General features: G+C 48.7%; 1 protein-coding gene across 1 annotated transcript; it reads right to left on the reverse strand.

Moving 5' to 3' along the window:
• Nucleotides 1–39469: 39469 nt before the first annotated feature.
• LOC119255072 (olfactory receptor 14A16-like) lies at nucleotides 39470–49926 on the reverse strand. The gene is made up of 3 exons (XM_037522074.2): nucleotides 49239–49926; nucleotides 43117–43172; nucleotides 39470–39526 (listed from the first exon to the last, which is right to left on the reverse strand). The coding sequence occupies exons 1-3, from the start codon at nucleotides 49924–49926 to the stop codon at nucleotides 39470–39472; spliced, it is 801 nt and encodes a 266-aa protein (XP_037377971.2).
• Nucleotides 49927–71929: the final 22003 nt, after the last annotated feature.

Genomic DNA, 71929 nt, shown 5'->3' on the forward strand with positions numbered 1-71929 from the left:
ATGGGATTCCCTAAAAATAAACACAATGACAAGTGTCTTAAAAAGTATAAAATTTAAAGATGAAACACATTATTTCAAAAATAATTCACATTAAAAGTTCTACTTTTTCACGGTGCTGTAATCAAATCAGAACGCCCTATAAATGAACATGAGGTATAGGTTCAATCATAGATTCAGATTCTTTCAGAAACTTCCAACCCTCTCTGGGAGATTCAGTTCAAGTGTAATTTCTACTTGAGCTTTGAACAGAAGCATGAATGTCTCTTAGAGTAAGTTGCCCCATCAGGAATCATGAGGGGTGGGGACCCCACTCAGCTGTCTACCCTCCCCTCCACAAGGAAGGGCCTCAGTGGACACACATAGGCTGTGGGAACCAGACCAAGGACTGGGGTCCCCTGACAGACCCCAGTGCTCCCGAGGACAGACCCTTTACCACTGCTTGATTTCATGAAAATGTTGGTGATGTGTGAGCTCTAGAACATGCTTTCACATACCAGCCATAATATTTAAAAAACTAGAATTCACATTATGTATGTACATAGATGGGTGTGTTGGAAATGGCTGCCTTATTTCGGGAAAGAGAAATTTGAAGAATAGAACAATGTTAAAATTTGTAAAAGGAAATCTGTAATGAAATGTCTTATTTTACTTGGAAATGGTGACTGGTAATAGTTAAAGGTAAAATCTAAATAATTCCTGGGTTCATAAATATAGAAGGTATAATTAATTAATGAAAAGAATGATATCTCACATGCTGGTGTACTGGCCCTTCATCAGTCTCCCCATAGCCGACTTCATGGCTTGGTTCCTCAGACTGTATATGACAGGATTAAAGGTGGGGGGCACCACTGTGTAGAACATAGAAATGACCAGGTCAGACATGGATGGGGTATCTGAGGTCGGCTTCAGATAATCAAAGCATCCAGTAGAGACAAAAAGCACCACAACCAGCAGGTGGGGAAGGCACGTGGAGTAGGCCTTGGCCTTACCTTCTGTGGATGGGATCTTCCTGACAGCAGAGAAGATGTACACATAGGAAATGATGATGAAAATGAAACAGCAGATACTCCAGACCACACTAGTGAGAATGGGGACAAGTTTGTTCATTAGATTTCCTGAGCAGGAAATAGCCAGTAACTGGGGGACTTCACAGAAAAACTGATGGACCACGTTGGAGCCACAGTAGGACAATGAGAAGGTTCCAGCTGTGTTTATCACAGAGATGATACTCCCACCCAGCCAGGACACAGCTGTTAGCTGCACACACCTGTCCCTGCTCATGATGATGTCATAGTGCAGGGGGTGGCAGATGGCAGCATAGCGGTCAATGCTCATCACCGTGAGCAGGTATAGTTCTGTAGCTCCTGAAACCACCATCATGAAGACCTGGATGACACAGCCTGGAAACGAGATGGAGCTGCTGTGCATCAGAGAGCTGGCAATGGACTTGGGGACCGTGGTTGTGATGAGGCAGAGGTCCGTGAAGGACAGACTCCTCAGGAAGAAGTACATGGGGGTGTGGAGGTGCTGGTCCAGGGTCGTGATGAGGACAATGAGCCCGTTCCCCAGCAGGGCGCACAGGTAGACCAGGGAGAAGAGCAACGGGTGCAAGAAGCCCATGGTCCCTTGGGTGGGGATCCCCAGGAGGACGAATTCTGACATGGCCGTGAGATTCATCCCCCTTGCAACCATCATCTGTATAAAAAAAGAGGAAGTAAACATTGTCATATCTTCCAATATTGAACACAAAATTGGTTATCAACATGTAACCATCTCGCAATCTATTTATGCTTTATCGTTATCTGAGCAAATTCATATTTTATCTCATGTGAATAATGTTCTATTGACTTATTGTCCAAATGTGTCCATAAATTGGTGAAGAAATGAATTTTTAAATGGCCATGATAAAACCTGAATATCAGGTCTCTCAATACACTGAATTGAGAGACCACCAGTGCCAAGTCATACCCAGGTCCGCGGCTCCCCCTCCTGCCCAGGCCCCAGCGTCTCAGCCCAGCACACCTCCCAGAGGTTGTCCAGGGCACAGTCCCAGAGGACACATGACCATGCCCAGCCCTTCCCAACCCTAGAGAGCCTGTCCCTGCTCCTCCAGCACAGTCCTGGTCTGGGGAGGCCCCACAGTGACAGGTGTGCAGGGAGATGGGGGTGTGCGGGTGCCTGTTTTCCTGCTTCCCAGGACAGCACACTGTCCTGGAACTAAATGATCTGCACTCAGCGTCCCCGTGTGTTGTGTGTCCTGATGCCTCCTCTGTCAGATTCCTGCCCCTGTGGCCTCACTGCTGACTCCTGGTCCGTCTCCTTGTCTCCTCATCTCCCTGCCCCTGACGCCCCACATCTGAGGACTCAGAGACCACGTTTCCTGCAGAGTCTCCTCCTGGGTCACACCCACACGTCACTCCTGCAGGTGGGCTCATCCACCCCCGGGTTCCTCCCCTGCCCCTCTGTCCCCCCTCAGACTCATGCATATCTGTGCAGGGAGGAGGCCGCTCCAGGTCTGAGCCAGACAGTCTGTGCATGTGGCTGTCCCTGCCAGTCACAGGGACCCGGTTCCCCTGTGTGCATGTTTGTTCCTCACCCCAGCCCCATGGATGAGTGGGGATGCCTGGACACTCTCCTCCCACTTCCCAATTTCATCCTCTCCCCACTCTGTGGGGTGACGGAGGGGCAGGCCCTGGTAAGGACACAATTTTTAAGGAGAATGTAGGGAATAAACTTGTGGATATACATCAGTGTGTATACAATTCTAATTAATTTAATAAAAACTAGAAGATAATGAAAATACCAGGTGGTCATACATGTAGACATCTTATGAGTAATTTAAAATACTATTTGTAATGATGAAGTAGTTTTTGATACATCTCTCTCCCCACATTGTTATAATACTGTTTTTTTTTTTTTTCATTTTAATATGGCTAACAATCCCTGAGTGATGGAGTTTGGGAAAATTCCAATTTCATGTCCATGAGTAGCAGACGTCCATGTCACCCTCCCTTTAGTGTTTGAGCCATGAAGTGGTGATCATGCGGCTGTAAAAAGTTTTTGAATTTCCACTTGTCTCTTATATCTGTTGCAAAATTTCAGAACAAAATGGCTTAACATTCTGATTTTTAACTGGAAGTATTTTTTATTTTATTTTGAGTTTTTAATCCCAATTTAATTCCATCAATTGTTTTGATTTTACTTGATACTTAATACACACTGACACATTGAGCTGAGTGCCCAGATCATAGTGAAGTTATATGCAGGTAAATTAAAATCTACTAATATGATGAAGCTATTAAAATTCATAATATTTAGATTTTTCATTTAAAAAAGGTTATTTTCTGTCATTGAATATCACCCCAGGATGATACGTCAGTGTGTCATTGAGGAACTTGTGCAACTTTAGAAGTAATAGTTTTCATTATTTATGAAATGAGTATTTTGTATGATGTGTTTTCTATAATCTACAATGAAGCTTGAAATCTAAAAATTTTCAAGTCTGAATGATTCCTATTCTGAAAACTGTTTACGAACAGAATACCTTCAGTCTGCTGGGGGGTTTCCAGCTGCTGTGTTGAGTCTCTCTCCTGAGATTGTCCCCATGGCGTGGACAGAGGGCAATCATGCCTCCCACTCCATGGTCGGGGCTTGTGTGGACACCTCTGAGCACTCACAGGATGTTCCACACTGTCCTGCTGCTGCCTTGTGGACAGGGCAGAGTCTCAGGGCTGGGCTATTTGACCTCTTAAGCTCGTGTCCGTGTGTTGAACACTGTCCAGATTCCAGCCCTCAGGGACCTTCCTCCAGAGGGACAAGTGCCCTTTTTCAGTTCACTGCCTTAATTGGCATTGTCCTGTAGCATGTTCAGTGAGCAATTAGTGAACTGAGTGGATCAGAGGCAATTTTGTTAGTTTTTGCACTTGTGTGGACAGGTCAGTTTTTACTCCTTTCCAGTATCAATCACCCTCTATGGACCGGCCATGGGGTACTGGGTGTGGCCCTGTCCTTAAAAGCCACATGATGAGCCACATCCAAAGGGAGCTGGAAAGTCATCCAGCTGCACAAACTTCATGGGGACCTGGTAGGTGGGGAGGGTTATGGGGCAGGGGTGGAAGCATGGGACAATGGGTAGGAGGTAAGGAGGGGGACAGACAAGGAGAAACTCAACAGATGTGAAGTTAAATGGGAAGGAACCTGGATCTTCTGAAATGTGTGTCTTCGTGTCACTTAAGTATTATTTATGTGATTTGTTCCATTCTCAGTACCTGTAACTCTGCATTTCAGTTTGCAGTTATTATTGTTAAGTAGTTTTGCTTTTATCTTAATAAATGAGATGGGTTTTGGGTTTCTGTGCATGGCATTTTTTACTGGGGTCTTTTTTTTTCAGATTTATTTATTTATTTATACAAGCACTGGGTGTAGTCAGAAGCACGGGAGGGTGAGAGAATTCACCAGAGCCAGAGCTGGGAACAGAACAGGCAGACCAACGAAGTACACTGCTGAGAGAAGCAGCGGACCCCACAGGAGAGGTCTGTCGCACCATGTGGGACCCTTGCCAGTGACTGGTGATCAAACCTGCACTTCAGATGCTGTGGGCAGCTTTGCAGCCCAGTGCTCAACTGCTGTGCCACCAGGGGAGGCCCTTTACTGGGGTCTTGATCTCATGATTAGAATGACATTTCTTATTGGAAACTTCTTGGAAAAGAACTTTTTTATTTATGGATTTAAATAGTGTAATATGGTTAGAAGCAGGCTAAAAACTATAAAGACATATTTATGTCACAGCATTAGCTAGATTCAAGGTGACTGTGTGTGCACGTGTGTGTGTGCATGTGTACATGTGTGCACATGTGAGTGTGTGGGTGTACGCACGTATTGGTCTTTGCATTTTCCTTGTTGGGAGGTTGGAGCACAGGTGATAAGTGACCTCTACAGTTCCCTTGGTGTGCCGCATCCTGTGGTGTGTATGGTGTTATCCGCTGAACATCCAAGCATCTGTTAACACGCATATGTGATAGGTTCTCCTGGCTCGAAGTAGTATTGACTATATTTCAACATGACACAGATGTAACACTAGCATTTTATGATAAACTTCAAATTAACCTCATTTTCCATCAACTACTGAAGATAATTTCAATACTCTTTCAACACACAGTAAAGAAAATGCATTAATAAAGTCAAAACTTTATTAATTTCTAAAGAACAGAAGACCTGTGCACTGTGGGTTGTGCAGGACCCAGAGTGGCCTGGCCTGGGGAGCGGTGCCCCCCATCCCATTCAGTCCATGCTCCCAGCTCTGGGGAACTTTCATCTTTGGTCAAGTGTCTCTGTAGATCTTATGCCTGTTTTTAATTGAGTTGTTTGTTTTTTTGTTGACTCTTTGTTTGAGTGTTTCTATTTCTTGGTTATTAAGCCCTTGTGGAATGTTGTTTTGCAAATAGCTTACCTCATTCATTAAGCTGACTTTTTCTTTTGGATGTTGGTGGTGGAGGAATTCTTCCTCTGATATAATCCTGGTTTTTGCTTTTTTTCCCTTTGTTGGTGGCTTTGAATCCACACAGACATCTCTGAAGCTGAAGTCAAAGAGTTTATTGTCTATGTTTTCTTCCCTTTATTTTATTGTTGTATACTTACGTTAAAATAATAAGTATATTTATTAACTTTTGTATATAGAGCGAGATAATGGTCTAGTTTCTTTCTTCTACACGTGGTTGTTCAATCTCCCCTGCACCATTTATTGAAGCAACCCCGTTAGTCATTGCTGCAAGAGTTGTGTGTGTATATATATATGTGGGGGGCCTTTTTCCATTGATCTATGAATGGTTTCCTCCAAACAGCATGCTCTTTTGATTACTATCACTTTGTAGTATAATTTGAATCAGGGAGCATAAAACCTCCAATTTGCTTTTATTGCTCAATTTCTTTGCTAGTCAAGATCTTTTGTGCATCCTACAAATGTTACGGATTTTTTGGTTCTAATTCTGTGAAGAATGCCATTGGGATTTTGATAGTGATTGTATGAATTTGTAGATTGCTTTATGGATAATGACCATTTAAAAAATTTTAATTTTTCTGATCCATGAGAAAAGTATTGCCAATTTTGCCTCAGCAAACAGTGTCCCTGAAATGATGGGATGGCGTCGGCAAAACTTAAGGGCTAAGGAGAAGGAGATGTGAGGAGATGTGAGGAGACACTGACACTTGATGAGGTGCAAGTATCTTCTACTGAGGGACTCAGCAGGTCTTTATTTATTCATTTTTTGCAAGCAGTGAGATGCCATCATCATATGCATAGAAGCAAAGCAGAAACAATCAGTGCATTCTTTTCCCATAGACTTTTGGCTGCTACATGCTCTCAGCAAGTAGACAACCTTCAAGGTTAATAGATAATAAAAACTAAACCTTACATTAAAACTTATTATTTCAGTTTAGACAAGTACCAAAGACAGTCGATAGGCACCAGTACCCCCCTATCAACTAAAGCCTAAGCATCAATAGACTTATTATATGGCCTTCAGCCAGAGACCAGCTGCTTTCTGGTTATCAACTAACAGGGTTTTCTACCAAGAAACTTCTTAAAACAGTTAACTTCATTTAAAAACTTTCCTAAGTAACTTCCAAAAGAAGCAAAAGAAGGACTTATCATAATTGTTGTCCTGGATTTCTGTCAAGCATGGCTACGTATAACAATTATTTCCCATTGTCAGGTAGGCCAAATTGTTTAGTGTTTTAATTGTTAAGCAGGTAATTTTCCATGCAATGTGCTTACAATACTCTTATACATATACTTTATTGCCCAATGTATTTTATGAGAGGTTTTTCTCTTTTTATGACCAAAAACAAACAAACAAAAAACAAAGGGATGCTTACAGGTTATAGATTAGTCTTCAGCCCCACAGTGTGAGGCTATTTGGAAATCTTAGGCCCCAATGTGTAAGGCCCTTTTCTTAACTGCTTGCCAGTGTCTTATCTGGGTGGGGCAACAAGGCCTCCTGCAAAGTATGTTTCCCTATTTCTTTGTTATTTTGACTTAATTCATTGCTGTCATAGATCTTAGTGTGTGGGTATTTAACCCACTGATTAAATTATCCTAGGTATTTTATTCTTGATAATATCATTGTAATGGGCTTGTCTTTATTTCTCTTTCAGGTAGTTTTTGTCTGTGTACAGAAACACAACTGAAATGTGTATAATGATTTTGTAGAGTGCAGCTTTGCACTATTTGTTTATTATTTTCAGTTTGTTGCTTGAGTCATCAGGGAGTGTACGTATGACTCCATGTACCCTACACGGAGTGACCACTTTACTCCAGACTGGGTACTTTTTACGTCTTGTCCCTGCCTGACCCGTCTACCAGGACCTGCAAGACCAGGTTGTACAGCACTGGTGAGAGAGTCTACTCAGTCTCCCTCCTGACCATAGAGGAAGAGCTTTCATGTTTTTTGTTTTTTGTTTTGTTTTTGTTTTTTGCCACTAACTGTGATATTAGGTATGATTCATCATTTATGATTTATTTATTGCTAGTATTTGTTTCTAATACCCATTTTATTTAGATTTTTTTCCTGATCAAATGGATGCTCTATCTTGCCAATTGTTCCTTCTGAATCTATTCAATTTATTGTATGATGTTCCCTTCATTTATATTACATTGATTAATTTGACCTTAGAACCTATAAAAAAATTAACTCCAAATGGATCACTGTCCCTATGTAAAACACCATAGCATAAACATAGCACTTGACACAGCCTGAAGTCTAGGTAACCTTGAGTGAGGTGATTATTTTTAGATACATTTCCAAAGACATGAAGCATGAAAAGGAAAAATGATACCCTGGAGTTCAGGAAAAATTAAAAACTTCCCTGAGGAGGAAAATAACAAGAGAGGAGAAAAAAGCCACAAGTGAGAAAATACCTACCAAAGATGCACTTGACAAAAGACCTTTATACAAAATAAGCAAATGCTCGTAAGACTCAACAAGAACAGAGATGGTTCCACCGGAGGGGCCAGCAAGCTCACTAGACACTCCACAGAACAGGCATCTGCCAAGCAGGCTGCTGAAAGTCGTTTCCCCTCGTCCATCACCAAGAGCCACAGAGGGCATTTGAGATGGCCACACCCACCTGCCCAGAAACTGAAACCCACGCACTAATGATGAAAGGAACATCAGGGTCTCTCACATGTCCCCTGTGGGAAGAAGCCCACTGGACACCCAGTTATAAGACAGTTTAATGGGGGTCAGAGGAAACTGAAGTGCCTCTCACCACATGGTCAAGCATTCACTAACTCTGCCTTAACCCAAAGGAGAGAGAAACTTCTGAACTCACACAAAGCTTCACAAGTGTTTACAGTAACTTTATTCTTCCTGTCAACATTTGGAAGGGAGCGAGTCACACCTCAGAATGGATAAATGGTGGCCAGGCACGCAGACGACGGCTGTCATCCAGTGACAGCGGAGGGAGCTCCCTGCCTAAGAAGGAAGTGAAGGAAGCTGAGCTGCACTCTGCTAAGTAGAAGAAGTCAAACAGAAAAGACTGTGACCTGCCCAACTCCATCTCTATGGCGTTCTGGAAAGACCTGAATGATGGAGACAGGGAGAAGATCAGTGGTCTACAGGGCAGGAGGGTGGCAGTGGCAGGGGCAGATGGTCTCAGGGAGTGTACGAGTGTCTCACGATGCATTGGCCCAAACCCACAGAAGCCAAAACACCAAGGGGGAAGCCCAAGAGTGAGCCAAGGGCTGGACTCCATTACGAGGCGCCAAAGTGTACACAACCTTGGTGATAACTGCAGGATTCTGATGAATTATGCTGTTTTGGGAGGGAGACAGTGTGTTTTTGAGTTAAAGAGATACATGGAAAACCTGCATCTCCCTAGCACTATATTTGTTTAAAAAGTACTACAAATCTTCAACTCTTGGAAAACAAATGTTTGAATGAAAATATTAAGAAAGATTGGGGGCTTCCCCGGTGGCGCAGCAGTTGAGAGCTGGGTTGCAAAGCAGCCCGCAGCCTCTGCAGTGCAGGTCCGATCCCCGGCTGCCAGGCGAGGGTCCTACATGGCACACAGACCTCTCCTGCCACCTGCTGCTACCCTTAGCAGTGTACTTCGTTGGTCTGACTGTTCTGTACCCCGCTCTGTCCATGGTGAATTCTCTCACCCTCTTGCACTTCTGACTACCCAGTGCTTGTATAAATAAATCTTTTAAAAAATAAATAAAAAAAGAAATATTGGGAATACAGATGTACAAGATAACTCTTATTTTAAAGAAGAAGTAGAGATTTCACATTTTGGTGAGTATCCCCTTGAACAGCATTTTCACCGCCGTCTTCATGACTTGCTTCCTCAGACTGTATATGATGGAATGAATGGTGGGGGCACCACCATGTAGAACATAGAAATGACCAGGACACACATGGATGGAGTCCCTGAGGTCAGCTTCAGATAAGCAAAGCATCCAGGGGACAGAAACAGCACCACAACCAGCAGATGGGGAAGACAGGTTGAGTAGACTTTGGACTGACCTTCTGTGGATGGGATCTTCCTGACAGCAGAGATGTGGACATAAGAAATGACAATAAAAATAGAACAACACATATCCAATATGACATTAATGAGATTGGGGACAAGTTCATTTAATAAATTTTCTGAGCTGGAAATAGCCAGTAACTGGGGGACATCACAGAAGAACTAGTGGACCACGTTGGACCCACAGTAGGAAAAGGAGAAGGTCCCAGCTGTAAGCATCACAGACATGATACCCCCACCCAGCCAGGACACAGCTGTCAGCTGTACACACCTGTCCCTGCTCATGATGACATCATAGTGCAGGGGGTGGCAGATGGCAGCATAGCCGTCAAAGCTCATCACTGTGAGCAGGTAAAGCTCTGTAACTGCTGAAACAACCAGCATGAAGACCTGGACAACACAGCCCGGGAACGAGATGGAGCTGCTGTGCATCAGAGAGCAGGCAATGGACTTGGGGGCCGCGGCTGAGAGGAGGCAGAGATCTGTGAAGGACAGACCCCCTCAGGAAGAAGTACATGGGGGTATGGAGGTACCGGTCCAGGGTCGTGATGAGGACAATGAGCCCTTTCCCCAGCAGGGCGCACAGGCAAACCAGGGAGAAGAGCAGTGGGTGCAAGAAGCCCATGGTCCCATGGGTGGAGAACCCCAGGAGGACAAATTCTGTCATGACCGTGAGAATCAGCACCACTGGAGACATCATCTGTGTAAACAAAGAGAAATAAAATGCCACTGTCCAGTCTCCCCATGTTGGACCTATGTGTGCGTGTCTATATGATAACTTCACCACTCATCATTCCTTCCATTACTTGAGCCTCAACACCTTTCATCACCCGAGTCGTGCTCTACTGAGCTATGCACTGTTGCATGTGCAATGTAGTCTGCAAAAGGCACTGAAGGCTATGAAGTTTCAACCCACCCCATCAGAACCTTATTGTAGCTTCCCAGTTCCTTCAATAAAATGACAGGATGCGACCACCACTGCTACATTGTGCCCTGATCTTGCTGTTCCCATCTCCTCTCCCATCTTCAAAGAGCCCAGGTCAGCACAATGTCCAAGAAGCTAAACACACAACAAGACTTAGGGACCGTGAGCTATCATAGAACCTCCTCAGTCTCTCCCCCCAAATCTTTCATATACTGAGTATCCTCAAAACACTCAATTTAGAGAAACTCTAGCATCCAATATTTCAATTGAGATTTATGTAGTTGTGTCTTCCTCATTTGCAGCACACAGCCTTTCTTGAAATGACTTGTCTTAATGTCCAGATCCCTATCATGCTTCTCTGGGCACTGGAGTCACTACAATTCCACACTCCCCGAGCTGAGATTGCTGGACCCCTGGGCACTAAGTAATTCACGTTGTTATTTTTCCATTCAAACAACCTTCCTCCCATCTCTGATGCCTTAAAAACTTTTTCCTGCAAAGCCTCCTCCTGGGTCACACCCACACGTCACTCTTGCAGGATGGGCTTGTTCACCCCTGGGTCCCTCCCCGGCCCCTCTGCCCCCCCCTCAGACTCATGCACATCTGTGAAGGGAGGAGGCCACTCCGGAGCTGAGCCAGAAGGTCTGTGTGTGTGGCTGTCCCTGCTGGTCACAGGGACCAGGGCCCCCCGTGTGCAGGTTCTGTCAGTATCGCCCACAGGTAAGTTAGGGAGGTGTTAATCCTGGGCTATGTGACATTCCTGCTCTTTCTTTACGGTTTGACCCTCGAATGTTGTGCTTGAGCTCTCTGCACGATGGATCATGGGGAGTGATAGAAGGTGCTAGTGGGTTGATAAAGGAAGCTGTGATATGAAATGTTTATCATTATTAGAGGATCCAACATGTCACATTGTATTGAAACAACAAAACAAGGTGGGATTAATTTCAGTCAGAGACGTAAAAGTCTTGAAATACTTAAATCTTTTTTGCAGTGATGACGTGACAAGAGGTGTATCCCTGTCAGACATTAGGACCTACGAGACTACAGCAGCCCTGATGACAGAGCCAGATGCATGTCCACCAGTGGTCAGACTCCACTGATGACCACCACGTCCAGTGAGAGCTAAACCAAGCAGGAGATGGCCCCTCAGAGAGCCCGTGGGCTTCTCCCTGACTCACGTGTGTCATTACTGTTTCGGGACTGGAAAGTGTAACACCAGCATTTTCAGTCCTCAGCATTATTATTTTATCTCGAGTGTCCTTTCGTCCCTTACTCTCTTCTCAGGAGTTATGACTTCCCTTGTTATTGAACACACTTTTGTCTCAGTGTGCTCAATGTGGCTTGCGGTCCTGACAGTCACACAACTCAGCAGTTGTCATAAATACACTAAATAAGGTCACAAAGTGGTTAAGTTCTCCATCAGTGTTACAGTCTCAATTAAAGGGAAAAAAATCCATTGAAACTCATCCTAGAATAAGTTGGTGTTAAATTGAACAATCTGTGCATCAGAAAACAATATCCCTTTAGATATTTTAGTTCAGTTATTTCTTAAATGCATGAATTAATACAGTTTTTCTCATTCTAAAATGATTAAGGGATATTAACTTAAAATTTTCAATCTTTTCATAGCTGAGGTAACATTGCATGACGGGGTGCACATGACCTAGGGGGTAGCCCCATGGCTGGGCATCTCCACACCCAACACTCCAGCCCCACAGGCCTCACCTGCCTCGGCCACTGCCCGGTCCCCTGCACCTGTGGTCCTGCCCAGGACCTTGGTGACACAGTCAACTCCGCGTTTGGTTCCAGGGCACCCCGGAGGGCCTCTGGGTCTCTTCCAACTCTGGCTTCTGTGACTTAGCACTGTCCCCTTAACCCAAGTGGCTTTCCCCAGACACACGCCAGCCCAACCCCCACAGCCTGCGGAGGAAAGTCCACTTGTCGCTTGAAGTTGGTGTCTCTTGGAATCTTTGCCTTCACGGGATACAAATGTCAAACTCCCATCATGGTAACTGTGTAGATTCCTCAGAAATCTCCATGATATTTAAGCCTCTGGCCGCTGGAATGACACAGTAGACAGGACCAGGGGCCTGAGGAGCTGTTGTTTATCTTGTTGGTCTCCATGTGCTTGTTGTCTGGGGGCTCCAGCCACCAGGGACCTTATTCCAGAGGGACAAGTGCATTTTATTTTTTGTTCACTGTCTTAATTGTGTCATCCTGTAGCACATCCCAGTGAGTAACTAGGGCACTGAGAGTGCCAAAGTCGATTTCTGAGTTTTTACTCCTGTATGGCCAAGACTGTGGTTCCTCCTCAGCCTCCTTCACCTCCCCTGCCCGCCACGGGGACCCAGGTGTGGCCCCGTCAGAGCCTGAATGAGCCCAGTCCGCAGGGAGCTGGAAAGTCACCGATACCCTTTGTGCACCCTCCTGGGCCTGGCAGGTGGGGTACGGGGCAGTGTGGAGGCAAGAGGGGGAGGGAGGAAAACCAGGGCAGAATTCCCACAGGAGCAAGAAGGGGAAACACCTGGGTCTTCTCACACATGAATTTATTCCTGTCTTTAAGAAATGCTTTTATTTATAAATGCCATTTATTCTCAGCGCCTGTCTCTGTCATTCCATTTGAACTGTTGTCATGTGTGAGGGAAGCTTGTGTTTATCTTCCACTGCGGGTCTGTCCCTAGGCAGCGCTGCCTGGCATGTCCGGTGGGGTCTGGAGTTGGCCTGGCCCCACTAGACCAGCATGTGGGATTCACTGTCCACTCCAGCCCTGTGTCCACTGTGGGCGGTGGACAGCTCCCCTGTGTTTGTGAACTGAGGCCGGACCCGCCACCTGCGTCCCAGACCTGCCTGGGCTTTCTCTCCTTTCCCTGAAACCCCAACTACTGGTGATAGAGTCCCCAGGACCAGCTCCCCGGGGGACTGGCTGGGCTGCTCAGTGGGGCCCAGGGCTGTCGGGTAGCGGAGCCCAGGCCATGGTCACTCGTCCAGGTCTGATGATGTCCCTGGGATTTAGGCAAAGGACAGTTAGTGCTTGGCCCGGACAGGACACCCAGGACACCTGCCCCACGGCTTGACTGGACCAGGGTGCCCGTGGGAGGTTCAACAGCCCCCTGCAGGACCCTGAGTTTATGGGTAACAAGGTCAGTGTCCTCGGCCCAGCAGAGAGTTCCCAAAAGATGAGGGAACTGAGGGGTCACATGGAACAGCATGAGACCTGGCAGATGGGGATCCTGTGATGGTCACTAGCAGGGCCCAGACCACCCACGGCCACAAGGGCTGATGGGAATTCTGATGATGCAGGGTGCTCCCCTGATAGCTGCCTGGGCTCAGCCTGACAGACCTGAGACCTGAGTTCAGAGACTCAACTCAACTTCCTCCTCCACAGACATGGGCCTCTGGCCCGGATCTCCTGCAGGAGGATAATAAGTAAATCCACTTTTTCTACTTACACCACCATCCCCGGTGAGGCCTCCTCCAACCTCCCTGGTTCCCCTCATGGTTCTGTCAACCATGTTATGAGAAAATTTTAAATAAGAGTGTTGTAATGGAGTCACAACCTCAACTTTCCCATTACTCCTTGGTGAGTCTCCCCTTCATCAGTCTTTCCACTGTCATCTTCATGGCTTGTTTCCTCAGACTGTATATGACAGGATTAAAGGTGGGGATCACCACAGTGTAGAACATAGAAATGACCAGGTCAGAGAGGGACAGAGTCCCTGAGGTCAGCTTCAGATAAGCAAAGCATGCAGTGGAGAGAAACAGCACCACAACCTGCAGGTGGGGAAGGCAGGTGGAGAAGGCCTTGGCCTTACCTTCTGTGGATGGGATCTTCCTGACAGCAGAGAAGATGTGGACACAGGAAATGATGATGGAAATAAAATAGCAGATACTCAATACTACACTAATGAGAATGGGGGCAAGTTCTGTTATCAGATTTCCTGAGCAGGAAATAGCCAATAATTGGGGGACATCACAGAAGAACTGGTGGACCACTCTGGACCCACAGTAGGACAAGGAGCAGGTTCCAGCTGCGAGCATCACAGCATAGAGACCCCCCCACCCAGCCAGGACACAGCTGTCAGCTGCTCACACCTGTAACTGCTCATGATGACGTCATAGTGCAGGGGGTGGCAGATGGCAGCATAGCAGTCGAGGCTCATCACTGTGAGCAGGTGAAGCTCTGCACCTGCTGAAAGAATCAGCACAAAGACCTGGAGGACACAGCCCGGGAAAGAGATGGAGCTGCTGTGCCTCAGAGAGCTGGCAATGGACTTGGGGACCGTGATTGAGATGAGGCAAATGTCCTTAAAGGACAGACACCTCAGGAAGAAGTACATGGGGATGTGGAGGTGCCGGTCCAGGGTGGTGATGAGGACGATGAGCCTGTTCCCCAGCAGGGCGCACAGGTAGACCAGGGAGAAGAGAAGCAAGTGCAAGAAGCCCATGGTGCCATGGGTGGGGAACCCCAGGGGGACAAATTCTGTCACGGTCATGATATTGGTCAACACTGGAGATATCATATGTATACAAAAATAAAGAGGAAGAAAACATTGTCAAATCTACCAGTATTGAATATGAAATGGGTTATCAGCATAGGATAATGGATTCAATTTCTCTATGGGGTAATTACATCTTCTAGGTCCTACGGAGTCTAATATTGTGATCTGCCTGTCCTGTATTCAACCTTTCATTTCCATCTCATTTATCTTTATTGTGTTGTCCAACTTGTCTCTGAAATTTAGTAAGGAGCTGAAAATTTCAACTCTCTGTACAAAATATTAACAAATTAAAATCTCATATGTGTCAACAAACTCAACTGACGATCACCTCTCCCCACCCCCACAGCATCTCAGCCTGTCACACCTCCCAGAGGTTGTCCAGGGCACAGTCCCAGAGGACACGTGACTATGCCCAGCCCCTCCCCACCCTAGAGAGCCTGTCCCTGCTCCTCCAGCACAGCCCTGGCCTGGGAGGCTCCCACGGTGACAGGTGAGTTCAGAGAGATGTGGTGGTGTGCTGGTCACAGGGACCCAGATCCCCTTTGTGCAGATTTGTTCCTCACCCCAGGCCTGTGCATAAGTGGGGAAGTCTGGACACAGGCCAGCCCTGCCCACTGCCCTTCTCCCCCCAATCTCTACCTCTTCCCCCTCTGTGGGGTGACGGAGGGGCAGGCCCTGGTGAGGAAGTATTTTTAGAGGAATGTAATAATAGAAAATAATTGTAATAGATAGTGAAATTAATTCCAAATAGTTCTAATAAAAACAAGTTAATAAATCAGGATAAGCGGTGATCCTACATATAGACACTTTTCACTGATTTAAAATAAATATAATTATGATATATTGATAAATATTCTCTTCCTGGTTCTTTTAAAATCTGTGACTTCTCCATTTGAAAATATGAATAAGAATTCATCACCGATGGAGCTAAAAATTCAAGTTCACGTTGACAATACTCAGATTTCCACACTCATCTTCACTTCAGTGTCCAAGCCACTAACAGTCCACAATGTTTCTGTAAAAGTTATTTAATTTCCACTTGTCTTTCATGTGGCATAATATTTAGGGACAAAAACAACAATCTGAAATGGAATAAGAAGTATTATTTTTAATTTTGTTCTCATTATATCTTTATTTCAATTTAAGTTCATTCATCTGTGATTTATTCCTTACTTAATACACTCCCACTTCATGTGGTGAATGCTAAAATTACAGTTATGAACCAATAATTGTCTTATGCCATAAATCAATATTTCTTGATATCTTAAATGTATTAAAATGCCATAATCTTTGGATTATGTAAAGAAAACAATGTAAAGAAAAATTATATTCCCTCATTGAAACATATCCCAGATTAGTATATCATTGTGAAATTCAACTTTTTGTCCACCATTTATTTTAATAGTTTTATTAATTGATATTTTAATTATGGTATTTTCTCAAAACTAAAATGAAGCTTGAAGTTTTTGAAATTTTTAAACTTTATAATCAGAATAGATTTTCCTCTGACAATGGCTGTGGGGCAGATACCTGCAGTATTAGTGGAAAGTTCCAGGTGCATCCAGTCTCTGTCCTGAGGTTGTCCCCGTGGCATGGACAGAGGGTGTCCTGGCCTCTCACTCCAGTTGGGGCCATGGGGACGCCTCTGAGCACTCACAGGATGTTCCACCCCGTCCTGCTGCCACCTCATGGACAGAGCAGGGCCTTGGGGGGGGTTTATTTGAGCTCTGGAGCTGGTGTCCATGTGTTGGACACTGTCCAAGATTCTATCCATCAGGTGACTTTATTCCAGAGGGACAAATGCCCTTTTTGAGTTCACTGTCACAATTGGCATCATCCTCTCCCACATTCAGTGATAATTGGTTCACCGAGTTGTCAGAGGCGATTTTGTGTGTCACCTGCACTCTGTAAAAAGCTTGTAATTAATCTTCATCTGAGGCCTCCTTCATCATCCACTGATGAGCCACGGGGACCCAGGTGTGGCCCTGTCGAAAGCCACAGATGAGCCACGTCCACAGGAAGCGGGCAAATGACGGTCACCCCTGTTGCCCTTCTTGGGGGGGATCTGCAGAGGTGCTTGTGAAGAGATTGAGGCTGGAGGAAAGGAAATTAATAAAGTAGGGTGGAACTAAAGGAGGATGGAAGAGGGAAGGAAGACAAAGAGAAATTCACCAGAATAAACGATAGAGGGAAGAAAACTGGATCCTCTGAAGTGGGGTGTTCCATGTCCTCACGGGTTGCTGCATGTGTGTTTGCTCACATACGCATGGTTGCTCCAGCCAGAGCACCTGCCCTTCTGTTTGGAGTCTGAATGGCTGCTGCTCATGAGAGGTTCTCCATGGTCTTCACGCAGGGAGGGGCCGTGGTGGTGGCCATGGTTGGTGGAATGTTGTACGTGGTGTGCAGTTCCTGGGTGCATGGTGTCCTCAGCCCTGTGGGAAGAGGTCTTTTGTGTATTGCCTGGACTGTGAAATGCTTAGAAATGGTCAGTAACTCAGCGAGCAGATCATGCCTCAGTGCTGAACAGAGGAGGTGCGGGTGGCATGTGTGTGTGATGGTCTCTGTGTCCTGCCACACCCGGGAGCAGCCATCATCCACCTCTACGTGACCATCCCACGGAGGTGCCTGTAGCTGAGAGTGAGAGGCTGGGCTGAGACTCTTCCTATGCAACATCCTCCACCATTTCCAGGCTGTTTAAATCTCTCAATGATGTTGTGGTGACAGAAGAGTTATTGTGACTATTTTCTGCAGTTGGGCACAAACATTAAAATGGCTTCTCCAGGGCCTCCCCGGTGGCTCAGCGGTTGAGCGCTGGGTTGCGAAGCTGCCCGCAGCCTCTGCGACGCCGGTTCGATCCCCGGCTGCTCCCAGCCCACCAGAGGAGGGTCCCACATGGCGCGCAGACCTCTCCTGCTGCCCGCTGCTCCCCTCAGCAGTGTACTTCGGTCCTCTGCCTGTTCTGTTCCCCGCTCTGGCTCTGGTGAATTCTCTCACCTTCCTGCGCTTCTGACTGTACCCAGTGCTTGTATAAATAAATAAATAAATCTTTAAAAAAAAAATGGCTTCTCCAGTGAAGTGAGAAATGCTCGTGTTACCATCCCTCACTGAAAGGCTAATTTATCTTCCAACACAGGATCTGGGAGCCTGGTTTAGGCCCTGTTCTCCAGCCAATGCAGGCTGCGCAGGTCATGGTTGGTTCTCACACATGAAGATGCTTTTGTTGCCTTCCTAGAGTTTCCAGGCCAGTAACGCTGACCCAGGGGCTGACCTGCTCTTCCACAGCATTTCTCTAGCGTCTCCTGCCCTCTGGGTCTCAGATGATGCTGCCCTCACCTCCCCATGTCCCTTGGTACATGGTCCCTGTCACACAGGTGCCTGCCCATGTTCTGACCTTGGGCCACATCACAGAAACACGGGCAAGACACAACGCATGGGCCTGTTTTGGGGATGGCATCTCTGAGGCTCAAACACTCCCTAGGGTGTGGGGCCATTTGTCTATGAACCTTAGGCGCCCTTCTCCTTGGAGTGTGTCCTCACAACACTCTGGGGTGGGAGTCGTGGCAGATCACATGCACCTGTAGTCACAGCAGCACCTTCCGCCATGGCTGGTTCTGGCCCCAACCCAAATGCCGGCCACAGGGAAGGGAATACAGAATGTGGGTCCACGCTTAGTGGGTACCATCCAGCTGTGAAAGGATGAAATCGTGTCATTATCGATAACATGGCTGGATCCTGAGGTGATTTTCTTAAGTGAAATGAGCCAGAGAGTGAGAGACAGATGCGGATGGTCTCACTCATCCGTGGAACAGAAATACAGAGAAGCTCCATCACCAAATGAAGCAAAAGCAGATGTTGGGCTTTGTGAAAAAATGTGCTGTTACTTGAGGGAACAGAGAGAAGCAAGGGGATGCACATGGAAGAAGAGGAGGCACTAACGGTGTGTTGTGTGGACTGCGGGGGGCACTGTGCCCACAGAGTGGGAAATTATCCCCTAAATTAAAGCAACCAAAACCCATGAATAAAGCATTTCTTGGATGGTGGCAAGTTGTAAACTCGCATAACCTCATGGGACGTCACTGATGAAATCCACTCTCTGGCTCAACAGAGATTTAGAAGTTTGGTCCACAGGAAAATAGAAAACATTTAAGAAATCTGACCAGGGCTGATGTAAGTGTCCCAGGAAGAGAAATCTTTGCTCAAAGACATTCGTTGAAATGACAATAATTTGAGAGATTTTCTAACACATTTTTATTCTGAAATTTCAATTGACTCAAGTCCTGTTGTTTACAAGCATTTTTTAAGAAAAGTTCTCATGGGCTTAGTATGTTATGATCAGTAGGAAGTGCAGGGGGAGACACTGTGACCTGCTCCCTGAGAAATGCTTGAGGGAAGAACATCACCCCCAGCTCATGTTCTCAGGGTGGGTAAGTAACCGTGAGACCCCAGGGACTACCACACAGAAGCTGCTGGAGAATAAAAATTGACATATAGTGTCATGCTGACCTTTACGTAACATTCTTTACATGACATAATAAATAGCAGGTTCCAAGGTAGAAGGGAAGGGAAGGAAATGTCTTCTGCCCCAGAGTCAAAAGAAGTTCTGGTGTGAGACTCAAAATACAACTGGGGAAACTAGGGGAACCTGAAAGTAAACACACGGACAAATGTATAAAAAACATACATTTTAAAAGTAGAAATGTAGTTCCTCAGTAAAATCATACACTTTTTACTTTTGTGATTGTTCTTCAAACAGTGTAGTCCTGTTAGACCAAATCAGACATAGAAATGAATATTCACATCAGTTGTGGGGTTCAGCGTGGATTCCGATTCCCCAAGGATACTTCCATCCTGACATCCTCACATCCCTGACAGATTCAGGAGGAGATCTCCTTGTCTTTTGAACAGAAACATGAATGTCTCTTAGAGGAAGACGCTCCTTTAGGAATTGTGAGGGTTGGGGGACACCACTCTACTCTCTCCCCTCCCCTCCATAAGCACGGGGCCCTCAGTGGAGACTGACACAGGCTGTGGGAACCCAGGGCCCAGGACTGGGGTCCCATGACTTGAGTGATCCCGAGGACAGACGTCATTTCCAACTGCATCATTTTACGTGAAGGTTGGTCATGTGTGAGTTCTCGAACATTCTTTCCTCACCAAATACACTGTTTTAACAATGAGCTGGACATAATTTATGAATGTCACACAGGTAGAGGTTGGCAAAGGATTGCGTTCTGGGGGAAAATAGAGCTTATGGAAGAATATGAGAATTTCTGTCAAAGGAGAAGTCCTAATACAAGAAGTTGATACATTACAAGTGATGACACGTAAGAGTTAGAGGGGAAAAACAATAAATGAGGGGTTATAACTGTAGCCTGATATCTCACATCTTGGAGTACTGGCCATTTATCAGTCTCCCCACAGCTGACTTCATGGCTTGGTTCCTCAGACTGTATATGAGGGGATTGAAGGTGGGGGGCACCATTGTGTAGAACATAGAAATGACCAGGTCAGACATGAACGGAGTCTCTGAGGTTGGTTTCAGATAAGCAAAGAATCCAGTGGAGACAAACAGCACCAGAACCAGCAGGTGGGGAAGGCAGGTGGAGTAGACTTTGGCCTTACCTTCTGTGGATGGGATCTTCCTGACAGCAGAGAAGATGTGCACATAGGAAATGACGATGAAAATGAAATAGCAGATACTCAACACCACACCGATGAGAATAGGGAAATATGCACTCATTAGATTTCCTGAGCAGGAAATAGCCAATAACTGGGGGACATCACAGAAGAACTGGTGGACCACTCTGGACCCACAGTAGGACAAGGAGAAGGTCGCAGCAGTGAACATCACAGCAATGAGACCCCCATCCAGCCAGGACACAGCTGTCAACTGCACACACCTGTAACTGCTCATGATAACGTCATAGTGCAGGGGGTGGCAGATGGTAGCATAGCGGTCAAGGCTCATCACTGTGAGCAGGTGCACTTCTGTACCTGCTGAAATAACCATCATGAAGACCTGGACGACACAGCCTGGGAACGAGATGGAGCTGCTGTGCATCAGAGAGTTGGCAATGGACTTGGGGACCGTGGTTGTGACGAGGCAGAGGTCCGTGAAGGACAGACTCCTCAGGAAGAAGTACATGGGGGTGTGGAGGTGCTGGTCCAGAGTGGTGATGAGGACGATGAGCCCATTCCCCAGCAGGGCACACAGGTAGACCAGGGAAAAGAGCAGTGGGTGCAAGAAACCCATGGTCCCCTGGGTGGGGAACCCCAGGAGAACGAATTCTGTCACTGCCGTGAGGTTGGTCACCCCTGGAGACACCATCTGTAAAGAAAGGAGACAGGAAAAAAAATCAAATCTTCCAATATTGATAATTAAGTGTTTTATAAGCGTAGGATAATAATTCAGTCTGTTTACCAAGTAACAAATCCTTCTCTGTTTGGGAGAGTCTATATCTTCATCTGTGTGTCCTGCTGTATTCAACTTTTTTTTTTTTTTTGACCATCTCATGTGTCATTTTATTTTCTCCAACTTGTCTCTAAATTTGGTAAATAGGAAAAATTTCAACTCTCCCTTATAAAGTTGAACAAATTAGAATTTCATATGTGTCAATGAACCGGAGTGACACTCATCCTTATTTTTCCCCAGTCTTAATCTTCCGCCTCCTGCCCAGGCCCCAGTGTCTCCACCCAGCACTCCTCCAAAAGGTTGTCCAGGGCACAGTCCCAGGGGACACGTGACCATGCACTGCCCCTCCCCCCCCAGAGAGCCCATCCCTGCTTCTCCAGCACAGCCCTGGTCTGGGGAGGCCCCACAGTGACAGGTGTGCAAGGAGATGGGGTGTGCGGGTCCCTCTTTTCCTGCTCCCCAGGACCCGACAGTCCTGAAAATGAATGATCTGGGCTCAGCGTCCCCGTGCAGCATGTCCTGATGCCTCCTGTGTCAGATTCCTGCCCCTGTGGCCTCACTGCTGACTCCTGGTTCATCTCTTGGTCTCCTCATCTTCCTGCACCTGACTCCCCACATCTGAGGACTCAGAGACCATGTTTCCTGCAGAGTCTCCTCCTGGGTCACACCCACTCGTCCCTCCTGCATGATGGGCTTGTCCACCCCCAGGTCCCTCCCTGGCCCCTCTGTCCCCCTCAGACTCATGCACATCTGTGCAGGGAGGAGGCCGCTCCGGCGCTGAGCCAGACGGTCTGTGCGTGTGGCTGTCCCCATGTGCAGGTTTGTTCCTCACCCAAAGCCCATGCATTAGTGGGGACATCTGGACACGGGGCAGCCCTGCCCACTCCCCTCCTCCCCTCCAATTTCATCCTCTCCCCCCTCTGTGGGGTAACTAGGGGCAGGCCTTGGTGATGGCAGGATTTTTAAGGAGAATGTGGTGATTAAACTTGTGGATATACATTAGTGCAAACAATTAAAAATAGTTTAATAAAAATAATAAACTATATCAGTTGTCAAAGTGGTCTAGATGTAGAAATATTTTTATTACTTTACAGTAAATATAATAACAAAATAAGTTTTGATTAAATCCCTTCCTGGCTTTTTAAAAAAAAACTGTTCCTTCTTCATCTTACAATATCACCAACAGTCTCTTAGTAATGGAGTCGGGGAAAAATCCCAAGTTCACATCCATAGTCATATGTCCACGGCACCCTCACTTCAGTGTCAGAGCCATGAAACTCTCCTCAATGTTGCTGTAAAAAAGTTTAAAAAAATTCTGCTTGACTCTTACATATGTCATGATCTTTTGGGACACAAAGGCATGACATTCTGATTTTTTATAATAAAATTTTAATTTCAACTCAGGTTTAGTTTTTATGACAATTTAATCTTTTTTTTGATACTTAATACACGCTGACACATTGTGCTGAGTGCCTAAAGCAGTTATGAAACAGTCATGTAACACAAATCAAAATCTAATGCTATTAAAATTCATAATATTTGCAACAGTTACATTTAAACAAGTTATTTTCTCCCATTGTAATTCACCCCGGGAGAATATGGAATTGTGGAATTCAGCAACTCGTGCATCTTTAGAATTTATTGGTTCTTATAATCTACAAAATGAGTATTTTAACTGCTTTCTCAAGTCAAAAATGAAGTATGAAATATGAAATAGAAAAAAATTCAATTTTGAATGGATTTTCCTCTGTAAACAGCTGGTAACAGATACCTGCAGTCTGGGGGGAAGTTCCCACTGCCGTGTCCTGTCTCTCCTGAGTTTGTCCCCATGGCGCGGACAGAGGATGTCCCAGCCTCTCACTCCATGGTCCAGGCTCTTGGGGACGCCTCTGAGAACTCATAGGATGTTCCACCCTGTCCTGCTCCGCCTCATGGACAGAGCAGGGCCTCAGGGCTGGGCTATTTGAGCTCTGGAGCTGGTGTCCATGTGTTGGACACTGTCCAGATTCCAGCCCTCAGGGACCTTCCTCCAGAGGGACAAGTGCCCTCTTTCAGTTGCCTGTCTTAATTGGTGTCGTCCTGTAGCACATTCAATGACAATTAGTACAATGAGCGTGCCAGAGGCAATTTCGTTAGTGGTTTACACCTATGTGGACAGGACTGCAGCTCCTCCTACTCCAGGCGCCATCACCCTCCACTGACAGGCCACGGGGGACCCGGGTGTGGACCACGTGATGAGCCACATCAAAATGAGCTGGAAAGTCACTGTCACCCATTGTGTGCTCTCCATGGAGAGACCTGAGAGATGGGCATGAGGGGGAAATGTGGAGGCAGGAGGGGGGGAGAGGAGGAAAACCAAGAAAAATGTGAATTTGTTCATGTTACTATTATTATTTAAATGCAATTTTATTCTCAGCAACTATAAATGTAATTGCAACCAGCAACCTCGTATTTTACTAAATCTTGTGTTTCTCTTACAATTCGGGCGAGTCCTGATGGGGTGCTGTCTTTGGCATGCCCACTTCTTGGTCGTGTCTTCGGCTCTGAAACAGCAGTGAGGGGACCCTCTCCCAGGGGTATCTCCCCCGTGTGCTCACACCCACCGGGGCAGGATGCACAGACAACGGGATGTTTGGGGAGGGAGGCTCATCCATCCGTGGAATATAATATAAAAAGTAAATAACTGAAAATGTATAGTGACACATAGCAAAAGGAAATGTTGGGCTGAGCCCAAAAATTTGCTCATTAGCAGAGGGAACAGGGGAGGAGAGTAGGAGTGTGGATAGACGGGCTGGGCACTGCAGGGCATTTAGTAGACACTTAGTGGACACTTGTGCATGGGGGAGTGAAAAATGACCCATGGTAAAAACAGTAAAAAGTGAAAATGAGTGTCCTCCTTCATAAGAACAAGTAACAAATTAATGTGACATTGTGATGAGACACTCCTGGTAAAGATCCCTTCTCAACAGACACTAAATTTGTTAAAGGAAAAATAGAAAATCCATCAGCAGGAATCTGACCAGGGAATGACGTCATATCTCAAGTGGATGGGGACTGTGACATCATACTATCACTTAAATGGATATTACTTTGAATGATTTTCTTTTTATTTCTCAGTTTCTTTTTTTTAAGGTTTATTTATCTATGCATGCAAGGACTTGGGTACAGGCCAGAGGTATGGGGGTGAAAGGACTCAGCAGAGACAGAGTGGGGAACAGAACAAGCAGATCGACTGAAATACACTGCTGAGGGGAGCAGAGGAGAGAGTCAGGAGAGGTCTGCAGTGCCTTGTGGGTAGCTCCCAGGCCCAGGATCGAACTCGTGCTGCAGTGGCTACTGATAGCTTCCTAGTGCTGTGCTTAACTCCTGAACCACCAGGGAGGCCCCTAATTTAAGTGATTTTCTAGCTCATGTTTTATTCTGAGATTTGAATGGACTAGTCAGGTCTTGTGGTTAACAACATATATTATCATAAATATTTTCATGGACAAACATGATAATCAGTCAGGAGATTTTGGAGACACAGTGCCCTGCTCCCAGAGAAAGTGCTTAAGAGCAAGTGCATCACCCAGCTCACGTTCTCAGTGTTAGGAAACGATATGAGAACCTCTGTACGTGCAGGGAGATGTGTAGAATCAACAAATATTGCCAGGCTTTATTTTGCATGATGTTTTACATAATAAAATATATATAGTTCCCAAAGTAGAAGACAATTGAACTTCAGTTTAATCTACAAGAAGGTGGAAACGAATACCTGGTATAGAATCAAGATACAATCTGGAAAACTAAGGAACCAAAAAATAAACACAACAAATTAAAATTTAAAAATTTTTTAAGTATAAATGTAGTTCTTCAAAGATAATTCATATAATTTTACGTTTGAAAACATCACATTAAGGGAGGGTAGTCACATTGGCATCAAAACAGGCATCATAGAAATTAATATACCATCAATTATAAGTTCCAGTCATAGATTCCCACTAAACAAAGAACCTTCCATTCCTTCCATCTCTGGCAGAGTTAAGTGTGGTTTCCCTTTGTCCTTTGAGCAGAAACATGAACTTCTCCTAGAGGAAGATGCCACATTAGGGGGGCCCCACTTTCTGTCTCCACTCCCCTCCATAAGGACGGGACCCTCAGCGGAGACACACCCAGGCTGTGGGTATTGAGTGCCTAGGACTGGGGTCCTGTGAACATTTGGTCCTGAGGATAGACCCCCTAAACCACTGCTCCACTTTATTTAAATGTTGGTGATGTGTGAGTTCTAGAACATTCTTTCTACACCAAATACATGTTTTTAACCATGAGCAGGATTCAGTTTGTGCATGTCACACAGGGAAGGGATGGGGAAAGGGTTGCAGTATTTTAGAAAACTGGAGTATATGGAAGAATATGAGAATATAAATTTCTGTAAAAGGAAAAATTCTAATGCAAGAAGTCTATGGTTTATAAATGAAAAAATATAAGAGTTAGGGGGAATCTGAATTAATGAGGAGATACAATACAGACTGTGATATCTCAAATCTTGGAGTATTGGCTCTTTATCTGTCTCCCCACAGCTGTCTGCAAGACTTGATTTCTCAGACTGTATATGATGGGATTAAAGGTGGGGGTCACCACCATATAGAACATAGAAATGACCAGGTCAGACATGGATGGAGTCACTGAAGTTGGCTTCAGATAAGCAAAGCATCCAGTGGAGAAAAAACAAAACAAAACAAAAAAACAGAACCACAACCATCAAGTGGGGAAGGCAGGTGGAGTAGGCCTTGGTCTTACCTTCTGTGCATGGAATGTTCCTGACAGGAGAGAAGATGTGGACATAGGAAATGATGATGAAAACAAAACAGCACATACCTAACACCACACAAATGAGAATGGGAAGTTCTCTCATTAAATTTCCTGAGCAGGAAATAGCCAATAGAGGGGGATGTCATGGAAGAACTGGTGGAACATGATGGACCCGCAGTAGGACAAGAAGAAGGTTCCAGCTGTGTGCATCACAGCAAATAGACCTCTAGGCAGCCAGGATACAGCTGTCAGCAGCACACACCTGTCCCTGCTAATGATGATGCCATAGCGCAGGGGGTGGCAGATGGCAGCATAGTGGTCAAGGCTCATCACCATGAGCAGGGTCAGCTCTGCACCTGCTGAAAGAAACAGCATAAATACCTGGACGACACAGCCCGGGAACGAGATGGGGCTGCTGTGCCTCAGAAAGCTGGCAATGGACTTGGGACCGTGGCTGAGAGGAGGCCGTGCCCCACCCCCCACGAGGGCAGCTCTGGGAGGTGGGGTTCAGGGGTGCCAGACACCCCCCAACACCCTGGGTCAGGCTAAGACCCACCAGTGCCCAGGACCAGCTCAGAGCCTGGTCCTGCCTGAGCCAGTCCTGCTGCCTAGAGAACCCGGCCCTGCCCCTCTCCCCTCTGGTGAGTGTCCACTGCCCGCCATTCTCTCCCTTCTGTGAGTGTCCACCAGCCCCACCCTCAGCCTCCGCCCCCGGGCCGGTGACCAAGGCCTGCGACCTGACCCCCCAGCGCCAGAACCCAGCTGGCCACATTGCATCTGTCAGGTCAGTCTGCGGCCACACCACAGCCACCGCGTTTCCACCGCACGGGCCATCCGGGCCTGACCCCCAGTGGTCACCCGGAGGCGGCCCTGCCCGGTGGTAGCAGAGCGGAGGCGAACGGGGAGACGCACAGGAGAGGGGGGCCCTGGGCTCCCGCATGTCTTAGGTGGTCGTCCGCGGGTGGACATGGGCAGCGCATGTGGTATCCATCTGCGCCTGGCCGGACAGCAGCGAAGTAACCACCCTAGCAGCGAGAGGGCCCCGGAGGCCCCTGGAGGGGCTGGGCCTGGCTGAGGCACCCCCAGGGCTCCCCACAGTATGTGTCCACCCGGTGACCGCAGTCAGGCATGAGGTCCTGCGCAGGCCCAGCAGGATGGAAGCACTCACAGGACAAGTCCCGGAACCTCCCCATGCATGTTCGCCTGTAACTGAAATGTGGATATTTGTGCTCAAAGGGCTCTGCGAGGGGGACGCAGGCGTGAGGGCAGTGCAGGGTGGGGTCAGGGGGCATCTGTTCGGAGCCCGGGACTGGCTGAGGCCCGGGTGAGGGACATGCTCTACCCACCAGGGACGGGCCGTGGCTGCAGTTGGGAGGGTGCCTGGTGATTTACCCAACTCTGGGATCCCCGTGGGCTTGTTTAGGGGGACCGACGCTGAGGCCCTCAGGCAGCCTGTGCCCCCCCATGTCCCCACCCTCAGCCAGCAGCCCAAGCCCTGCCTTCCATGGGGGTCACCCTGCCCCTGGACACTGTCACCTCTGGACATCCTGGACCCCAAGACCCCCCGGGAAAGGACACCCCAGCAGGGGCAGGTGGGGGCCATCCGCACAGCCAGGTGTCCTTTAGGGGCTCAAGGAGAAGTTCCAGGGGGACATGGGTGCCGCTCATGGGGTTGACTGGGAACCTGCGTGGTCACCGAGACTGTTGTCGTGTCTTGGCCAAAGAGGGAATGTCTGTCCTGCTGTCCCGGCTGAGCAGCGTCTCCACCCCTGGGACCCACCTATGAGTCTCAGAAAGCAGACTCAGGTGCTCTGTCTCCTCCGAAGCCTCTGGGGGGAAGACAGCGGACAGCGAGCGGGAGGGATGGAAAGGATCAGTTTGACACAGACGCCACAGGAAATGACGTGACAGAATTAATTCAGGGTCCTCAGATGACATCCAATGATAAATTCAAAAGAAGTGTCAGGAATGCGAGAGCTTTCATGCAGCACCATCCGGCATCTGACTGTCAGGGACGTTCAAGTGGCTACAGGTGTGAGGCAGGTGGACGGGCTCAGGAGGGGGGATGTTTTCACCCTGAATAAAAAGTGTGAGGGGGCTGCGGCCTCCTGATCTCCCTGAGGGAAATGTCTCTGGGGGTCTGAGGCCGTGTTGGATTGGGGTGTCTCTGTTGTTGCATTTGTAAGGTTTTGTGTATTTTGGACATTTGCCTTTGTCAGGTGTGTGATGTGCACCCATTTTCTCCCAGTGCAGGAGTCTGTTTTGTGATGGCGTCTTCTGAGGCACAGAAGCTCACTAGTGTGGTGGGGCCACTTGTTCCCACATGCTCTTGTTCCCTGTTCTTGGTGTTGTGTCCCCAAGTTCATCTGTGGGGTGGATGTGCAGTAGGCAGCACCTATGTGTTCTTTATGGAATTTTAAGGCCTCGTCTAATGCAGATTTTAATCCATTCCAAATTGTTCAACTGTGCTGATAGTAAGGAAAATAGAAATCCAAGCTGTAATGTGTTGTCACTTGTGAGAAGGGACCAATCAAGAGACTGGACACAGCAATGAGGTGACAGGTCGAGAAAGGGCTTCTCACCTCTCCTGGCCAAAGCCCACATTTGTTCCACCACTCAGAAAATAGTTTGGAGATATACAGAGAGGAAAAACAAATAAAATCATGTATACCTGTTTTCACAGCAGCACTGTCCACCATTGCCCATCCTGGCCCCAATCCAAGTGACGTGCACAGAGGTATGAATAATGTGGGTCCACACTCAATGGAATACCACACAACTATTAAAAGGGTGAACTAGTGCCCTTAGGGACCAAAGGTGGGCCTTGAGGTGCATATGCTAGTGAGGTAAGTCAAAAACTGAAAGATATTGGCTGGTCTCACCCATCTGTGGAGTATAATATAAAAAGTAAGTAAGTAAGAAAATACAGTGGCAAACAGCAAAAGGAAATGTTGGACTGAGTGCAAAAATTTGCTCATTACCACACAGAACTGGGAGCAGAGTAGGAATGTGGACAGAGGGGCCAGGCACTGCAGGGCAATTAGTAGATTCTGAGTGGAAACTTGTGCATGGGGGGAGTGAAAAGTGACCCATGGTGAAAATAGTAAAAAGTGAAAATGAGTGTCCTCCTTGATAAGAATAAACAACAAACTAACATGACGTTGTGATGAAACACTCCTGGTAAAGAGCCCTTCTCAACTGACACCTACTGGATCTGTTCAAGGAAAAATAGGAAATACATCAATAGGAATCTGACCAGGGAATGACATCATACCCCAAGGGGATGGGGACTGTGACCTCATGCTATCACTAAAACGAATATTACTTTGAGTGATTTTCTAACTCAGGTTTCATTCTGAAAGTTGAATGGACTAGTCATGTCTTGTGATTAACTACATTTTATTATCATAAATATTTTCATGGACAAAATGTGTTTATTGGTAAGGAGAGTTTGGAGACACAGTGACCTGCTTCTGGAGAGGAGGAACGTCACCCCCGTTCACGTTTTCAGCATTAAGAAAACAAGAGTGAGATCCATTGTGCAGTGCAGATGTGTAGAACTATAAAAAAATGCAAATAAGCCATGCTTTAGTTTGCATAATGTTTTATATAATAAAATAATAACATAGTTCCCAAGTAGAATAAAAGTGAACTTAAGTGTAATCTACAAGAAGGTGGAGAAGAAGACCTGGTAGAGGATCAAAATCCAAGTTGGAAAACTAAGGGAATCTAAAATTAACACAGCAAGTTAAAAATTATGAATTTTTAAGTAGAAATGTAATTCTTCAAAGATAATTCATGTAACTACTTTTGAAATCACCACATCAAGGGAGTGTAGTCAATATCAAAAAAGACATCATAGAAATTAATATTCCCCTCAATTACAGGTTTCCATCACAGATTCCTACTAACCAAGAATGCGTCCGTCCTTCCATCTCTGGCAGACTCATGTGGTTTCCCTTTGTCCTTTGAGTACAAACATGAATGACTCTTAGAGGAAGATGCCCCATTAGGAATTGTGATGTGTGGGGGACCCCACTCACCTGTCTCCCCTCCCCTTCTCAAGGATGGGGCCCGCAGTAAGTGAGCCACACAGGCTGTGGAAACAAAGAGACTAGGACTGGGGGGTCCCGTGACCATGTACTCCCGATGACAGAACCCCCTTAACCATTTCTTTATGTCACGTAAATATCACGATATATGAATTCTAGAGCATTCTTTCTAAAACAGACACAGGTTTCTAAAAATGAGCTGGATTCAGTTTATGAATATGACACAGGGAGGTAATATTAGGAAAGGCTTGCATTATTTTAGAAAACAGAAGTTTATTGAAGAATATCAGAATGTGAGGTTGTGACCAAGGAAAAACCCTAATGCTAGAAAGTTTGTTCAATAAATGTTGCTGGGAAAACTGGGGGGCTACATGCAAAAGAATGAAGCTTGACTACGACCTCACACCATGCACTAAAAACAACTCAAAATGGATTTAAGAACTAGACATAAGACCTGAAACCATAAAATATACAGAAGGAAATACAGGTGAAACACTACATGACATGCACCTCAAAGACATCTTTACAGAGGCATCACCCAAAGCAGTGATAGTGAAGGCAAAGATCAACAGCTGGGACTACATCAAATTAAAGAGCTTCTGCACAGCAAGAGACAATAACCAAAACAAAGAGACACCGCACCCACTGGGAGAAAAATTTTGCACCCAAAACTAATAATAAAGGACCAATCACAAAAATCTACAAAGAGCTGATGAGACTCAACAAAAACAAAGAAAATAATCCAATCAAAAATGGGCAGAGGAACGAAAAAGAAACTTCTCCAAAGAGGAAATACAAATGGCCAACGGGCATATGAAAAAATTGTTCAACATCACTTGTAATCGGGGAAATGCAAATCAAAACTACAATGAGATACCATCTCACACCAGTGAGAATGGCACATATTAAAAAAACTAGCAACAACAAATATTGGTGAGGATGTGGAGAAAAGGGAACTCTCCTGCACTGCTGGTGGGAGTGCAAACTGGTCCAACCACTGTGGAGAGCTGTGTGGAGATTTCTTGACCTACTAAACATAGAGCTTCCTTATGAGCCAGCAATTCCACTCCTAGGTATTTACCCAAATGACTCAGAAACATTAATTCCAAAGGGCACCTGTACCCCTATTTCTATAGCAGCACTACTTACAATAGCTAAACTATGGAAACAACCCAGATGTCCAAAAATAGATGACTGGATCAAGACAATGTGGTACATATACACAATGGAATATTACTCAGCAATCAAAAAGGATAAACTCATGCCATTTACAGCAACATGGATGGAGCTAGAAGGGATCATACTCAGAAAAATAAGTCAGAAAGAAAAAGAAAAATACCGGATGGCCTCACTTACAGCAGGGATTTAGAAAACCTAAATAAGAGAGCAGGAAAAAGACTAATTAATACAAAGTAAAAATCAAAATCAAGAAGAAACTATAAACCAGAGACACACCATGGTGGGGTAGGGAGGGGGAGAGGAAGGACTAGGGTCAAATAAGGGGGGGTGCTATTGTTTGGGGTTATAACCAAAATGATAATGCATACATTGTGTGAAAATGAAAAATGATGTAAGAATTATAGCAAAAGAGACAATAACAAAAACAAAGAGAAACCCCACCAACTGGGAGAAAATTTTTGCACACAACTCTAATGATAAAGGACTGATCACAAAAATCTGCAAAGAGCTGATGAGACTCAACAACAACAAAGAAAATAATCCAGTCAAAAAATGGACAGAGGAACTAAAAAGAAACTTCTCTGAAGAGGAAATGCGAATGGCCAACAGGCATATGAAAAAATGTTCAACATCACTTGCAATCAGGGAAATGCAAATAAAAACTACCATGAGATACCATCTTACACCAGTGAGAATGGCACATATTAGAAAAACTAGCAACAACAAATGTTGACGAGGTTGTGGAGAAAAAGGAACTCTTCTGCACTGTTGGTGGGAGTGCAAACTGGTCCAACCACTATGGAGAGCTGTGTGGAGATTTCTGGACCTACTAAACATAGAGCTTCCACAGGATCCAGCGATTCCACTCCTAGGTATTTACCCAAAGAACACAGAAACATCAATTCCAAAGAACACCTGCACCCCTATGTTTATAGCAGCACTATTTACAATAGCTAAGCTTTGGAAACAGCCCAAATGCCCAAAAAGAGATGACTGGATCAAGAAGATGTGGTACATATATACCATGGAATATTACTCAGCATTCAAAAAAGATAAACACATGCAATTTGCAGCAACATGGATGGCGCTGGAAGGGATCATGCTCAGTGAAATAAGCCAAAAAGAAAAAGAAAAATACCGGATGGTCTCACTCATAGCAGGAATCTAGAATACTTAAATAAGGGACCAGGAAAATGAATAACTATAAGAAAGTGAAAATCAAAATCAACAAAAACTATGAACCACAGACACTTTTTGGGGGGTGGGGGGCGGGAGGGGAGGGATTGGGGTCAGAATGGGGGGATTGCAATTGTATGGGGAATATAAAAATAAAATTTATTAATAAAAAAAAAATTATATAAAATAAAATATCAATTACAAAAAGAAAAAAGAAATCTATGCTTTATAAATGATGACATGTAAGAGTTTGAGGGGGAAAATTGAATAAACGAAGTATTATAATTTGAGATTATCTCACTTGATGGAGAATTGACCATTTATCAGTCTCCAAACAGCCATCTTCATGGCTTGGTTCCTCAGACTGTATATGATGGGATTAAAGGTGGGGGTCAACACTGTGTAGAACATAGAAATGCCCAGGTCAGACATGAATGGAGTATCTGATGTTGGCTTCAGGTAATCAAAGCATCCGGTGAAGAGAAACAGCACCACAACCAGCAGGTGGGGAAGGCAGGTAGAGTAGACTTTGGCCTTACCTTCTGTGGATGGGATCTTCTTGACGGCAGAGATGAGGTGGACATAGGAAATGACAATGAAAACAAAATAGCACACACCTGACAACACGGTAATGAGAATGGGGACAAGTTCTCTTATTAAATTTCCTGAGCAGGAAATATCCAATAACTGGGGGATGTCACAGAAGAACTGGTGGACCACGTTGGACCCACAGTAGGACAAGGAGAAGGTTCCAGCTGTGTTTATCACAGAGATGACACTCCCACACAACCAGGACACAGCTGTCAGCTACACACACCTGTCACTGCTCATAATGGCATCATAGTGCAGGGGGTGGCATATGGCAGCATAGCGGTCAAGGCTCATCACCGTGAGCAGGGTCAGCTCTGTACTGACAGAAATAGCCATCATGAAGGTCTGGATGACACAGCCCAGGAATGATATGGAGCTGATGTGCCTCAGAGAGTTGGCAATGGTTTTGGGGACCGTGGCTGAGATGAGGCAGAGATCCGAGAAGGACAGACTCCTCAGGAAGAAGTACATGGAGGTGCGAAGGTGTGGGTCTATGGTCCTGATGACGATGAGCCCGTTCCCCAGCAGGGCACATAGGTAGACCAGGGAGAAGAGCAGTGGTTGCAAGAAGCCCATTGTCCCATGGGTGGGGAACCCCAGGAGGATGATTTCTCTCATGACTGTGAAATTTGACACCACTGGAGACATCATCTTTGTAAAAAAAAAAAAAAAAGGGGAACAGAAAAAAATCTTCCAGTATTGAACATAATGGGTTAAAATGGCTTATAAACATAAGATAATAATTAAATCTATTTACCAGGTAATTACTTCTTCTAGGTTCTATGGAGTCTAACATCACCTGTGTGTACTGCTGTATTCAACCTTTCATTTCCATCTCATGTGACATTATGTTGTCCAACTTGTCTCTGATAATTGGTAAAGAGCAGAAAATTTTGACTCTACCCTACAAAACCTGAACAGATTAGAATATTATTGTGTCAACCTACCCAACTGCTAGCCGCTCCCTCTTGTTCTCAGTCTGGCTGCTCGCCCTCCAGCCCAAACCTCAGCATCTCAGCCCAGCACACCTCCCAGAGGTTGTCCAGGGCACAGTCCCAGAGGACATGTGACCATGCCCAGCCCCTCCCCACCCTAGAGAGCCTGTGTCTGCTCCTCCAGCACAGCCCTGGTCTGGGGAGGCCCCACAGTGACAGGTGTGCAGGGAGATGGGGTGTGCGGGTCCCTGTTTTCCTGCTTCCCAGGACTGGACACTGTCCTGGAACTGAATGATCTGGGCTTAGGGTCCCCATGTGGCCTCACTGCTGACTCCTGGTCCATCTCCTCATCTCCCTGCCCCTGACTCCCCCACATCTGAGGACTCAGAGACCACATTTCCTGCAGAGTCTCCTCCTGGGTCACACCCACACGTGCCTCCTGAAGGATGGGCTATTCCACCCACAGGTCCCTCCCCGGCCCCTCTGACCCCTCAGACTCATGCACATCTGTGCAGGGAGGAGACTGCTCTGGGGTGAGCCAGACGGTCTGTGCGTGTGGCTGTCCCTGCTGGTGCCAGGGACCTGGGTCCCCCAGGTGCAGGTTTGTTCATTACCCCAGGCCCGTGCGTGAGTGGGGACATCTGGACACGGGGCAGCCCTGCCCACTCTCTCCCTCTCCCTTCCCAATCTCATCCTAGAGAAGGCAGGGTTTTTAGGAGAGTATGGTAATATAAAATAATTGCACCACATTGGTGGTAATATTACAAAACTTTTATCAAAACAAGATTATAGATCAGGTTATGTGGTAGTAAAAAATGTTGACTTCTGTTGAGTGATTTAAATACACATTTATAATCAAAATAATGTTCTCCCTGATGGCGCAAGTTAATAAGTCTCAGCCTTATGAAACTACGGAAGCCTCTGCAGCACTAGTTCAATCCCCGGGCAGGGAGCTACACACATGGTCCAGCAGACCTCTCCTATCTCCCAGCTCCTCCCTCCAGCAGTGTATTTCAGTAGATCTGCCTGTTCTGCTCCCTGCTCTGTCTTGGTTGAATCCTGTCAACCTCCACATCTCTGGCTGGTACCCCAGGTCTTGTGTGCATAAACAAGTAAATCTTTAAAAAAAAATAAAATGGATATAATAACTTGACATATTTCCTCCAGGCCCTGTTTAAATACTGTGACTTTATTTTACAATTATACTGACAATCCTTGCGTGATTGGAGTTGGGGAAAAATCCCAAGTTCATAAATACACAGATGTCCCTGCCAGCATCACTTTAGTATCACAGCTATTAAGCTGTCGACAATGTTGCTGTAAAAGTTATTGAGTTTCTGGGCCTCCCCTGGTGGCGCAGTGGTTGAGCGCTGGGCTGCGAGGCTGCCCGCAGCCTCTGCAGCGCCGGTTCGTTCCCTGGCCGCCGGCGAGGGTCCCACCAAAAAAAAAAAAAAAGTTACTGAGTTTCTACTTGACTCATATCTGTCATAATATTTAAGACAAAAAGACATAACACTCTGAAGTTAACATTAGGTATTGTTTTTAATTTTCTGGAATTTTTTTGTTACCTTCTAATTCCATTAATTGTTCTATTTTATTCAGTACCCAAAACACACTGAGTGTGCTGAATGGTAAAATCCCAGTTAAGAAGCAATAATAGTCACATATCCCATAAATCAGAATCTTCTAATATGATCAATGTATTAAAAGTCAGTATCTCTGAACATCTTAAATTTGAAAAGAATATGTTTTCTCTCATTGAGTCTCACCCAGGCTGACAGGACAGTGGGACATGACGACTTGGGCCCCGTCAGCATTAGTTTTCATGATTTACAAAGTGAATAGTTTAACTATGGCGCTTTCTCAAGGCTAAAATGAAGCTTGAATCTGAAAACTCTCAAGTGTGAGTGGATTCTCCCCTGCATACGGTTAGGGGGCAGATACCTGCAGTCTGGGGGGAAAGTTCCTGCTGCCATGTCGAGTCTCCCCCCTGAGGTTGTCCCCATTGCGTGGATAGAGGGCATCCCAGCCTCGCATTCCATGGTTGGTGCCCGTGCGGATGCCTCTGAGCACTCACAGGATGTTCCACCCCATCCTGCGCGGCCTCATGGACAGAGCAGGGCCTCAGGGCTGGGCTATTTGAGCTCTGGAGCTGGCGTCCGGGTGTTGGACACTGTCCAGATTCCAGCCCTCAGTGACCTTCCTCCAGAGGAAAAGTGCCATGTTTACTTGACTGTGTTAATTGGAGCATCCTGCAGTGCATCTCAGCGAGTAATTATCACACTCAGTGTGTAGATGTGATTTGTCTCTGGCTCAAGCCTCTGTGGAAGTGAATAGAAAAATCCTCTCTTCCAGGTTCCATTCCCTACCTGTCATGTCCACCGTGGTGAGCACCATCAGTAATAACAGTGACCTGAGTCCCTGTCTAGACAGCTGGACAGTCGCCCATCACCCACCGTGTGCCCTTCATGGAGAGGCCCAGGGCATGGGCGTGAGGGGGATGCGGGAAGGCCTGAGGTGGGAGGGAAGGGACATGGAGAGAGGCAGGAGGGAGCCAAGTGAGGGGGATTGGGGCGAAAGACAAGAGGATGTCCAGCAGGAGTGACCATGGGGGTCACAGCCCTCTGGAAAGAGAAACTTCACTCATCTCTGAAATTGTGTATCCCTTTGGTTCTTTTCCACCACAGCACCTGTCACTGCACTTACATTAGAATTGTATTTTTGTTGGGATAATTTGCTTTTAATCTTGAGGAAATAATATTTTAGGGTTTCTGCTCATGGTGTCATATACTTAGGTTTGCTGCATGACTATGGTGACGTCACACATTTGGAAACAGGTGTTTATCTGCTTGAGTTTATTCTTCTGTAGGGCATGGGTCAGTGACCTGCTTCATTCTTTTGCGTGTGTCTGCTTTTCCCAGCATCATTTCCCCACTTTCCTGTTTTAGTGCGTGCTCTGGCTCCTTTGTGGTAGAGTCACTGTCCATCCTGATGAGGGTGGATTTCTGGGCCCTCATTATATTCCAGAGGTCTGTCTGTTTTTGTTTCAGTACCATGCTGTTTTAATTATTAGAACTTTATTGTATGGACTGGAGTCTGAAAGTGTGCTTCTTCCTTTCTTACTCATTTTTGTCAAGACTGTTTTGGATATTTGTCGTCTTTTGTAGTTCCATATGCAGGCTCTTCAGCAGTTTGCTCAGGGGAGGCGTGGCCAGAGCCGGCTTCAGTGGGCCTGATGCTGCGTGTACTGAGCACTTCAGGGCATCTGGGCCGGGGTGCAGGGGCCTCACTGCCAAGCTGAGACATGGGTCCAGCAGCTGCGTCTGGGCTCGGAGCCACCCTGATGACAGGGAGTACCCTGGGACTGCTCTCCTGTGGCTCATGCCAGGCTGGGTACACCTGGCATGTCAGACCCAGGCCTAGTGCCCAGCCAAGCAACCATGCCCTGGGCTTGCACCTGTCGGGCAGGGCCCCTGGAACACCGAGACTGGGAAGAAGGACACTGAGGACTCATGGAAGCTGAGGAAACTCTAGTTACTCAAGGCCAGCTCTGAGGTCATCGGTGGCATGACTTTGGGGGACCCCCTTCTGCAGCAGGAGGCACAGAGCTTTGCCCTTCATCTTCTGCCAGATCTTCTTCCTCCTGCTTCTGCCCACGGTGCTGACCCTGAGGTGCAGGTCACTGTCCTCCTGCACATGTCCAGGAGTCCACCTGCCCCCAGCCGAGGTGTCATCACTTTCTCTTTCTCCACCCATCAGTGTGGAACAGGCAGTGTCCCCCTTGCTGGGCACTCCCGGTGGGCACGGGTCCATCATTCTCCCTGCCTCCTCCCACAGAGGTTGGTTCTTTTGAGTTCATTTCCTGTGGACACCACCCGCCACACCCTCGTTGCGTCCTTGACTGAGCGACCGTCCCTGAGAGTGGGTGCCGGGGGGACCACACTGGCCATCAGGGGACAGCCACCTCTGAGGCTCACTTTCCAATCCCAGCTGAGGTTTGGTCTGAGGATGGTCACTGTGGCATCACCCACCTGCTGGGCACCTGTCCCGGCCCTGGCGCGTCTGACTTTACTTTTCCCACGAGCCGCACGGACATCAGCTGGCACCACAAGGAACAAACACATGGATTCCTGATGAGGTGTTGGAACAAGTCCCTCCGCCCTGGCTGAGCGCGCCTCGGGCTCCAGGCACCGGAGACCTCCCCCTGGTCTCTGCCAAGCCGCCGTCTCAGGACCCCGGGGCCAGGCCCGAGCCAGCAGCTGTCCAGGGAGAGTGGCCGGGCCCAGCGCGCTCGGGAGGAAGAAAATGTCAAGATTGTCTGTTTGAGTGTGAGCAAGTTTCTACTTGATGGACGCGAGAGTGTGGGGAGATGCAGTTTAGGGTTCCACATTTCTGCTTTTGAAATCATCTCCTTTATGCTTTTAAATGCACCCCACGGTCTCTTTTCATCCACGATAAAGCAAAACTTCTTCCATTTTGTCTCATTTGTTGTTTGTGTGACAGAGGAACGATCAGCCGGCTACTCTGAGGAGACAGGGGCAGGGTCCCCCAAAGTCATGCCACCAACTGCCCACCATGCCCACCCGTGTCTGTGCAGGCCACGCTGCGGGGCTGCGGGTGGGGACCCTCACTTCCCTGACACAGCCGTGGGTTCCGTGGGGCTTGGTGTGGGGTGGGCCCCGGGTCAGGGTCGGGGGCAGCGGGGCGCACTGGCGAGCGCGACAGACTGCGGCCGGGTGGGCAGCCTGCGGCCCCCAAGGCTCGCTTGTGTCTCCCCGGGGCATCGTGATTCTGAACACCACACGGTCAGCGGTTTCTCAAATCACCTTTGACCAGTAACCATCCACACTGACTGACAGTGGCCCCGGACGCCTCATGGAGCCGAGCCCCCCGGGAGAGGACACCCCCTTTCCTCCTGCTCAGCAGGCAGCCCAGGAGACAGGGGCAGGCAGGGTCAGCGCCCGGGCGGGGTGTCCTGTAGGGGCTCAGGGAGAAGGGGGCAGGGGCTGGGGAGCTGCTCGAGGGTGTTGTGAGAACCCGCGTGGTCACCGAGACTGTTGTCATGTCTCCGTCGATGGGGAATGTCCGTCCTTCCCTCTGTCCTGGCTGAGCAGCGCCCAGCCCTGGGTGCCCACGTGAGTCGCAGCAAACAGACTCAGGTGCTCTGTCTCCTGGGAGGCCTCAGTGGGGAAGACAGCGGGACAGCAAGCGGGATGAATGAAAAGGTTCAATTTGCAACAGTCAGACGCCGCAGGAAATGAACTGACAGAACTAATTCAGGATACTCAGAGTATATCCAATATTAAAAATCAAAAAGAAGCATCAGGAATGCAGGAGACATTATGCAGCACGAGTCAGCCCCTGTGACTATCGAGGCATGTTCACGTCCTGCAGCTGTGAGTCAGGTAGACGCGCTCAGGAGCCGAGAAGGTTTCAACCTGAATAAAAAGTGTGAGAGGCTGCAGGCTCCTGAACTCCTGGAGGAAAATATCTCTGGGGGTTTGAGGCGTGTTGGATTGGGGTGTCTCTTTCTGTTGCTGGTTTTGTAGGTTTTGCACGTTTTGTACACCCACCCTTGTCAGATGTGTGATGTGCACAATTTTCTCCCAGTGCAGGGGCCCATTTTGGGGATGGCTTTTCTGAGGCACAGAAGCTCTCTAGTGTGGGGGGGTCACTTGTTCCTATGTGCTCTTCTTCGCAGGTCCTTGGCATGTGTCCCCAATTTCATCTGTGGGGTGAGTATGCAGTGGGCAGTACCTGTGTGTTCTTGCTGGTATTTTAAGGGTTTGTCTAATGCAAATTTTTAATTCATTCCAAATTGTTCTAATAATAAGGAAAATAGAAATCCAAACTGTTGTCACTTGTGAGAAAGGACCAATCAAGAGAATGGACACAGCAAAAAGGTGAGGGAGGGAGAGAAAAGGCCTCTCACCTCTGCTGGGAATGGCATGGAGATATCTTCAGACAATAACAACATGACAACCACAGGATGGAGCAACCTCATCCGGGTATTTGTCCCAGACGCGCAGACTCTACAGTGCAGACCATACACACCTGTGTTCACAGCAGCACCGTCCACCATTGCCGGCCATGGCCCCAACCCAAGTGCTGTGGACAGAGGAGTGAATATATAATGTGTGTCCACACTTAATGGAATACCACACGGCTATTGTGAGGTGAACTAGTGTCCTTAGGGACCAAAGGTGGACCTTGAAGAGCGTATGCTAGTAATATATGTCAAAAAGTGAAAGATATTGGCTGGTCTCACCCATCTGTGGATTATAATATAAAAAGTCAACAATTAAAATATTGTAGTGGCAAACAGCAAAAGGAAATGTTGGACTGAGTGCAAAAATTTGCTCTTTACCAGACAGAACAGGGGAGGAGAGTAGGAGTGTGGACAGAGGGGGCAGACACTGCAGGGCATTTAGTAGATTCTGAGTGGACGCTTGTGCATGGTGGGGAGTGAAAAGTGACCCATGGTGAAAACAGTAAAAAGTGAAAATGAGTGTCCTCCTTAATAAGAACAAATAACAAGTTAACATGATGTTGGGATGAAACACTCATGGAAAGATCCCTTCTCACAGACACTTACTGGATTTGTTCAAGGAATAACAGAAAATGCATCAACAGGAATCTGATCAGGGAATGACGTCATATCCCAAGTGGATGGAGACTTTGATCTCATGTTTCTTTTTTTAAGATTTATTTATTTATACAAGAACTGGGGTACAGTCAGAGGCACGGGAGGGTGAAAGAATTCACCAGAGACAGAGTAGGGAGCAGAACAGGTAGATGGACTGAAGACACTGCTGAGGGGAGCAGTGAGGAGACCTGAGAGGTCTGCCACGCCATGTGGGTTTCTCCCTGGCCAGCCGGGAATCAAACCAGCACTGCAGAGGCTGTGCACATCTTCACAGTGCGGCACTCAACCCGATGCACCACCAGGGAGGCCTTGTGCTCTCATACTATCACTGAAACGAATATTACTTTGAGTGATTTTCTAACTCAGGTTTCATTCTGAAATTTGAATGGACGAGTCATGTCTTGTGATTAACTACATTTTATTATCATAAATAGTTTCATGGACAAAATGTGCTCATCGGTCAGGAGAGTTTGGAGACAAAGTGACCTGCTCCGGAGAGGAGGACCATCACCCCCAGCTCACATTCTCAGTGTTAGGGGAACAATATGAGAAACTCCGGTGTGCAGTGCAAATGTGTTAGATTATAAAAAAAAAAAAAAAAAAAAAAAAAACTGCAACTATACTGTGCTTTAGTTTGCATAACGTTTTACATAATAAAAAATAATATCATTCCCAAGTGGAAGAAAAGTGAACTTAAGTGTAATCTACAAGAAGGTGGAGAAGAAGACCTGGTAAAGGATCAAGATACAATCTGGAAAAAATAAGGGAACCTAAAAATAAACACAATGACAAGTTACAAATTATAAACTTTTAAGTAGAAATGTAGTTCTTCAAAGATAATTGATATAACTTTACTTTTGAAAACACCACATCAAGGGAGTTCAGTCACATTGGCATCAAAACAGACATCATAGAAATTAATATTCCATCAATTACAAGTTTCAGTCATAGATTCCTACTAACAAAGGATACATCCATCCAGCACCTCTGGCAGAATCAAGTGTGGTTTCCTTTTGTCCTTTGAGCAGGAACAGGAACTTTTCCTAGAGGAATCGTGAGGGATGGGGCCCCACTCAACTGTCTCCCCTGCCATCAACGAGGACAAGGCCCTCGGTGGAGACACATACAGGCTGTGGGAACCGAGCCCCAGGACTGGGGTCCCGTGGCCATGTGGTCCAGAGGACAGACCCTTTTACCACTGCTTCACATTATGTAAATGTTGGTGAATGTGAGTTCTAGAACATTCTTTCTACACCAAATACAAGTTTTTAACTATGGGCTGGATTCAGTTATGAACATCACACAGGGAGGGCTTGGGAAAAAGATTGCAGTAATTAAGGAAACAAGAGTATAGTGAGGATTATGAGAATATGATTTTGTGACAAGGGGATAATCCTAATGCAAGAAATCTATACTTATAAATGGTGACATGTAAGAGTTAGGGGGGAAAAGCTGAATTAATGAGGGTTTATAATTATAGATTGTGATATCTCACATCTTGGAGTATTGGCCCTTCATCAGTTTCCCCACAGCTGACTTCATCGCTTGGTTCCTCAGACTGTATATAATGGGATTAAAGGTGGGGGGCACTACCATGTAGAACATAGAAATGACCATGTCAGACATGGATGGAGTCCCAGAGGTCAGCTTCAGATAAACAAAGCATGCAGAGAAGAAATACAGTACCACAACCACAGGTGGGGAAGGCAGGTGGAGTAGATTTTGGCCTTACCTTCTGTGGATGGGATCTTCCTGACAGCACGGAAGATGTGCACATTGGAAATGATGATGAAAATAAAAGAGCAGATACCCAAAACCACACTAATGAGAATGGGGACAAGTTTGTTCATTACATTTACTGAGCAGGAAATAGCCAAAAACTGGGGGACATCACAGAAGAACTGGTGGACCAGGTTGGACCCACAGTAGGACAAGGAGAAGGTTCCAGCTGTGTTCATCACAGCATGGCGACCCCCACCCAGCCAGGACACAGCTTTCAGGTGCACACACCTGTCCCTGCTCATGATGGCATCATAGTGCAAGGGGTGGCAGATGGCAGCATAGCGGTCAAGGATCATCACCGTTAAGAGGGTCATCTCTTCACCTGCCAAAAAAATCATCAAGAAGACCTGGACGACAGAGCCCGGGAGCGAGATGGAGCTGTTGTGCCTCAGAGAGTTGGCAATGGACTTGGGGACCGTGGCTAAAATGAGGGAGAGGTCCAAGAAAGACAAACCCCTCAGGAAGAAGTACATGGGGGTGTGGAGGTGCCAGTCCAGGGTCGTGATGATGATGATGAGCCTGTTCCCCAGCAGAGCGCACAGGTAGACCAGGGAGAAGAGCAGCGGGTGCAAGATGGCCATGATCCCATGGGTGAGGAACCCTTGGAGGACGAATTCTGTCACAGCTGTGAGATTGGTGAACCCTGGAGACATCATCTGCATAAAAGTGAAGAGAAACAAAATCTTAATTCTTCCAATATTGAAAATGGAATGGGTTATCAATACAAGATAACAATTGAATGTATTTTCTACATAATTATTCCTTCCAGTTCTATGGACACTAATATCATCTATGTCTGCTGTTTTATTCAACCCATTTATTACCACCTCCTGTGAATATGTCATTATAACATTCTCCACATGAGTCCTGAAAATTGATGAAAACTGAAAATTTCATCTGTCCCCTATAAAACTTGAACAAATTAGAATCTCGTATTTGTCAAAAATCTCAACAGAGCTCCCACGCTATGCTCCTCGCCCCACTAGCGCTGCTCCCATCTCCTGTTCAGGTCCCAGCATCTCAACCCAGCACACCTCCCAGAGGTTGTCCAGGGCACAGAGGACACGAGAACATGCCCAGCCCCTCCCCACCCTAGAGAGCCTGTGTCTGCTCCTCCAGCACAGCCCTGGTTTGTGGAGGCCCCCACAGTGACAGGTGAGCAGGGAGATGGGGTGTGCGGGTCCCTGTTTTCCTGCTCCCCAGAACCCGACACTGTCATGGAACTGAATGATCTGGGCTCAGCGTCCCCGTGCAGCGTGTCCTGATGCCTCCTCTGTCAGATCCCTGCCCCTGTGGCCTCACTGCTGATACCTCGTCCTGTCTCCTAGTCTCCTCATATCCCTGCAACTGATTCCCCCACATCTGAGGACTCAGAGACCACGTTTCCCACAGAATCTCCTCCTGGGTCACACCCACACGTCCCTCCTGCAGGATGGGCTCGTCCACCCCTGGGTCCCTCCCCAGCCCCTCTGTCCTCCTCAGACTCATGCACATCCGTGCAGGGAGGAGGACACTCCGGAGCTGAGCCAGACAGTCTGCGTGTGTGGCTGTCCCTGCCGGTCACAGAGACCCAGGTCCCCCATGTGCAGGTTTGTTCCTCACACCATGCCCGTGCGTGAGTGGGGACATCTGAACACGGGGCAGCCCTGCCCACTCTCCTCCCCCTCCCCAATATCACCTTCTCCCACCTCTGTGGGGTGACGGAGGGTCAGGCCCTGGGGAGGTAGGATTTTTTGGGAAATATAGTGTACAAAATAATTGCAGCACTTTGGTGGGAATAATTCCAAAATTTAATAAAAACAAGAAAATAAATCAGGATATGTGGAGGTAAAGCGGGTATATCTGGTTATTAATAATGTTGACATCCATTGTGTGACTTTAAATACATATTTAAAATGGATAAAATATCATTTGTCATATATCTCCTCCAGGCCCTGTTTAAATACTGTGACTTTATTTTACAAAATCACTAATAATCCCTGAGTGATGGAGTTGGCAAAAAATCCAGAGTTCATATCTACAAATAGTCACATGTCCCTACCAGCCTTACGTTCGTGTCAGAGCCATGAATGGGTCAACATGTTGCTGACAAGTTATTGAATTTCTACTTGGCTCAAATCTGTCATCATGTTTAGGAGAAAAGGCATATCATTCTGAATTTAACAGTAAGTATAATTTTTAATTCCCTCTGGAATGTCTTCATCACCATCCAATTCGATCAATTGCTGTGATCTTATTCAGCACCCAAAACACCCTGAGTGTACTGATGCTACATCCCAGGTATGAAGCAAAAATGGTCTCATCTCCCATAAGTCAAAATCTTTTAATATGCTCAATGTATTAAAAGTCAATATCTTTGACCATCATAAATTACAAGAGAATATGTTTTCTCTCACTGAGTTTCACCCAGGCTGACAGGGCAGTGGGACATGACAACTTGGGCCCCGTCAGCACTAGTTGTCATGATTTACAAAGTGAATAGTTTAACTACGGTGCTTTCTCAAGTCTAAAATGAAGCTTGACATCTAAAATTTTCCAAGTGTGAGTGGATTCTCCTGTGCAAACGGCTGGGGCAGATACCTGCAGTCTAGGGGGAAAGTTCCTGCTGCCATGTCGAATCTCTCTCCTGAAGTTGTCCCCATGGTGTCCTGGCCTCTCACTCCATGGTTGGGGCTCGTGGGGACGCCTCTGAGCACTCACAGGATGTTCCATCCCATACTGCACCACCTCATGGACAGAGCAGAGCCTCAGGGCTGGGCTATTTGAGCTTTGGAGCTGGTGTCCGTGTGTTGGACACTGTCCAGATTCCAGCCCTCAGGGACCTTCCTCCAGAGGGACAAGCACCCTTTTTCAGTTCACTGTCTTAATTGGCGTTGTCCTGTGGCACATCCTAGTGATCATTAGTGCACTGAGTTGTCAGAGTCAATTTCCTTAGTTTTTGCACCAGTGAGGACAGGACCTGGTCCCCCCTCAGCCCCATCAAACCCCTGACCGCTGCAGGGACCGGGGTGCTCCTGTTGTCATAGCCAGGATGAGCCCCATCCACAGGGAGCAGGAAAGTCGTCGCCACCCCCTTTTGCCATCCTGGTCCTGACAGGTGGGGGGAGGCACTGAGGGGCAGAGTGGGGGACAGGATGAGCAGGACAACGAGCAGACAGCCCAGACCGGGACGAGATGGGGCAGAAGCCAGAATCCCGAAGGATGAGTTGTTTTGCCGCAACAAGATCCTTGTCCTGACGCTCCTGCCGGCCCCTTTAGTGACTGAGAGTCTGACTTGCTGCTGACTTTGCAAGGACAATGCCTTCACGTGGACAATCTGGGCCCGGGTGTGCGTGGGGAGGACACGGCTGGGCTGGGGTCCCCGGGGGGCTGAGGGCACCGGCGGCAGGGAGCCAGGAGTCCAGGTCCACTTGCACTGCCCAGGCTGCTGCCTCAGCTGCCTGAGCCCAGGCCAGCAGCCGGGGGGAATCCGTGACCAGCCACGGAGGGGTAGGACAGGGCTCAGGGGAGCTGAACATGGTATGTGAGGAGCCTCCTCCAGACCAGCTGCCTACGGGAGGTCACTCCCTGGTTGGGAGCCAACCAGAGAGTGGTCAGCGCAGACCTGGCCACTCGGGGTAGCTGCGTCGACTGTGAGGCCCATGCAGGAGGGACACAAAGTGACCAAAGTCCGTTTCCTCCCCTGACAGGAGTGACCCCTTCATGTGCGGTCCCAACTGGGCCCCCGGGATGGGAGGGCACACAGAACAAGTCCTAGAACTTCCCCGAGGAATGTTCACCTTTGATTGAATTGTGAATATTTGTGCCCAAAGGGCTCTGTGAGGTGGACGCAGCCACGAGGACAACACAGGGGTGGTGGGGTCATGAGGTGTCTGCCCAGAGCCTGGGGCTGGCCGAGGCCTGGGTGAGGGACACATGCTGTCCAGCATGGACGAGCCATGGCAGCAGACGGGAGGGTGCCTGGCGCTTCTCCCAACTCCCGGGATCCCCGCGGGCGCCTTTAGTAGTACAGACACTGCGGCCCCGTGAGCCCACCAGTGCTCCCTCATGACTCCCCCTTGTCCTCACAGTCAACACATGCCTAGCCCTGGAGGATCCTGCCTCTGGGCACTGTGACCCCCGATGCTCTCGACCCCCGAGACCACCCAGGAGACAACACCCACTTCCTCCTGCTCTGACTGGATGGTCAAGGGGCAGGCGGGGTCAAGGCCAGTAAGGGTATCCTCTTGGCCTCAGGGAGAAGGTCGTTGGGGGCTGGAGGGGCTGGGGTGCTGCTCGCGGGCGTTGCAGGGATCCTACGTTCCCACTTAAATTCTTCTGGCTGAAACACCTCAGCCAATGAAGAGAATGGTTAGTCCTTCCTGCTCACCCTGGATGAGAAAAGCTTCTCAGCCGCAGGAGCACATCCCCCACATTTAATCTCTCCAGACACAGACTCTAGTCTGTCCACCGTGTGGACCCCGGTGTCCAGCACACACTGCGGGAAGGGGACATGACAGAAAGTGTGGGCTGAGTGTGAGGAGCTGAAGTGCCGTCATCATTGGCAGCTCTCAGAGATCCCAGGAAGCAGCAGGACAGAGTCAGTCCAGCTTATTAGAAGTTAACGCTGAATAATGACACAACCAAGCCCTGGACTCCGCTGGCCCTGCAGGATGAGACCATCCCAGGACGTGAACAAACACATCCGTGTGGGGGATCAGGACGCGCCAGCGAAGCTTGGAGCAGGGTCTGGAGCCTGAATCCACCCTGCCCGTGACTCTGCGGGCACCGGCACGTCCTCCTTAGAGACTGTCCCCTTCGGCCTTGGCCCCTGTCTCGACTGAGGTGCTGCTCCCTATTGTGGTGGGGACGCACTTGTGTGGATGGACACTCACCGTGTCAGTAGTGTGGGTGCACATGGCTTCTCCCCGCGCAGGACCTGTGCTCACAGCGGTTTCTGAGGCCCAGGAGCGCTCTAGTGTGGTGGGACCACTTATTTATTACCCTTTGGGTTCCCTGTCCTTGGACTTGTGGAAGCAGGAGTGTGTTCAAATGGGTGTTCCCCTGGAGTGTGAGAGGGGCACCATACACACAGAGGGGCAGATATGAAGCCCCAAAATAGGACAGCAAGGAAGTGACAAAGAGCATATCCTTTAAGTGGCAATTATTAATTACTATGTCCCCATGTCACCCCACTCGTGAGGTCAAATCCTCTTCTCAACAGAGTCTAGAGGCTTCGCTCAAAGCCAAGACAGAAAGTGTGTAAAGGCCGTGGCCTGCGAGTGATGGAGGCCCAGGGGGGAGACACCTGCCATCAGGGTCTTTCACTAGAAAGATGAGTAACTTGGGAGACTTCCCCACACAGATTTTGTTCTGAAATCTCAATGGACTCTGTCTGGTGATTAACATACATTTTAAAGAATGTTAAAAAAAAAATCTTAAATGTCAAGAAACATACACTTTATGAGAGAAATATTGTCTGCACTGAGTCTGTTATGATCCATCAGGCGTGTTTGGAGACACTGTGTCCTGCTGCAGAGAGGACTCTGGAGGGAGGAGCATCACCCCAGCTCATGTTCTCAGGGTGGGTGAGCAGCCATGAGGCGCCGGTGTTTACAGCACAGAAGCTTCCGGAGAATAAAAATTTACAAATATTGCCGTGCTTTATTTTACATAATGTAGAAAGTGATACAATCCCCAATGTACCAGAAAGTGGGGAAGAAGACCTGGTACAAGACATCCACAAACAACCTGGAAAACTAAGAGAACCCCTAAAAATAAACACAACAATGAATGTCTTCAAAATTATAAAATTTAAAGGATAAAGCATAGTTCTTCAAAAATAATTCATATTTAAGAAAACCACACTCTCAAGGTGCTGTAAAAAGCAGAATGCCGTATAAATGAATATCAAATATAGGTTCAATCATAGATTCAGATTCTTTCAGAAACTTCCATCTGTCTCTGGGAGATTCATGTCAAGTGTAATTTCAACTTGAGCTTTGAGCAGAAGCATGAATATCTCTTAGAGGAAGTTGCCCCATCAGGAATCAGGAGGCATGGCGCCCACGCAGCTGTCTCCCCTCCCTCCACAAGGACAGGCCTCAGTGGAGACACACATAGGCTGTGGAAACCGAGCCCCAGGACTGGGGTCACATGACCCTGTGCTCCCGAGGACAGACCCCTAGCCACTGCCTGATTTCATGAAAATGTTGGTGATGTGTGAGTTCTAGAACATGCTTTCATATACCAGCCGTAATATTTAAAGAACAGAATTCATATCATGTATGCCACATAGATGGGTGTTTTGGAAATGGCTGCCTTATTTTAGGAAATAGAAGTTTGAAGACTAGAACAATGTTATAATTTGTCAAAGGAAATCTGTAATGAGAAGTCTTATTTTACTTTAGAGTAGTTAACTAGTAAATAGTTACACAGAAAATCTAAGTAACTGCTGGGTTCATAGATGTAGATGGTGTAATTAATGAAAACAATGATATCTCACATGATGATGCACTGGCCCTTCATCAGTCTCCCCACAGCCAACTTCATGGCTTGGTTCCTCAGACTGTATATGACAGGATTAAAGGTGGGGGGCACCATCGTGTAGATCATAGAAATGACCAGGTCAGACATGGTCACGTTCTCTGAGGTTGGCTTTAAATAAGCAGAGAATCCAGTACAGAGAAACAGCACCAAAACCAGCAGGTGGGGAAGGCAGGTGGAGTAGACTTTGGCCTTACCTTCTGTAGATGGGATCTTCCTGACAGCAGAGAAGATGTGGACATAGGAAATGACTATGAAAACGAAACAGCAGATACTCCAGACCACACTAATGAGAATGGGGACAAGTTTGTTCATCAAATTTCCTGAGCAGGAAATAGCCAGTAACTGTGGGACGTCACAGAAGAACTGGTGGACCACGTTGGACCCACAGAAAGACAAGGAGAAGGTTCCAGCTGTGAGCATCACAGCATGGAGACCCCCACCCAGCCAGGACACAGCTGTCAGGTGCATACACCTGTCCCTGCTCATGATGACGTCATAGTGCAGGGGGTGGCAGATGGCAGCATAGCGGCCAAGGCTCATCACTGTGAGGAGGCTCATCTCTGCACCTGCTGAAATAATTACCATAAAGACCTGGAGTACACAGCCCGGGAACGAGATGGAGCTGCTGTGCCTCACAGAGTTGGCAATGGACTTGGGGACTATGGCTGAGATGAGGCAGAGATCCGTGAATGACAGACTCCTCAGGAAGAAGTACATGGGGGTGTGGAGGTGCCGGTCCAAGGTGGTGATGAGGACGATGAGCCTGTTTCCCAGCAGGGCGCACAGGTAGACCAGGGAGAAGAGCAGTGAGTGCAAGAAGCCCATGGTCCCCTGGGTGGGGAACCCCAAGAGGACGAATTCTGTCACAATGGTGAGATTCATCCCCCTTGGAATCATCGTCTGTATAAATAAAAAAGAGGAAGAGCACATTGTCATATCTTCCAAAATTGAACACAAAATGTGTTATCAACATATAATGATCATGCAATCTATTTATGCTTTATGGCTATCTGAGCAAATTCATCTTTTATCTCATGTGAACTGGCTATTGATATATTGTCCATACACATGTCCATAAACTGGTGAAGAAATGAATTTTTAAGTGACCATGATAAAACCTAAATATCAGGTCTCTCAGTAAACAGAATTGACAGACCATCAGTGCCAAGTCATACCCAGACCTGCAACTCCCCCTCGTGTCCAGGCCCCAGCGTCTCAGCCCACCACACCTCCCAGAGGTTGTCCAGGGCACAGTCCCTGTGGACATGTGACCATGCCCAGACCCTCCCCAACCTAGAGAGCCTGTCCCTGCTCCTCCAGCACAGCCCTGGTCTGGGGAGGCCCCACAGTGACAGGTGCACAGGGAGTTGGGGTGTGTGGGTCCCTGTTTTCAAGCTCTCCAGGACCCGACACTGTCCTGGAACTGAATGATCTGGGCTCAGCGTCCCCGTGCAGCGTGTCCTGACACTTCCTTTGTCAGATTCCTGCCCCTGTGGCCTCACTGCTGACTCCTGGTCCATCCCCTCATCTCCCTGCACCTGACTTCACCACATCTGAGGACCCAGAGACCACTTATCCCCAAGAGTCTCCTCCTGGGTCACACCTACACGTCCCTCCTGCAGGATGGGCTCATCCACCACTGGGTCCCTCCGCGGCCCCTTTGTCCCCCTCAGACTCATGCACATCTGTGCAGGGAGGAGGCTGCTCCAGGGCTGAGCCAGACAGTCTGTGCATGTGGCTGTCCGTGCCGGTCACAGAGACCCGGGTCTCCCGGGTGTAGGTTTGTTCCTCTCCCCAGGGCCATGTGTGAGTGGAGACATGTGGACACGGGGCAGCCCTGCCCACTATCCTCTCCCTCCCCAACCTCATCCTGTCCCCTCTCTGTGGTGCTGATGGTGGGGCAGGCACTGGGGAGTGCAAAATTTTTGTAGAATATAGTAATATGAAATAATTGCATCACATGTGGTTGAATAATTCCAATATTTTAATAAAAACAAGAATATCAATCAGGATACGTGGTGGTGAAAAATGTTGACATCTTTGAGTGACTTTAAATACAAATTTAAAATGGTTAAAATAAATTGACATATCTCCTCCAGGCCCTGTTTAAATACTGCGACTCATTTTCCAATTACACTGACATCCTGGGTATGGAGTTGGGGAAAAATCTCAAGTTCACGTCCATAAATACACAGATGTCTGTGCCACCATCATGTTATTGCCAGAGCCATTAAGACATCAACAGTGTTACTGACAAGTTACTGAATTTCTACTTGACTCATATCTGTCATCATGTTTAGGAAAAAAGGCATAACATTCTGAATTGAACAATAAGTATAATTTTTAATTCCCTCTGGAATGTCTTCATCACCATCCAATTCTATTAATTGCTGTGATTTTATTCAGTGCCCAGAACACACTGAGTGTGCTGATGCTACATCCCAGGTATGAAGCAGAAATCATCACATCTCCCAGAAGTCACAATCTTCTAATATGCTCAGTGTATTAAAAGCCAATGTGTTTGAACATCGTAAATTACAAGAGAATGTGTTTTCTCACTGAGTCTCACCCAGGCTGACACAGCAGTGGGACATGACGACTTGGGCCCATCAGCATTAGTTGTCATGATTTACAAAATGAATAGTTTAACTATGGCGCGTTCTCTAGTCTAAAACGAAGCTGAAATTTAAAATATTTCAATTGTGAGTAGATTCTACCCTGAAAACGGCTGGGGGCAGATACCTGCAGTCTGGGGGGTAAGATCCAGATGCTGTGTCGAGTATGTGTCCTGAGGTTGTCCCCATGGTGCGGACAGAGGGTGTCCCGGGCTCTCACTCCATGGTCGGGGCTCGTGGGGACGCCTCTGAGCACTCACAGGATGTTCCACGCCGTACCACACCACCTCATGGACAGAGCAGGGCCTCAGGGCTGGGCTATTTGAACTCTGGAGCTGGTGTCCAAGATCCATCCATCAAGTGACTTTATTCCAGAGGGACAAGGGCAATTTTTTGTTCACTGTCTTAATTGGCGCTGTCCTGTGGCCCATTCCAGGGATCATTAGTGCCCCGATTGTTTCAGAGGTGATTTCCTTAGTTTTTATGCCTGTGAGGACAGGACCTGGTCCCCCCTCAGCCCCATCATCCCCCTGACCACCCCAGGGACCGGGGTGGCCCTGGCGTCAGAGCCAAGACGACCCCCTTCCACAGGGAGCAGGAAAGTTGCCGCCACCACACATGTGTCCTCCTTGGCCTGGCAGGTGGGGGGAGGCACTGGCAGGGGTGGGCGGGGCAGAGTGGAGGACAGGGGGAACAGGACAACGAGCAGACATCTTGGACGGGTGGTGACAGGGCAGAAGCCTGATCCCCCGAAGCCCAAGTCCCCTCCAGTGGCCTGAGAGTCTGACTTGCTGCTGACTTCACATGGACATCGCCTTCACATGGACAATCCAGTCCGGGGCGTTTGGTGGACACGGCCAGACTGGGGTCCCTTTGGGTGCCAAGGGCAGTGGGGGCGTGAAGCCAGGGATCCGGGTCCGCCTGTGCCTCCCAGGCTTCCGCCTTGGCTGCCCAAGCCCGGGCCAGCAGCCAGTGGGCCCTGGGGGCAGCTGTGCAGAGGGGAGGACAGGGCTCAGGGGCGCTGAGACACGAAGAGTACTAGCAGCCTCCTCCAGACGAGCGGCTGGCAGGAATCACTCTCTGGCGTCAGAGCCAACTAGACAGTGGTCAGCGCAGAGCTGGCCATGCCTGGGTAGCTGCGCAGACCCTGAGGCCAGCACAGGAGGGACACGAAGTGACCAAAGTCTGTTTCCTCCCCTGATGGAAAGTGACCACTCCATGTGCAGTCCCGGCTGGGCTCAGAGACGGGAGGACACACAGGACAAGTCACAGAACCTCCTCGACGAGTGCCTGCCTTTGGCTGAAATGTGGATATTTGCTCCCAAAGGGTCTGTGAGGTGGATGCGGCCCTGAGGACAGAGTGGGGGTGGGGGGACCAGGGGGCATCGCTCGGAGCCTGGGACTGGCTGAGGCTGGGGTGAGGGACACCCACTGCCCAGTGGGGACGGCCGTGGTCACAGACAGGAGGGCGCCTGGTGCTTCTCCCAACTCCAGGGATCCCCGTGGTCATCTTTAGGGGGACACACACTGTGGCCCCATCCGCCCACTAGTGCTCCCTTGTGTCCCCCCCTTGGACTCTCAGTCGACACATGACTGCCGCTGGGGGATCCTGCCTCTGGGAACTGTGAACCCTGATGCTCTGGACCCCCGATACCATCCGGGAGAAGACACCCACTTCCTCCTGCTCTGCCTGCGTGGTCAGGGCAGGCAGGATCAGCGCTGGGCAGGGTGTTCTTTAGGCCTCAGGAAGAAGGTCGTGGGGGCTGGAGGGGCTGGGGTGCTTCTCATGCGGGTTGCGGGGGATCCGCATCCTCACATAAACTCTTTTGGTTGAAATGCCTCAGCCAATGAAGGGAATGGTTAGTCCTCCATGCTCATCCTGGCTGAGCAAAGCTACTCAGCCACAGGAGCACATTCCCCACATTTAAGTCTCTCAGGCAGAGACTCGAGTCTGTCCACTGAGTAGACCCCAGTGTCCAGCACACGCTGAGGGAAGGTGACATGATGGAGAGTGACACTTGCGTGCATAGACACTTGCCCTTGTCAGGAGTATGGGGTGCACATGGCTTCTCCCCGCAGGGCCTGTGCTCACAGCGGTTTCTGAGGCCTAGGAGCACTTTAGTGTGGTGGGGCCACTTGTTTATTACCCTTGGGGTTCCTGCCCTTGAATTGTGGAGGCAGGAGGGTGTTCACAAGGGTGTTCCCTTGGAGTGTGAGGGGGGCACCACACACACAGAGGGGCAGAAATGGAACCCCAAAACAAGACAGCAAAGGCATGACAAATAGCAATTATTAACATGACTGCACGTCACCCCACTCGGAAGGTCAAATCCTCTTCTCAACAGAGTCTAGAGGCTTCGCTCAAAGCCAAGACAGAAAGTGTGTAAAGGCTATGACCCAAGAGTTTTGAACTCCCAGGGAGGAGACACCTGCCATCAGGGTCTTTCGTGGAAAGATGAGTAACTTGAGAGACTTCCCCACACATTTTATTCTGAAATCTCAATGGACACAGTCTGGTGGTTAACATGCATTTTATAAGAGAAGTATTGTCTCGACTGAGTATGTTATGATCCATCAGGTATGTTTGGAGACAGAGTGCTACTGCAGAGAAGACGCTTGAGGGAGGAGCATCCCCCCAGCTCATTTTCGAAGGGTGGGTGAGCAGCCGTGAGGCCCCAGTGTTTACAGCACAGAAGCTGCCGGAGAATAAAGTTTACAAATATTGCCATGCTTTACTTTACCTAATGTAGAAAGTGACATAATCCCAGACATACCAGAAAGTGGAGATAAAGACCTGGTACAGGACATCCACAAACAACCTTGTGAACCCCTAAAAATAAACACAACAGCAGCAAGTGTCTTTAAAATTATAAAACATAATAGACGAAAAATAGTTCTTCAAAAATAATTCACGTTACAAAACCACACTCTCAAGGTTCTGTAATCAGATCAGAACACCTTATAAATGAACATCAAGTACATGTTCAATCATAGATTCAGATTTGTTAGGAAACGTCCATCTCTGGGAGATTCATGTCAAGTGTAATTTCTGCTTGACCTTTGAGCAGAAACATGAATGTCTCTCAGAGGAAGTTGCCCCATCAGGAATGGGGAGGGGTGGCAACAACAGAGCTGTCTCCCCTCCCTCCACAAGGACAGGCCTCAGTGGAGACACACGCAGGCTGTGGGAACCGAGCCAGGACTGGTGTCGCGTGACCCTGTGCTCCCGAGGACAGACCCCTTGCCACTGCTTGACTTCATGAAAATGTTGGTGATGTGTGAGTTCTAGAACATGTTCTCATATACCAGTCATAATATTTAAAGAACAGAATTAATATTATGTATGTCACATAGATGTGTGTTTTGGAAATGGCTGCCTTATTTTAGGAAATAGAAATTTGAAGACTAGAACAATGTTAAAATTTGCAAAGGAAATCTGTAATGAAAAGTCCTATTTTACTTTAAAGTAGTGACTGGTATAGTTAGAGGGAAAATCTAAATAACTGCTGGATTCATAATGTAAATGGTATAATTAATTAATGATAAAAATGATATCTTACATGCTGGTGTACTGGCCCTTCATCAGTCTCCCCACAGTCAACTTCATGGTTTGGTTATTCAGACTGCATATAACGGGATTAAAGGTGGGGGGTACCATCGTGTAGAACATAGAAATGACCAGGTCAGACATGGACGGGGTCCGTGAGGTTGGCTTCAGATAATCAAAGCATCCAGTGGAGTGAAACAGCACCACAACCAGCAGGTGAGGAAAGCACGTGGAGTAGACTTTGGCCTTACCTTCTGTGGATGGGATCTTCCTGACAGCAGAGAAGATGTGGACATAGGAAATGATGATGAAAACAAAACAGCAGGTACTCCAGACCACACTAATGAGAATAGTAACAAGTTTGCTCATTAGATTTCCTGAACAGGAAATAGCCAATAACTGGGGGACGTCACAGAAGAAATGGTGGACCACATTGGACCCACAGTAGGACAAGGAGAAGGTTCCAGCTATGTTCATCACAGAGATGACACTCCCACCCAGCCAGGACACAGCTGTCAGCTGCACACACCTGCCCCTGCTCATGATGGCATCATAGTGCAGAGGGTGGCAAATGGCAGCATAGCGGTCAAGGCTCATCACCATGAGCAGGTAAAGTTCTGTAACTGCTGACATAACCATCATGAAGACCTGGAGGACACAGCCTGGGAACGAAATGGAGCTGCTGTGCCTGAGAGAGTTGGCAATGGACTTGGGGACTGTGGCTGAGATGAGGCAGAGATCCGAGAAGGACAGACTCCTCAGGAAGAAGTACATGGGGGTGTGGAGGTGCTGGTCCAAGGTGGTGATGAGGACGATGAGCCCGTTCCCCAGCAGGGCGCACAGGAAGACCAGGGAGAAGAGCAGTGGGTGCAAGAAGCCCATGGTCCCCTGGGTGGGGAACCCCAGGAGGATGAAATCTGTCACAGCCATGAGATTCATCCCCCACCCCCGAACCATCATCCTGATAAAAAAATAAAGAGGAACAGAACATTGTCATATCTTCCAATAGTGAACACGAAATGTGTTATCAACATATACAATCAATCTATGCTTTGTCATTCTGAGTAATTCGTATTTTATTGCATGTGGATGTGCTATTGATGTATTGTCCAAATATGTGTCCATAATTTTGTGAAGAAATGAAAATTTTAAATGACCATGATAAAACCTGAATATCAGGTCTCTCAGTGAATTGAACTGACAGACCTCCAGTGCCAAGTCATACCCAGCCCCGCGGCTCTCCCTCCTGCCCAGGCCCCTGCATCTCAGCCCAGCACACCTCCCAGAGGTTGTCCAGGGCACAGTCCCTGTGGACACGTGGCGATGCCCAGCCCCTCCCAACCCTGGAGAGCCTGTTCCTGCTCCTCCAGCACAGCCCTGGTCTGGGGAGGCCTTACAGTGACAGGTGCACAGGCAGATTGGGTGTGCAGGTCCCTGTTTTCCTGCTCCCCAGGACCCGACACTGTCCTAGAACTGAATGATCTGGGCTCAGCGTCCCTGTGCGGCGTGTCCTGATGCCTCCTCTGTCAGATTCCTGCCCCTGTGGCCTCACTGCTGACTCCTGCCCCTGTGGCCTCACTGCTGACATCTCTTGAGTGACTCCTGGTCCCGTCCCCTCCTCTCCTCATCTCCCTGCACCTGACTCCCACACATCTGAGGACTCAGAGACCACGTTTCCTGCAGAGTCTCCTCCTGGGTCACACCCACACGTCCCTCCTGCAGGATGGGCTCATCCACCCCCCGGTCCCTCCACGGCCCCTCTGTCCCCCTCAGACTCATGCACATCTGTGCAGGGAGGAGGCCGCTCCAGGGCTAAGCCTTACAGTCTGTGCATGTGGCTATCCCTGCCAGTCACAGAGACCCAGGTCCCCCGGGTGCAGGTTTGTTCCTCACCCCAGGCCCATGCATGAGTGGGGGCGTCTGGACACGGGGAAGCCCTGCCCACTCTCCTCCCCCTCGCCAATCTCCTCCTCTCCCCCTTCTGTGGGTGATGGAGGGGCAGGCCCAGGGGAGGGCAGGATTTTTAGGGGAATATAGTAATATAAAATAATTGCAACACATTGTTGGGAATATTTCCAAAAATTTAACAAAAACAAGGAAATAAATCAGGATACGTGGTGGTGAAAAATGTTGACATCTCTTGAGTGACTTTAAATACAATTTTAAAACGGTTAAAATAACTTGACATATCTCCTCCAGGCCCTGTTTAAATACTGTGACTCATTTTCCAATTACACTGACAATCCCTGGGTGTGGAGTTGGGGAAAAATCCCAAGTTCACGTCCATAAATACACAGATGTCTGTGCCACCATCATGTTATTGCCAGAGCCATTAAGACATCCACAGTGTCGCCGACAAGTTATTGAATTTCTACTTTGCTCATATCTGTCATCATGTTTAGGAGAAAAGGCATAACATTCTGAATTGAACAATAAGTGTAATTTTTAATTCTCTTTGGAATGTCTTCATCACCATCCAATTCTCTTAATTACTGTGATTTTATTCAGCACCCAAAACACACTGAACGTGCTGGTGCTGCATCCCCGGTATGAAGCAGAAATCGTCACATCTCCCATAAGTCACAATCTTCTAATATGCTCAGAGTATTAAAAGTCAATATATTTGACCATCATAAATTACAAGAGAATATGTTTTCTCTCACTGAGTCTCACCCAGGCTGACAGGGCTGTGGGACATGACGACTTGGGCACCGTCAGCATTAGTTGCCGTGATTTACAAAATGAATAGTTTAACTACGGCACTTTCTCAAGTCTAAAATGAAGCTTGATCTGAAAACTCTCAATTGTGAGCAGATTCTCCCCTGCAAACGGCTGGGGTAGATACCTGCAGTCTGGGGGAAAGTTGCCGCTGCTGTGTCGAGTCTCTCTCCTGAGGTTGTTCCCATGGCAGGACAGAGGGTGTCCCAGCCTCTCACTCCATGGTCAGGGCTCATGGGAGCCTCTGAGCACTCACAGGATGTTCTACCCCGTCCTGTGCGGCCTCATGGACAGAGCAGGGCCTCAGGGCTGGGATATTGGAGCTCTGGAGCTGGTGTCCATGTGTTGGACACTGTCCAAGGTCCATCCATCAAGTGACTTTACTCCAGAGGAACAAGTGCCCTTTTCCAGGTCACTGTCTTAATTGGTGTTGTCCTGTGGCACATCCCAGTGATCATTAGTGCCCTGAGCGTGTCAGAGGCAATTTCCTTAGTTTTTTCACCTGTGAGGACAGGACTCGGTCCCCCCAGGCCCATCACCTCCCCTGACCGCTGCGGGAACCTGGGTGGCCCTGTCATCAGAGCCAAGACGAGCCCTTCCACAGGGAGTGGGAACGTTGCTGCTACCCGCGTGTGCCCTCCTGGACCTGGCAGGTGGGGAGAGGCACTGGCGGGGGCGGAGGGGCATAGTTGGGGACAGGGTGAGCCAGACAATGAGCAGAATCCCCAGTCCTGGAAGGACAGTGGCAGAAGCCGGAACTCAAAGCACAAATTGTTGGCGCTGCAGCAACTCTCCCTGTCCTGATGCTCCTGCTGGCCCCTCTAGCAGCCTGAGAACCTGACTTGATGCTGACTTTGCATGAACATTGCCTTCACTTGGACAGTCCTGCCCAGGTGAGCATGGGGTAGACACGGCTGGCCTGAGGTCCCCTGGGGGTCGGAGGGCGTGGGCTGCGGGGAGCGGGGTATCTGGGTCTGCCTGTGCCACCCAGGCCGCCACCTCTGCCGCTCAGACAGCAGCCGGGGGATCATGGTCAGCTGCTGGGAGGGGAGGACGGGACTCAGGGGACGCTGAGGAACCTGCATTCAAGGAGCCTCCTCCACATGAGCGGCCGGCAGGAGGTCACTCTCTGGCATCAGAGCCAACCTGACAGTGGTCAGCAGAAAGCTGTCTGTGCCCAGGGTAGCTGTGTGGCCCGTGAGGCCAGGGGAGGGACACGAAGTGACCAAAGTCTGTTTCCTCCCCTGACGGGAAGTGACCCTTTCATGGGCTGTCCCGGCTGGGCCCGCGGGACAGGAGGGCACACAGGACAAGTCCCAGAACTCCCCAAAGGGCTCTGCGAGGCAGACACAGCCCCGAGGGCAGGAGGTGGGGTCAGGGAGTATCTGCTCGGAGCCCGGGGCTGGCCCAGTCCAGGATGAGGGATCACGTGCTGCCCAGCAAGGCTGGACCATGGCCGCAGAGGGAGGGTGCCTGGTGCTTCACCCAACTCTGGGGATCCCCGTGGGTGCCGTTTAGGGGGACAGGCCCGGCGTCATGTCTGCCCACTCGTGTGCCCGCATGTCCCCATGCCTCGGCCTTGCAGACGACACATGCCTACTACCCCTGGGGATCCTGCCTCTGGGCACTGTGACCACCGATGCTCTGGATGCCCTAGACTGCCCGGGAGACGACACCCACTTCTTCCTGCTCTGTCTGCGTGGTAGGGTCAGCGCTGTGCTGGGTGTCCTTTAGGCCTCAGGGAGAAGGTCATGGGGGGCTGGAGGGGCTGGGGTGCTGCTCACGCGGGTTGCAGGGGATCCTGTGTCCTCACATAAACTCTTCTGGTTGAAACTCCTCAGCCCATAAAGAGAATGGTTGGTCCTTCCTGCTCACCCCGGCTGAGCAAAGCTTCTCAGCCCAGGAGCACATTCCCACATTTAAGTCTCTCTGGCAGAGACTCGAGTCTGTCCACCGAGTGGACGCTGGTGTCCATCACATGCTGATGTGATGGAAAGTGTGGGCTGAGTGTGATGAGTTGAAGCGTCATCATCGGCAGCTCTCAGAGATCACAGGAAGCGGCAGGACAGAGTCAGCCCAGCTTATTAGAAGTTAACATCGAATAATGACACAATCACGCCCTGGACTCCGCTGGCCCCACAGGATTAGCCCATCCCGGGACGTGAACAAACACATTCGTGCGGTGGGTCAGGATGCACCAGCGAAGCTCGGAGCAGTCTAGAGCCTGAATCCGCCCTGTCTGCGACTCTGTAGGCACCGGCGCATCCTCCTTAGAGACTGACCCAATAGGCCTTGGCCCCTGACTCGACTGGGGTGTTGCTCCCTGTTGTGTTGGGGACGCATTTGTGTGGATGGACACGCGCCCTTGTCAGGAGTGTGGGGTGCACATGGCTTCTCCCCGCGCAGGGCCTGTGCTCACAGAGGTTTCTGAGGCCCAGGAGCACTCTAGTGTGTGGGGGGGGGTCACTTGTTTAATTACCCTTGGGTTTCCCTGTCCTTGAATTGTGGAGGCAGGAGGGTGTTCACGTGGGTGTTCCGTGGAGTGTGAGGGGGGCACCGCACACAAAGAGGGCCAGAAACAGAACCCCAAAACAAGACAGCAAAGATGGGGGTGTGGAGGTGCCGGCCAGGGTGGTGATGAGAACAATGAGCCTGTTCTCCAGCAGGGCTCACAGGTAGACCAGGGAGAAGAGCAGTGGGTGCAAGAAGTCCATGGTCCCCTGGGTGGGGAAACCCAGGAGGACGAATTCTGTCATTGCCGTGAGACTGGTCACCCCTGAGCCATCATCTGTGTAAAAATATAAAGAGGAAGCAAACATTGTCAAATCTTCCAATATTGAACATAAGTGCGTTATCAGCATAGGATAATGATTCAATCTATTTACCCAGTAATTCAGGGCCTCTCCCTGAAGGGCACACGGTGGGTGACGGGCGACTGGGGGATGTCACAGAAGAACTGGTGGACCACGTTGGACCCACAGAAGGACAAGGAGAAGGTTCCAGCTGTGTGCATCACAGCATAGAGACCCCCACCCAGCCAGGACACAGCTGTCAGCTGCACACACCTGTCCCTGCTCATGATGACATCATAGTGCAGGGGGTGGCAGATGGCAGCATAGTGGTCAAGGCTCATCACAGTGAGCAGGTGAAGCTCTGTAGCTGCTGACATAACCACCATAAAGACCTGGATGACACAGCCCGCGAACGAGATGGAGCTGCTGTGCCTCAGAGAGCTGGCAATGGACTTGGGGACTATGCCTGAGAAGAGGCAGATGTCCGTGAAGGACAGACTCCTCAGGAAGAAGTACATGGGGGTGTGGAGGTGCCGGTCCAGGGTCGTGATGAGGACGATGAGCCCGTTTCCCAGCAGGGCGCACAGGTAGACCAGGGAGAAGAACAGTGGGTGCAAGAAGCCCATGGTCCCCTGGGTGGGGAACCCCAGGAGGACGAATTCTGTCACAGCCGTGAGATTGGTCACCTCTGGAGCCATCACTGCATGAAAGTCTAGAGGAATAAAATGCTGTGATTGTCAGCCAGTGCTAGACCTGCGGTATCCTTCTGCAGGTGACCAATGCTGTCATTTCCCTCTGACCTCTCTCTGTGCCCTGGCCAGTGTCCCCCCACAGGGATCTCAGCTCCTGCTCTGCTCGGCCTCTCCAGCTTCAGTGACCCGCAGGTACCGCCACTGTCCACGCCGCCTGTGGGAGATGCTGAAGGGCAGAGAGTGCAACTGACCTCAGCTCCCTGAGCAGTCTCCTCCTGTCTCACCACCTCTCGTGCATGGGCACCCCTGAAACCCTGAGCCAGGCCCTTCCACTGCCGTCCCCAGGCCTCCATCAGTACACCTCCAAGAGGGGGACCCCCACCAGCCTTAGGAATATGAATGGTCAAGGATGCCACAAATTAGCCTGTGGGTTCTCAGCTCCCAGTCCTCACAAAACACTTTCCAGTTGCAGCTCCAGGTGCACATTTTGGGACCAAGTGGACACTGATGTCCCCGAGACTGTTCCTGGTCAGAGCTCATGTCTCTCATCACAGCAGTGGGTGGGGTGTCCCCACCCCATGTCACTGTCTGACTCTGAGTTCCCTTTGACCCTGTGTCGTATGCACTGAGAGGGTGACCTCCTGCTCCTGCCCTCCTGGTCTTTGTCCTGCCCCTCCCCTCGCCCAAGGAGCTGAGGTGGATTTTCCTGCAGCTACATCCCCTGGTCACAGTCGCTGTCCCTCCTGCAGGAGGAGCTCGTCCATCCCCAGGTCCCACCCCAGCCTCTCCGTCCCCCTCAGACTCATGCACATCTGTGCAGGGAGGAGGCCCCTCCAGGGCTGAGCCAGACAGTTGTGTGTGTGGGTCCCCCAGGTGCAGGTTTGTTCCTCACCCCAGGCCCATGCCTGAGTGGGGACGCCTGGACACGGGGCAGCCCTGCATTCTCTGCTCCTCGTCCCATTCCACTTAAAGCAGGAATTTTGGGAGCATGTAGTAATAAAAACTAATTGCAACACATTGCTGGGAATAATGCCAAATAATTTAATGAAAACAAGGAAATAAATCAGGATATGTGTTGGTCAAGAATTTTGACATCTGCTTAGTGATTTGTATACAAATTTAAAATGGTGAAATAATTTTTGACATATATCTCCTCCTGACCCTGTTTAAATACTGTGACTTTGTTTTACAAAATCACTAACAATCCCTGAGTGATGGAGTTGGTGAAAAATCCCAAGTTCATGTCCATAAATAGTCACACATCCCTGCCAGCCTCAAGTTAGTGTCAGGGCCATGAGCAGTCAACATGTTACTGTAAGAGTTATTGATTTTCTACTTGACTCCTCTCTGTCATACTGTTTAGGATGAAAAGGCATAACATTCTGAATTTAACAATACATATTTTTATTTTCCTCTGGATTTTCTTTTTTTTAATTTTTATTTATACAAGAACCCAGGTACAGGCCAGAGGTGCAAGGGTGAGAGGATTCACCAGTGACAGAGTGGGGAACAGAATAGGCAGATCGACTAAAATACACTGCAGAAGGGAGCAGTGGGGAGACAGGAGGGGTCTGCTGAGCCTCCTCTGGACTTTCTTTGTTACAATCTAATCTCATTAATTGTTGTGATTTTGTTCAGTACAAAAACATACTAGTGCTCTGAATGCTAAAATCCAGGTATGAAGCAAAAACTGTCACATATCCCATAAATCAAAATCTTCTAATGTGATCAATGTATTAAAAGTCAATATCTTTGATCATCTTAAAATAGAATATATATATATATATATATATAGAGAGAGAGAGAGAGAGACTCTCATAGAGACTTCATATATATATATATGAAGAGACTCTCATTGAGTCTCTTTCCTGCCTGATACAGCAGTGGGACATTGAGTGACTTGTGCTCATTTAGAATTCATTCACTTGTATTATTTTTAAAATGAATGGTTTAACAACAGAGCTTTCTCAAGTCTCAAAATGAAGGTTGAAATCTAAAATATTTCAAGTGTGAGTGGATTCTCCCCTGCAAATGGCTGAGGGCAGATACCTGCAGTCTGGGAGGAAGTATCCAGCAGCCTTGTACCGTCTCTCTCCTGAGGTTGTCCCCATGGCAGGAGAGAGGGCATCTCGGCCTCTCACTCCATAGTCTGGGCTTGTTGGGACGCCTCTGAGCACTCACAGGATGTTCCACCCATCCTGCACCACCTCATGGACAGAGCAGGGCCTCAGGGCTGGGCTATTTGAGCTCTGGAGCTGGTGTCCGTGTGTTGGACACTGTCCAGATTCCAGCCCTCAGGGACCTTCCTCCAGAGGGACAAGCACTTTTTTTTGTTGACTGTCTTAATTGGCGTCGTCCTGTGGCACATCCCAGTGATCATTAGTGCCCTGAGTGTGTCAGAGGTGATTTCCTTAGTTTTTTCACCTGTGAGGATAGGACCTGTCCCCTTTCAGCCCCATCACCCCCCTGACCACCAGAGGGACCAAGGTGGCCCCGTAGTCAGAGTCAGACGAGCCCGGCCACAGGGAGCAGGAAAGTCGCTGCCAACCCTATGCACCCTCCTGGGCCTGGCAGGTAGAGGGAGGCACTGGCAGGGTCAGGCAGGCCAGAGTGGGGGACAGGGTGAGCATGACAACGAGCAGACAGCCCGGACCTGGACGAGACAGGGCAGAAGCTGGATCCCTGAAGCGTGAGTTGATGGTGCCACAACAAGATCCCTGTCCTGATGCTCCTACCAGCCCCTCTAGTGCCTGAGAGTCTGACTTGCTGCTGACTTCGCATGGACGTCACCTTCATGTAGACAATCCTGCCTGGGGGGTGGGGTGGACGCAGCCGGGCTGGGATCTCTTGGAGGGCCGAGGGTGAGGGTGGCAGGGAGGGAGGACAGGGTCCGGGTCTGCCTCGGCTGCCCAAGCCCGCGCCAGCAGCCGGGGGGACCCGTGGGCAGTCGTGCAGAGGGAGGACAGGGCTCAGGGGCGCTGAGGCACGCAGGGTACAAGGAGACTCCTCCAGACAAGCAGCCGGCGGGAATCACTCTCTGGAATTGTAGGCAACCGGACAGTGGTCAGCTCAGAGCTGGCCACCCTGGGGTAGCTGTATGGACCATGAGGCCGGGCATGGAGGGACACAGAGTGACCAAAGTCTGTGTCCTCCTCTGATGGGAGTGATCCCTTCATGTGCGGTCCCCGCTGGGCCTGCGGGACAGGAGGACACACAGGACAAGTCGCAGAACCTCCCCGATGCGTGTTCACTTGTGACTGAAATGTGAATATTTGTGTCCAAAGGGCTCTGCAAGGTGGATATGGCCCCGAAGGCAGCGTGGAGTGGGGTCAGGTGGCGTCCGCTCAGAGCCCAGTGTTGGCCAAGGCCAGGGTAAGGGACACACGCTGCCCAGCGGGGATGGGCCGTGGCCGCAGAGGGGAGGGTGCCCGGCACTTTTCCCAACTCCGGGAATCCCCTCAGGCATGTTCAGGGGGACACACACTGTGGCCCCATGTCTGTCACCCTTGGCCTCGAGGATGACCCATGCCCCATCCCTGGGGGATCCGGCCTGTGGCCACTGTGACCCCTGATGCTCTGGACCCCCGAGACCCCCAGGAGATGACACCCACTTTGTCCTGCTTCTCATGGGTGCCAGGAGCAGGTGGGGTCATCGCCTCGGGCAGGTGTCCTTTAGGGGCTCAGGGAAAAGGTCGTGGGGCACTGGAGGAGCTGGGGTGCCTCTCGTGGGGATCGCAGGGATCCTGTGTCCTCACTAAAACTTTTCTAGCTGAAACTTCTCAGCCAGTGAAGAGAATGTCCGTCCTTCCCTCTGTCATGGCTGAGCAGTGCCCAGCCCTGGGCGCCCACGTGTGAGTCTCAGAAAGCAGACTCAGGTGCTCTGTCTCCCCCAGACACCCTGGGGGGAGACAGCGGGACAGCGAGCGGGAGGGATGGAAAGGATCAGTTTGACACAGTCAGACGCCGCAGGAAATGACGTGACAGAATTCATTCAGGGTCCTCAGATGACATCCAATGATAAATTCAAAAGAAGTGTCAGGAATGCGAGAGCTTTCATGCAGCACCAGCCGGCATCTGACTGTCAGGGACGTTTAAGAGGCTGCAGGTGTGAGGCAGGTGGATGGGCTCAGGAGCGGGGATGGTTTCACCCTGAATAAAAAGTGTGAGGGGGCTGCAGCCTCCTGACCTCCCTGAGGGAAATGTCTCTGGGGGGTCTGAGGCCGTGTTGGATTGGGGTGTCTCTGTTGTTGCATTTGTAAGGTTTTGTGTATTTTGGACACTCGCCCTTGTGAGGTGTGTGATGTGCACCCATTTTCTCCCAGTGCAGGAGTCTGTTTTGTGATGGCGTCTTCTGAGGCACAGGAGCTCGCTAGTGTGGTGGGGCCACTTATTTTGCCGGTTTCTCTGTCCTTGGCCTTTTGTCCCCAAGTCCACCTGTGGGGGGTGTCCAGTAGGACTTCCCTGTGTTCTTTCTGGTGTTGTATGGCTTTGTGTCTTATCCAGACTTTAACCATGAAACCTGCTCTACATCAGTAATTCTAGGGGCAACACAGATCCAAGCCACAGTGAGTGGTCACCCGAAAGCAGGGAGTAATAAGGGACTGGACACAACAGGAGGCGAGGGAGGGAGAGAAAGGTCCTCTCCCCTCTTCCCCCTTCCATCCTTCCTTCAGTACAGTTTCTCTTTTACTTTTGAACAGAAGCATGAACGTCTCTTAGAGGAAGATGCCCCATTAGGAAGGGTGAGGGGTGGGGGCCCTACTCAGATGTCTCCCCCTCCACAAGGGCAGGACCCTCGGTGGACACACACAGACTGAGGGAACCATTGCCCAGAACTGGGGTCCCTTCCCCATGTGCTCCCCAGGAGAGACGCCCCTTTACCTGTTTCATTTCACGTAAATGCTGGTGATGTGTGAGTTCTAGAACATTCTTTCTACAGAATGTACATGTTTTTAGTCCTGAGCTTGGTTCAGTTTATAAACATCACACAGGGAGGGGTTTGGCAAAGGATTGCTATAGTTTTGGAAACTACAGTTTATGGAAGAATATGAGAATAAATTTCTGCCAAAGGATTAAAACCTAATGACAGGAGTCATTGCATTGTAATGATGACATATCAAAGTTAGGGGGAGAATCTGCATAAATGACAGAGAATAATAATACAATGTGATATCTCATTTAATGGGGAATTGACCCTTGATCAGTCTCCCCACAGGTGACTTCAAGGCATCATTCCTTAGACTGATTATGATGGGATTAAAGGTGGGGGGCACCACCGTGTAGAACACAGAAATGACCAGGTCAGACAAGATGGAGTCTCTGAGGAAGGCCTCAGATAAACAGAGAATTCAGCGGAGAGAAACAGCACCACAACCAGCGGGTGGGGAAGGCAGGTGTAGTAGATTTTGGCTTTAACTTTTGTGGATGGGATCTTCCTGACAGCATAGAAAATGTGCACATAGGAAATGACAATGAAAGTAAAACAGTGCAAGTTTGGGGGATTGCAAATGTATGAGGAATATAAAAATAAAATTTATTAATTAAAAAAATAAATAAATAAAGCAGTCTTTTGTATTTAAATAGTAAACTCAGAGTCAAAGGCATATAGCAGACTCAAAAACTAATTTATGTCATTAAATAAGAGAAAATAGAGTGTAAAAAAAAAAAGAAAGTAAAACAGTGCATATCTAATGTCACACTAGTGATAATGGGGACAAGTTCACTAACTAAATTTCCTGAGCAAGAAATAGCCAATAACTGGGGGACATCATAGAAGAACTGGTGGAACATGTTGGACCCACACTAGGACAAGAAGGTTCCAGCTGTGTTCATCACAAAAATGACGCCCCCACCCAGCCAGGATACAGCTGTCAGCTGCACACACCTGTTTCCTGCTCATGATGATGTCATAGTGCAGGGGGTGGCAGATGGCAGCATAGCGGTCAAGGCTCATCACCGTGAGCAGGTGCTGAGCAGGTGCATCTCATACCTGCTGACATAACCATCATGAAGACCTGGATGACACAGCCCGGGAACGAGATGGAGCTGCTGTGCCTCAGAAAGCTGGCAATGGACTTGGGGACCATGGCTGAGAGGAGGCAGAGATCCGTGAAGGATAGACTCCTCAGGAAGAAGTACATGGGGGAGTGGAGGTGCCAGTCCAGGGTCATGATGAGGATGATGAGCCCGTTCCCCAGCAGGGCGCACTGGTAGACCAGGGAGAAGAGCAGCGGGTGCAAGAAACCCATGTTCCCCTGGGTGGGGAACCCCAGGAGGATGAATTCTGTCATGGACATGAGATTGGTCACCCCTTGAGTCATCATCTGCATAAAAATATCGAGCAGAATACAACATATGTGAAACCTTCCAGTCTGAGTCTAGATGACACATACAAGGACAGTCACAGGCATGTCCCAGCAGTCTTCTCAGGGTGTGGAGTGGAGAGGCGGATCTTGGGATTATGCTATGGTTGATCTCATAGCCAGACTAACAGCCACTCCCCACTGTCCCAATCTGCTCTCCTACCTCCTGCCCAGGCCCCAGCATCTCAGCCCAGCACACCTCCCAGAGGTTGTCCAGGGCACAGTCCCAGAGGACACATGACCATGCACAGCCCCTCCACACCCTGGAGAGCCTGTCCCTGCTCCTCCAGCAGAGCCCTGGTCTGGGGAGGCCCCACAGTGACAGATGTGTGGGGAGATGGGATATGCAGGTCCCTGTTTTCCTGCTTCCCAGGACCCGGCACTGTCATGGAACTAAATGATCTGGGCTCAGCATCCCAGTGCCGTGTGTCCTGACACCTTCTCTGTGGCACAGATTCCTGCCCCTGTGGCCTCACTGCTGACTCCTGGTCAGTCTCCTCATCTCCTCATCTCCGTGCACCTGACTCCCCACATCTGAGGACCCAGAGACCACGTTTCCCGCAGAGTCTCCTCCTGGGTCACACCCACACATCCCTCCTGCAGGATGGGCTCGTCCACCCCTGGGTCCCTCCCGGCCCCTCTGTCCCCCTCAGACTCATGCACATCTGTGCAGGGAGGAGGCCGCTCCGGAGCTGAGCCTGACGGTCTGACGGTCTGTGCGTGTGGCTGTCCCTGCCGGTCCCAGGGACCCGGGTTCCCCGTGTGCAGGTTTGTTCCTCACCCCAGGCCCGTGCGTGAGTGGGGACGTCTGGACACGGGGCAGCCCTGCCCACTCTCCTCCCCTCAATCTCATCCTCTGCCCCCTCCATGGGATGACGGATGGGAGGCCCTGGTGAGGCAGGATTTTTAGGAGAATGTGGTTCTATGTAATTATTGTATGAGACTAGAGGAACAATTTTTGCTATTATAATGGAAACAAGAAAATAAATTCAGAACCTGCTGTTTTGTGCCCTCTGCCAAAACCTTTACAGTGACTTAAAATAATATTTATATTGATACAATTATATTTTATATAGCTGTGTTGCTGTGTGGAGTCAGATAAAATGTTTACATCCATGTTAGGCTGATTTCTACACGTGTCTATCACTTCAATGTGAAAGAAAAAAATCAATATTTATCACCTTAAAAATTTATGAATTTCTATGTGACTCACGATTGTGTTATATTCTGGTGATGAACATGTGAAGCTTTCCCTTTTAAACTACTAGTGTGAATTTTAAGTTCCTCTTAAGATTCTTCCTCACTGCTTCCTAAATAGCTCTCGCACGTGTGAGTTATTGAACATGTAATGCACTTTCATCTCAACGTTCTCAATGCTGAAATATCATGGCTATGAACAGTAATTGTCAGATATACCATAATTAAAATATTATATGATCACAAATATATTAAAAACCTAAGCTGCATAACTCCTTAGTTGAAGAAAGTAAAAAAAATATTTTCCCTCTTTGAAATTCATCACGGAAAATATGGCATCGTGAAATTTAACTGTGCAGGTTTAAATATTAGCTTTCATTTATAAGATGAATATTTTAACTACTGCTCCTCTGAAATGCAAAATGCATTTTGAAACGATACTTCATTGTAAAACAATGTTACCTCAAAAGAGAACAAATAAAATTCCCTTTTGTAGGACAACAAAGTAATGTCAGTTGTTCATATTGAAATGCTAACACTTTGAAATGCAGTTCAATGAAATATATATTTATACTGAATATAAAACATTTAATTATAAGGGGAACTTCTCCACCTGATTTGACAGTCACTTCCAGTCTGGTGTGACGCACACATTGACCCAGAAGTTGCTTCCCACAAAACTCGCCGTCACAGAGATGGGAGGAAACGCAAACCTCTCTCGATGGCCTGGTCACCCGCTGCCCTCTGCTGTGCTGGCCTCTGACGTCTGGGGTCCAGGCCTCCAGCTCGCTGACTCCAAAGACGGGCCCCAGGGCTCATTATCTCCGTCCCCTGCTGCCCCCTCAGGCCCTGACACCGTCCCCGGCTCCCCTTCCTCAGGGACCTCACCCGAGGGGCCCTGGTGTCGCTTGTCCCCGTGGAATTCTCAGCGGCATCCCCAGTAATGAGCCTCCTGAGTCAGCAGCACCATCGGGGGCCCTAGGGGATTTCGTGAACAGGACCTGGTCTCCCTCATTAGGCCCAATCACCTCCCCTGACCACCACAGGGACCGGGTGTGGCTCCCTCAGAGCCACAGATAAGTCCTGGTCACAGGGAGCTGGAAAGTCACCACCACCCCCTTTGCACCCTTCTAGGGCCTGGTGGGGGAGGGGGGCAGGAGGAGGGATAAACAGACAGGAAGGAAGGAGCACGGGGAGGAACAGTGGGAGAGATGAGAAGGGCAGCAGAACCAGAGGGCAGCAGGATGGAGCAGGCGCCTTGGGACGGGGAATGTTTCTGTCATATTAGAAATCCCTGTGTCACCCCCGCACTGTTGCCTCAGCCTCACACTGCCTGAGCCGAACTGCGTGCCTGATGGGTGTGTCTCTCCTTGGCCAGCCTGGCCTGCGTGCGCCCGGGGTCGCCATTGCTGGGCTGTCTCTGGGCTGGTGTTGCATCGGGCCTGCATGCATCTGAATGTGGCTTATTTGTGGTTCCCGCCGGGGGACACACCCAGGAGTTGTCCTTACATTGGAGATACTTGTTTGCCTTGGTGGTGACAGGCCCGAGGGTGGTGTCGGTGTCGTGAGATTTTAAAAATTCATTAATATTCAGTGTGGCCTTAATGCACAGTGCACACATGTTCACTCTAAAGAGAGGTTCTGAGGTCATGGGGACTCCAGTGTCACTGGGGTCAGCACAGTGTCCTGCATGGTCACCAAGGGCCAGTAAGAAAGGAACTTGTCAGGTGTGGGTCCTGAACCCCAGTGAGCCCTGAGCAGTAGTGACCACAGCAGCCCCAACCTCTGAACTCCAGTGACTTCTGCACTCCAAAGACCCCAGAACCCCAGTGCCCCAGTGACACCTGAGCCCCAGTGACATCACAACCCCAGTGACCCCCTGCACCCAAATGACCCCTGAACTCCAGTGACCCATGGACCCCCCGTGACCCCAGAACCCCAGTGACACTGAAGCCCCCATGACCTCAGAACCTCTCTTTGGAGTGAACACATGTGCACTGCGCATTAAGGCCACAGCTGAACATTAATGAATTTTTAAAATCTTGGATTCTCTTGTAAAATAATTCGCAAGTGTTATATGTGCTCATTTAGTTTAAGAAAGGATTTATTTAGTGGAGACTGTTACTGGAATGTTTTAATCCACGTGAAATGAGAAGTTGTCTGACTACAAAACTAGTGATTTCATATGAGTTAAAATGCAAACTAAAGAATGACGTACATGGGAAAACAAAGAACTAGTACAAGGACTCTGAACGCACGCTAGGAGAGGGTGTTCATGTCTGGGCTGGCGAACCCTGCTGCAGCAGGCAGGGGAGGCAGAGGCGTTTCCATGGAGACAAGCCTACATGCAAAGGCCTGGGTCCCAGAGGACAGGCCTGAGGCCAGGCAGACCATGGGGCGGCTTAGCGTGGGAGGGGCGAGCTGTCCTTAGCAGGGGCAGAGGAGCTAGGGAGGCTCAGAGGCCGGGAAGTTCGTGTGTCCAGCTTGTTTTCACTCCGTGACATACTGCAACAGCAAAACTACCAAGACAATCAAAAGGCCGGGGTGGGTGGGGGAGGGGGGGAGAAAAGGGGAGCAGAGAGCTCTGTGGGCCTCCTGTAATATTAGGATGCTGACTAAGGCCAAGTGGGTTTGTCTAAAACCACAGAGCGTGGAACCCCGAGAGGGCACTGAGCTTGACATATGTGGGGCCCTAAGACGTGCCAGTGCAGGGATGTACTTGATTCTCTGAAAACTCTGATTTTCAAAATTCTGACTTCTCTGACACCCAGACAGACAGACAGACAGACACAGGGCCTGCAGCACTCAGCTATTTCACCCTCCTACTGCTCCCTCCGGCCCTGAACACTTTCCAGGCCCTCAGTGACCATGTGACCTGCTCCTCGAGATGGTGCCCCTTGAGCCTGTGGGCTGCTCAGTGGCAGCCGCCTGCAGTAAATCTCAGCGAGTGGTTGATGTGCGA

This window comes from Talpa occidentalis, unplaced genomic scaffold (assembly GCF_014898055.3).
Source record: "Talpa occidentalis isolate TD23 unplaced genomic scaffold, MPIMG_talOcc4v2.1 talOcc4.3, whole genome shotgun sequence".
NCBI lineage: Eukaryota > Metazoa > Chordata > Mammalia > Eulipotyphla > Talpidae > Talpa > Talpa occidentalis.

What these genes read in the sequence shown, in the direction of transcription:
- LOC119255072 (XM_037522074.2), bottom strand. Translation starts at nt 49,926, where the DNA reads ATGAATCTCACCATTGTGACAGAATTCGTCCTCTTGGGGTTCCCCACC. An exon ending in GAAGATCCCATCTACAGAAG is followed by an intron (nt 43,173 to 49,238) that starts GTAAGGCCAAAG and finishes ACTTTTATGCAG; the next exon opens with ATGATGTCTCCAGGGTTCAC. An exon ending in ACAGAATTCGTCCTCCAAGG is followed by an intron (nt 39,527 to 43,116) that starts GTTCCTCACCCA and finishes CTTTTTATTCAG; the next exon opens with GTTGAAACCTTCTCGGCTCC.